Source organism: Sus scrofa, chromosome 6 (genome assembly GCF_054392235.1).
Source record: "Sus scrofa isolate SSC_HxYL_T2T_F1_AM1 chromosome 6, Sscrofa_HxYL_maternal_Yorkshire_Landrace_v2.0, whole genome shotgun sequence".
Lineage (NCBI taxonomy): Eukaryota > Metazoa > Chordata > Mammalia > Artiodactyla > Suidae > Sus > Sus scrofa.
The window spans coordinates 129,972,208-130,044,296 of NC_139388.1; positions in this window are offsets into that span (position 1 = coordinate 129,972,208).

The window sequence follows — 72,089 nt, forward strand, 5'->3', positions numbered from 1 at the left end:
TTCGGTTTAGTTAATTTAATTCATTCTTTTCTTGTGTCTTGGCCAAAGCCACAGGTTTTTCATTTGGCCATTGTTTTAAGCTAAACATTCCTTAGAACTGAATTCTTGCTGGACAGGAGGCTGAGTTGAAGATATTATTAGCACATAATACTCAACTTCTGATAATATGTGCTTATCAAAATACACATTCCAGTTACTATATACCATGTGATTGTAATGATCTCATATGGAATTTCTTAGCTTCCATTCCCTGTTTTTCACTTCTAGCCCACCTTCATGGCCAACCCATCTCAGAAATTGCCCTCTCCACACCCAGCTCTTCCTCCTGCTTCAGATAATTTTACCTAGCTGGTGTTTATCTTCTACATGTAGCCCACAGTGTGACACAGAGTTCCTAGCCTCCAGGAGGATAAAACCTGATCCAGAGAAAAAGTCGTCTTTAATGAAATACCTCTAGGCACACATGAAAGAGTTACCTTTGGTTTGGGGCACTGAGAGCCACCAAAATAAAATAACACTTTTCTTCCCAGCAAATCCAGTATCATTTTGTCATTCTTAGACACCAGCACACTGTATTCTGTGTTGCTACAAACTCTTTTCATGTAAAGCAATTCTCCTTCAATTAATTGCAAAGTGGTTTTCAGAGGGGAAGCCCAACTAACATCAGGGACCCAGCCAGGGATCCCAAAAATGAAAATCTGTTAATCCTTAGGTGAACTTGAATCCTCTTTCTGAAAGTGAAATCTGGCTTCAGAGTCCACTGAGCCTTTTAGTCCCTTGAAATTTCTTACAGTGTCTATAAAAATTTCTGCTCTTAAACTTTCTGGTGTTATAAAAAGCACAACCACGTTCCTCATAACTACATGATGTCTTATATAAAACCCTTTATAAAATAAAAATTTTAAAAAACCTCCCCAGATAGCCTCAAAAGAAAAGTTGTTTGGCATTGTCTTTAAATGGCAGGCTTATTTAATATCAACGTGAAGATGGAGTCAGAGCTCTGAAATTGGGGCTGCCGGTGCTGGCCTTGAGGAGCTCTGCTAAAATCTGCCAGTTGCTAAAATATCCCTTCTCCTCCGTGGGGAGATAGTGTCAAGAGTAAAAGCCAGAAAGGGAAATTTTGGCTGGCATCCAAAAACAGTTGTAGAAAAGAAGGTTCTCTCTCCGACAGCATTCTGACACGCTTTCTTCAGTTTTGCCATAAATTTGAAATCTTTCCTCAGGAGAGATGAGTGTATATAAAGACAGCGCGAGCGTGGCGGGCTCAGGAATTTCAAACATGGCCCGGTCTGACATGAAGGAAGGAAAGGCAGAGTGGGGTGGGAAGAAGCTCCTGAGCCTCCCAGAAAGGGCTGTCAAAACTTCACTGTTTCAACAGGTTTATCTTTGAAATATTTCATCTGCCAAACTCTTCTTGGTGATTCTAATGTAGTTTGGATGCAGCCCTTTACATGATTTTATATGAGGCTGCTGCTTTGCTTGCTTTCTGATTGGGATCCGTCATGTATAATATGATATATGTGATCTATGGGATTAAAAATTTTGTATTTATGAGGTAATTAGTACACAACACATTTGCATCCAAAGAGCAGCTAAGCAATGAAGTCAAAATTTAAAAAGCCTATCAGGAAGGAAGGAGAGGTAATAGGGGAAATATGAAAAAAATTCCTCCAGTCTCAGCCGGAAATGACTCTGCCACAGTGAGCAGCGCGGTAGGCCTCTACCATCACTCAGCTGATAAAGTCTGTAATGGTGGTTGTGGAAGAGTGGGTCTGTGTGCACACCAACATTTGGGAGTAGGGTAGAAACCAGGAGGGCCCCTCAAGCAAAATAGAACTCTAAAAAAGATACATATGCATCTGTTTCCTACCCTTAATACCTATCCCTCTACAGAAAAAGGTATAACTTTGGCAATTGTCTAAATAAATTCAACAATCACCTTAACATTAACAACATATAAGATGTTATGTTAGACCTTGAACAACAGTGTGAGTATAACAAAAAAAAAATTGATTCTTATTTCACACTTGCTTATGTTTTGAACTGTAAGAAAGGGCTGAATTTACAACCTTAGTGCCCTTCTCAGTAAATGTTAATTTAATAAGTAAGCATAGAAAGAAGCCATGTATTATTGTTTGTGAAGGAGGCTGAATTTCTAGAAAAGCCTATATAGCCATCAAAACACAAGATGGAAAAAAATTCAGTAAAAATTTCTTGATTTGTCTATTCAGTGAATTTCTTATTGTTCTGGCTTCTTCCACTAGCTGGTTGTTTATCTCCTTTACAACAAACAATTTCCTCTCAACATCAGTTTTCTCACTTGTAAAGCAGAAATAATTATAATACCTGTTCCTTGGTATTATGTGATTTTAAAAGGTACAATGAATGTATCTTTAGCAGACTATAAAATGCTGCACACATGTTGATCATCATGAATAGTAGTAATATCTCTGATTCATTTCACTCACAAGATTGAAGAGAAGGGATAGTTTATAGCTTCTGAGATTTTAATCAGTTTCTAATGCACTAATTTCATGGTCATAAAATATTAGAGCTGAAAGAGATCTTAGAAATCATCTCATTCCAACTTCCTCATTTTTAAGGCCCAGAGAGTTTGTGACGTGCTCAAAGTTAAACAGCACACTTAAGAAGTTACAGGCATGCATAGAATACCAGATATATTCCAAATGCATACATCTCCAGTGTAGGTGATGGTGAGTTTGCTAAATGATTTCTTTGATAAGAGTTTCTGACTTTCTGTGAAAGACTAGATAAATAAATCTGGCCTTCAGGAAAATTTCTGTAAATTGCATTTTCTATTTACCTATTAGTTCTTATAATGCAATTTAGAGGGAAAAAATAAATCCCATTGATGCAGCGGAAACATCTTTTAAAGCTATAAATCCTGTCACCTAAACCCTTTGCTTAAAATTTTCTATCAGTCCTCTCTGGTCCTATTATAAAAACTCCTTGCCATCTTCTGTGGTGATTCCTGCTCACTTAGACAAACTTATTTTTAATGAAACACCCAACTCATCAATTATATTTTGGCTACACCATTTCCTTTTAATTTTTTTTTTTATTCTGAGGTTTAGGTGATGATTTTTCTCACACATTGAATGGCACACTTTTTCCTATTTTTTATGTTTCAACTTAAGTGACATCTCCTTGGAGAGATCTACCTACTGCACCCTCTCAAGCCTCTTGTCTATCTCTTCATTTTGCTCTGTGCTCATCTTATCTGGAATGGTCTTACTTATAACTATTTTACATGTGTAGTGTCAGCCTCTGCCTCTAGAACATAAGCCCCATTAGAGAAGCAATTTGTTTCCTTCTTATAAAACACCGAATCTCTAGACCAACTAGTTAGCACTAGCCCAGCACATGGTAGTAGGTGCTAAATCATTTCTGAACAAAACATATTTTGTTGATGAATGAAAGAAGGGAGAAGTGGATAGATAGATAGATAGAGGATAAATCATGACTTTTGATAAGAAATATATTAAGAAGATGATAGAATTGCTTTCATAATAGCTTGCAATTCCAACCAGGTGGCAGCACCTTGGCAACTAGGACAGTGTGTCAGAAGAATCATGTGAAGAAATACGAGCAATTGGCAGCAAGATGAAAAACACCAAAGACAAACTTTATTGGTATGAGAATTGCATATGAAACCAGACCTCAGCATCAGAAAGAATCATTATTTGTGTTAATATGAAAATATTTAACATATAAGATATATAACATAAAGATATACAGGGGAATGAAGGAAAACAAAGATAACACAAAATCTTTGACACAAAATTTACATAGTTTGCTTCGTTATACAAGTTGTAAATAAGTGCCAAATTTGAATAATTACTCAGAATTGAAATAGCAACTCCTGGAGTTCCCTTTGTAACTCAGTGGGTTATGAACCCAGTTAGTATCCATGAGGGTGTGGGTTTGATCCCTGACCTCTCTCAATGGGTTAAGAATCCCACATTTCTGTGCTGTAGTGAAAAAAAAAAAAAAGAAAGAAAGAAGAAGGAATAAAGAAGGAAAGAAAGAGCAACTCTTAGGGACTATGTCTCCCCACATTTCATATGTTGAAATCCCTTTTTTTTTTTTTTTTGGTTTTTTAGGGCTGCCCCTGGGGCATATCGAAGTTCCCAGGCTAGGGGTTGAATCAGAGCTGTAGCTGTTGGCCTATGCCACAGCCATAGCAATGTGGGATACAAGCTACATCTGTGACCCTCACCACAGCTCAGAGCAACGGCAGCTCTTTAACCCACTGAGCAAGGCCAGGAATCGAACCCATGTCCTCACGGATACTAGTCAGGTTCCTTAATCACTGAGCCATGACAGGAACTCCCATATGTTGAAATCTAATTCCTTATGTGGTGATATTCAGAGGTGAGGCCTTTGGGAAGTGATTAGGTCATGAAGGTGGAGCCCTCAATAATGGAATTAGCATCCCTATAAGAAGAGGCCAAAAATCTAGCCAGCTCTCTTTCTACCACATGCACAAACAAAGAATTCAGTGGTCTACAACTCCCAAAGGATGCTCACTAGAAGCTGACCATGCTAACTCCTTTGTCTTGGATTTCCAGCCTCTAGAAATAAATTTCTATTGTTTTTAAGCCACACAGTTTATGGTATTTTGGTATAGCAGCCAGAGCTGAGAGAGCAATGGAGAAAGATAGGAATCATAAAGAAAGCCCCTGATTCTATATCAGGTAAGTAGAATGGTCAAAAAGTGCTATGAGTTCAAGAGAGAAGACAGTGCTGCAAACTGGTACACACTGGTTAGATCTGTGTAGAAGTAGTTTTACTGAGTCATCTGAATTCATTATTTTAGGCAAAGAGGACTGTCCCAAATACAGAAAGATTTCATTCCCTTTATTCCTCCATGCTTAAATACCTCTGTGATGATACTGACTAGCATAGCAAACTACACAGACACAGTGCACAGTGTTTGTCTATGAAAAATTGGGCACAGGCAATGTACGCATTTTGCGTCCTTTATATTACCTTTTGGGGTTTCCTATCTGCAGGCCCATTTTGCAAAGTGTAGCAGGACTAGGACACTCAGATCTGCTTAACAGTGGGTGAGCAATTGATTAGTGTGAATGTGAGCAGAATGCTTTTCTAGCTAGGGAGGAAGAAGCTAAGTTCCCTTGGTTGTCTTTCATCCGACTGCAGTTTCTTTTTTTTTTTTTTTTTTAATGATTTTTATTTTTTCCATTATAGTTGGCTTACAGCATTCTGTCAATTTTCTACTGTACAGCAAAGTGATCCAGTCACATACACAATGTATATATATTCTTTTTCTCACATTATCCTCCATCATGCTCCATTACAAGTGACTAGATATAGTTCCCAGTGCTATACAGCAGGATGTCATTGCTTATCCATTTCAAAGCAATACTTTGCATCTATTAACCCAAGATTCCCACTCCATCCCACTCCCTCCCCCTCCCCCTTGGCACCCACAAGTCTGTTCTCCAAGTCCATGAGTTTCTTTTCTGTGGAAAGGTTAATTTCTGTCATATATTAGATGAAAGATAAAAGTGATATCATATGGAATTTGTCTTTCTCTTTTTGACTTACTTCATTTAGTATGAGAGTAGACATTTCTTCAAAGAAGATACACAGATGACCAACAAGCACATGAAAAAAAATGCTCCATATCACTGATTATTAGAGAAATGAAAATCAAAACTAATATGAGATACCACCTCACACCAATCAGAATGGCCATCATTAATAAGTCCACAAATAACAAATACTGGAGAGGGTGTGGAAGAAAGGGAACCCTCTTGCACTGTTGGTGGTAATGTAAATTTATAAACCACTATGGAAAACAGTATGGAGGTACCTTAGAAAACTATATATAGAACTACCATATGACCCAGCAATCCTACTCTTGGGCATACATCTGGATAAAACTTTCCTTGAAAATGACACATTCACCCAATAGCCAAAATATGGAAACAACCTAAATGTCCATTGACAGATGAATGGATTAAGAAGATGTGGTATACATACACAGTGGAATACTACTGCAGTTTCTTTACTGCTCATGTTCTTGATAAGGAAACAACACTCAGTAACAAACACTCAGTACAACATACATTTTTTACCTATCCTCCAAAATTATCTTGGTGTCTATCTCAGAAGGGGCTGATTTGAACTGGAATCCTCTTCTGGGAGGGATTACAGCCTCAAATCCCAAAGACCCAGAAAGGTCCAAGCAACCAATGCTCTAGTAAGTCCACTTCTAGGTTGGGATGCTCCTGCTGACCTTTTTGCTTTTGCAATTCTGAGTCCTGAATGCTTGACCCAGGGAAAGGGTATATTCTTCTTTACCTTAACTCAATTCTTTAAGCTAGCACCGATCATGGTACGTTGATGGTGTTGGCAGACTTGGAGGACAAATAGATGAATGGATTTCTTGGATGCATTTGCAACAGACACATATAGTACCTGCTTAGAGAATTCCTTTTTCCTAAGCTACAAGTCCTATTGTCTGCAGGAAGTTGGGGAAAAGAAATTGAAACATAAATACTGACATGAGACTTGAGTTCAAACCTCAGCTCACCATTCTGTCTTTGTAACTCTGATAAAGATCCTTAGGTCCACTAACCTCAGTTTCTCTGTCCTTAAAAAGTATTTGTAAAATGTATCATAAATTTGCTCTCCAAGGTGAAGACCAATGAATGGGATCATGTATGTAATGTAATTATTTATTATTTCCCAACTGTTTGATAGAATTTTTCCATATTCTGGCCTGAAAGCTGGATTTTTGTCTGTGAGTTATTTGGCTTTGTCTTTGTTTCTCCAGGCCTAAGACAGTATTAGAATGGTTGATGCTTTTATCTAGACTTGATATTATTTTTTAACCCTGACCTCTGCTGAGGGCAAGAAGCCATGCAAAGCACTATTGTCAGGGAACAATACCCTAGCTTCTAATATATAACATACTGCTTCTTGGTATAATACATCATGAATAAATTTGAAAATGAGATTTAATTTATTTCGTATTCTCTGCATTGTGATGCTCATTTTGTAAAAAATATTCCCACTCATCACTGCTTATTGTTCTTTCAGATAGAACTGCAAAATTGTGAAGGTGGTTAAGCTATTTATTTATTTTAAAGCTTAGACTCTTTCATTTCTCATATCTTTCTTCAATTTTTATCATTCTGTGACTCTCCTTATCATTTTCACATGGTACCCAGACTTTGGGGCCATGAAAGAACTCATCACTTCTTGGACAAGGGCATCCATATCTCACAGGAGCAGAAATGGGCTGTACGAGTTTATTATTGGTGAAGAAGAGAAGGAGCATAACATTCAGGGTGCTGAATTTTCCCTGTACAAATCAGAGATCTGTGAAAATGACTACATTTTTATAGCCTGCCTTCTCTCCCCAGCACGTTCTGTTCATTATTTCATTAATCTTTACACCACGTTTGCAGTCAAGGTAACTATTATTAGCTTGGATTTGTAGATAGATAAATAGAACTAAACTACAGTGAAGTTCAGCATCTCATCCAGGATCACAGTGGGAGCTGTTGTTGGGAGTGGGATCTGAGCTCAGAAGTCTTGTTTCCCAAGTTGACTGTTCTAACAGAGACACCCCCTCCCATCCTATCTATTAGCATAATGGTTAAGGGAAGCTGTCACTTTATTTCCTGGAGTTGCATTCACCTAAGCTACTGAACTCTCCTGAACACACATACAGTTGAGTTGTTCTAACATTTACACTGCCAAATGTCTGCATAATTCCTCTCTTTTCCTTGCCTAGCTGTCAGCAGCTGCCCTGCCTGACAGAATACACCCACTTGGTCAGGAAAATATATTTTTGAAAAAAATAATACTGTTACACTTCAACCCAGTGCTGCAAAAGAAGCATGGTGTTGTCACCTAGTGAAACAACACGTTTCTGTCTGAAAAGTGTATCATATTATTTTCATGCATGGACCCTCTCTGTGCCTCCCATCCCAAAGTGCAAATGACATTTTGGTGTAGCACCATGATGGGATGATGAAAATGATCTAAGAATGGAGATGTGTGTACTGTTCAGATTATAGCTCCTAACTGTGTTTAATTTCAGGAGACATAGAGATGTAAATCAGGAAGGTGACTAATGGAGGCTAAGGGCTCACTGTTCTGCACTCATTGATTGTCACAAAACTACAAGGTGGGTGGGTACCTGTGTGTTCATTATATAACCTAAGAAATATAAAAAAGGTAAACTCAGAGAGGCGACTTGACCCAGATTGCTCAGCTACCAACCAGAGCAAGGATTTGAACACAGTTCTATTGTTCTCTAAATCATGTTGAATCTATATGTTAGAATAAGAATATATCAATGACATTGGCTTTTGTTTCAGTTAAACTCACCTTATAAAATCTATATTCTTGAAAAGAAAAGCCTTGCCTTTAAAAATTATTTGCTGAGAATGAGCTCAGGGTTATAGTGGGGTCTTGGGATTCCATCTAAGAGTATGCAGTTGACTGCCAGCTCATCCCATGATAACTGCAATGCTTTGGGTAGAAACAAAATGCTCTATGAGTCAGGTATTCCAGCATAGGCTGCAGAGTAAGACAATCTGAAGGCTGAAGATAACAGGAGGAGTTTAGTGCTAGGGCTTATTACATGAGCTACTATGGACCAATGTGATAGATCATATCTTCCTTCATAGATATTGCAGCAAAGTTCAGAGTGTGTATATGACCCATTGAAGACTGGAGGCCAGCTAGTGACCAAGTTGAGGTTCAGTCTATGTTCTACTACCTTCCCAGCTTGCTGCTCACCTGGCATCATAGCTCTGTCTCCTGCAACACCCCAAAGCCTTCTACTCGTCAGACACACAGTAAAAATTCTCCCTCATTCCTCTGCTGTTTCTCTTTGCTTCTCTAGTAAGTCCACTGTGAGCTATCCTGGGAAATTGGTTTTAACTCTGTATTTAGACTTTGATGGAAAATCTTACTAAATGTGGTGCTGGACAATAGTTCTCTTAAAAGTTGTATTTGAAATATACATTCAGAAATATTTATACACCTAGCTGTACTATTTAACACTTATATATGAAACAAACGCCAGCATAACCACTACACAGGCTAAGAAATAAGTTTTTTCTATCAACTCAAAATCTCCCATGTGATCCTTTTGATGATAAGGTAACTGTGATTCTGACATACAGAATGACCTCTCTTTTTTCCTCACAAATATAACATTGAACACAAGTGGCAAGACACTAAAAAATCATAAAATGCAATTTCACTCATGAAAGGTAAAAAATTAACTAGTTTAGTGTTATAAATAGGTGCCAAAGCTATTAAGAAAGACAAATGATTTTTTAATAATGTAAATCAAAACCTGACATCTTTCTGCTTAAACTCCTTCAGCAAGATTCTACTGTATATGAAATAAATCCTTGCTCTTCACCTAACCCCCATGTGTGTGAAGGATCTGGTGCTTCCCTCTGCTTTGACTTGATGCTCCATGGTCTCAGCCTTCCACAGTCACTGACCTCAGCCTGTTTCCAAGAACAGAGCAGGCTCAACTGTGCCACCGAGCCCTTTCTGAGATGTTCCTTCCCAGAACATTTGCATTGCAGACACCTGTCACTAAGATTTCTATTTAATGTCACTTCCTCAGAAAGAATTTCTCCCACCACCTCCAAGTTAAATTAGATCAATTCACCTTTTTGTTTCCATTGTGGTATTTATCATTACTGATGTTTTATTATTTATTTACTTATTTGATTATGACATCATCCCCACCAGAACCTAAATTCCACAAAGGAAAGGGGTACTTCTTGTTTGATGCTGCCTCCTTAGCAACTAGAACAGTACCTCCTGATACATAATCCATGCTGAATAAACAGCAGTTGAGTTTGCCTCAAAGGGCAAATCACTCTGCGTGTAGAAGGGCATCAAACACCAAGAATACAGAAACCTCGCATAGTAGAATTCTGAGTTTGTGGCCAAGAGCTGGTCAGTGGTAAGAAACAAACATATGAAGAAAAAGGAATGGATCCAGTGGCACAAGTCTTGCTCCAGGGGCTGGGACATGGATTCTTTCTTAGTACTAAAATCCACTTGTAAAAAGTGTTGAGCTTTACCTACTCATGATTCTCACCCCAACTCCGCTTCTCTAATAATGGGAAAAAGCTTTTGATTAAACCACCATCTATTGATTCTAAATCCCTCCCACAGGAGTAATGGGGCAAAAGGAGAGCTAAGGAACACAAGAAAAGTATATGAACCCGGTCAAGGCAGCTGAGATTTTGAGAGACACATTTTTCTCTTTGTCCCATCCTAATACTTGCCATGGCCATCAACCAGCCATGTTATCAATGGACCGCAGGTCCCATTCAGGATCAGGTGACCCTGTGAAGCAGAAATAATATGTCACAAAGACACAGTGTAATAAAAGATGTGTGCAAGGATTGGCTGCCAGTCCAGCTTTTTTTATGTTTTTTGTCTTTTCCTAGGGCCGCATCAGTGGCATATGGAGGTTCCCAGGCTAGAGGACGAATTGGAGCTGTAGCCGCCGGCCTATGCCAGAGCCACAGCAACGCCAGATCTGAGCTGAATCTGCGACCTACACCACAGCTCATGGCAACGCCAGATCTTTAATTCACTGAGCAAGGCCAGGGATCAAACCCACAACCTCATGGTTCCTAGTTGGACTCATTAACCACTGAGCCATGATGGGAACTCCCAAGTCAGCTTTTCTAAATAACTTCTGATTGCACTCAATTCCTCAGCATCCACACTATTTTTGCTGCCCAGGTGCTCTTCAGCCAATATATGCACTGGATGATGAAAATCCCAGGGACCCACTGGGCAGAAGCCAAATCACATATCAGCAACATCGGCATAAGGGCATATAAAGCAATCCTATAAAATATTTAGATGTGTAGGGCCCCAGAGCATGACACACACTCAGCTAGAAATGTACTTTTTAACCAGGAAATTTGAGATTATAAACCAGTATAATATTGTGCCTTTTAAAAGGAAGAGAATCTGAGAAGGATTTATTGCATATTGACCCATGGAATTTAAATCATTGCCATCAAAACACATGCTGGCTTGGAAGTGCATTCACTGAATCGCAGAATTAATCCCTTACATTTATATTTTACTTTTGTAATTGCAAATCACTTTCACAGGCATATTGTTTTTGGGTGATAAAACAAAAATCCATGGAGATAAATTTATTAGCATGTATTTTTTTGAATATCTACTGTGGACAGGGCCCCAAACTGTGAAGTACAGGAGATACAGAGACTATCCCTCAGTTGGAGAAAGAGGGCATATATAGAAATGAACAGGTATTATCATCTCCTTGAGGAAAATGTAACAGAAGGCACATCAGGTGCATATGAAAGATAAGAGTACAGTTTAATAGGAAGAACAAGCACTTATGTGCCAGTTATCATCAAGAAACTGCCCTACATTTATCGCTTAGAACTAACCACCTCACAATTGTTTACATTGCAGATGAGGAGACAAAACATTTCAAAAAAAGAACAATCCTAAATACAATGTCATCTGCACATACCCACTGCTTGATCCAGATATAAGGATGTAAGAGTTTGGAAGAAGGTGAACTGAATAAGGCTTTTTGTTTGTTTGCTTTTGTCTTTTTGCCATTTCTTGGGTGGCTGCCACAGCATATGGAGGTTCCCAGGCTAGGGGTCGAATCTGAGCTGTAGCCGCCGGCCTACGCCGGGATCCAAGCCACATCTGAGACCTACACCACAACTCATGGCAATGCCGGATCCTTAACCCACTGAGCAAGGCCAGGGACTGAACCCGCAACTTCATGGTTCCTAGTCAGATTTGTTAACCACTGAGCCATGACAGGAACTCCTGAATAAGTTTTGTATTTGGATTTTGGCTAGTATTTCAGAGAAAGGTGATATGAAGAAAGTGATCTTGTGCATGAGGGAACATATAAAAGTGTTTTCTCACTTGAAGGCTTATTCTTCACCTAGAGAATAATATAAGTTCTCAAGGGTAACAAAGTTAACCAGCTAGAACTCATATGCATTATAACTTCCCCTACTGCAACTCACTACCTACAAATAAAAGAATACCTGTTTACCTATTTAATAAACAGAGACTAAATATTGGAGATGGAGTCAGAAGATTTATATGTGCAGACAAGGTATTCCAGTTGAAAAGGTAGAAAGCAGGAAATGTCTGGAACACATAGGTGAGGCTCCTGGAGGAAGTGTCTGTGTTGACTTAGAGCATTGATCAGAATTAGCAACAAGAGACTTGGGATAAGGACATTTCTGACAGAAGGAACAGAAATGGAAGAAGAAAGGCTTGCATGTGATGGGTATAGCATGCCACCTTCCTGCTGGTATCAATTGTTATTTAATGTACAGAAGATATCAGAGCCCTTATCTCTCTTTTCCTGTGTGAGGGCTGTGAGGACTTGGTAGGATGATAAGAAAGCAAGACAGTGATACACACTCCCACCAACAGTGAGCACTTCAGAAGTCCCAACAGCAGCATCAGCACCAGCAGAGGAACTTCAAGTGCAGGTCCTCCCTTGGCTCCAGCTACAGGGGCAAACCCTGAAGACTGTGCTTGTTTGGAGATGCTACTTCTCAAATTACATCCAAGGTCAAAGCAGAAGTTTAAAAATATCTGGCAATTGACAAAAATGAACTTGTGCTTGATGTTAAAGCCTAAGTTGTTCATACTTTCTTCAGCCTTCTATATTCTTCATTTCCGCTCTCTCCTATTTTCTTTGATGGCTCTTGAATATCTGAAGTCTTGGTTAGAACTGTTAAGAGTAGGTATGCTAGGTTTCACTGAATCATTTTTATTCAAAGTGAAAGAATTAATTACAAGTATACCTCTTGAACTTCTCTTTTAATGAACTAAACCACCACTTTGAAGAAAAGCTATACTGTTTATAGCCATAGCTAACAACCAGGGAAAATTGTTCACTGGGTCTTTCTTTGAGGAGAAACCCTCATAATCACCTCTCTTATTTCATTGATAAGATATCCAGAATAGGGGGGAAAAAAAAGAAAACATGCAAATAAATAGGGCACTTTATTCTACCCTGCTATAACATTATAGAAACAGCTACCACATGGACACTTAGAACAAAGAAAATATAAATTAAGAAAAGCTCCAACCACTAATTTAACCAACTGCAACTGCATTGATAACAGGAAGATACAGACTCGGGGCCTAGCCCTACACTTCCCAGCTGTGACCCTCTTGGGCTGAAAGCTCTTCCATCTGTGAAATGTGGATATCTGCCACCTGCATACTTCAGCCTGCTGTCCACTTCACAGGGTAGCTGTGTTCTTGTGAGGATTCCATGAGCTCACCTGTACAACCTCTGACACGTGGAAAGAAAATAAAAATTCTAATAAGAGAATAATCTATAAAGAGGCAAGGTGCAGCTGTCCAAAGAGTATGGTCCTTCAAATCAGAGAATCTGGACTCAGAAACTAGGTGGCCCCTGGGATTCTATGACCGTGAATAATCATGAGATATCTCCAAATCTCATTAAATGAGAACACCTAGGACAGATCTAGAATGGGATGAGGGTAAAGAATAAAATGTGCATTTTATGTTGCTTTTCTTTTGTTTCAAAGCAACTTATCATCCAGAACCTTCTACTTTTTTTATCTGATGTAAGTTTATGCTTACTGAAATATGTACCCAAGGCCACCCACCCCACTCCAAATGGGTCTTCTGTTGGCACTCTTCCAAGTTAGCAAACCACATCTTTGGAAGCTTTAAGATTAAAAAGTGAGAGAGGAAAAACTAGAAGGAGACACAAAAAGCAAGTACTAATGTTTATGTTTGTATGAGTATTTTTGTGTATGTGTGTATGTGTGTGTGTGTTTGAATGTGTTCAAGACTGTGAGTGTGTAATTTCCCTAGAAATCTCTGAATGGAACCATGCTGTACAGTAGAAAAAAAATAATAATGTATTGGGGAAATTAAAAAAAATTAAATTGAACAAAAAAAGAAATCTCTGAATGGAAAATTAGCTGGAGGGAGCAGATCAATATGACACTATGTGTGTGTGTATATATATATATATATATATATATATATATATATATATATATATACAATGTATAAAATCAGTGTACGCTGAGGGCCCCCAGGACCCATTCAGTGCAGTGTAGCTAAGCTATTAGATCAAGACCCCTGGTATTAGCAGAGCCCTGCCCATAACCACATAGGATTTCTACTGACTAAGAGATAGGGCTGGGTTAGTTAAGGAAAGAGATACAAACTAGAATTTTGTGCCTTTTTTACCTGTGTGGGGAAGGAAAAAAAAAAAAACTTCTAAATTTGCCATTTAAGAAATAATGTTTCTATTTTCTCAGACTGGCTTTTATGTTTTCCTGTCTGAGATTTTTCTGTAAATGGGTTATTCAGGCCAGTAAAAAGGCAGAAAAATAAACACTGCTACTGTTTTCGAATTACAACTACTAAGGTTGTAAGTAATCCTTGATCTTTCCTGCCACACTTCAGTGACAGTATTCCATACACTTCCCTCCTACCAGTAATCTTTAATGTATAGGAAGCATTGCCTCATTTTTTTTTCTTATCAGAACCTTCAAAACTGCATTTATGTGAGTAGAAATCTGCTATATAAATGTGAGGTTTCATTCTCCTAGAAATAGCCATAGAAATAAAAGAAATTCTAAAAAACTCTTGTGACTGTTTTGCTAAAAATATTGAATCCAGCTGAAGTCCTTTCTCCTGCCTTTTCCAAGCACTGGGATAGGATATGGCTATTGAGTTTGTCAACTGGAAAATTCTTCCTAAAGGGCAAAATGCAACATTATGGATCACAGTCAACCAAAGGGGGAAAAAATAAAGCAGAAAATTGCCCTCCAAGCTGATAAAAACCCATCTGTCTCCCATGACAAGGCAATGCCATTCTTCACAGCCTCCCATCCTGAAGACATTTAGAGGGTCATAATTTCCAGTTCCTTTTTCTTTTATTCTTCTGTCTTTTCCTTGGTGAGAGAAGGCAGGCCTGAAAGGAGCTGGTTGTTGAAGACTGAGAGAAGATGGCCTGAACTAATTCATCTTGTGACCTTTTAGTGCCTTCACAGGAAGGTGATTTAATAGCACTTAATCTGTCAAAAATCTGAAGCTTTGTAATAACTATATATTAAACCGGTTTTTATGGAGCATTAGCTAAAGACCTTCCAGTTTACAAAGAAAGAGAGAAAGAAAGAAGAAAGAAAACACTGGCCATATTAATCCTCATTAAACTTCCTATTATTCCCTAGTGGGTCCATGTGCTGTGGAGTGACCAGGACACAAAGCAATAATGCCTCTGCACTGTCTAGTGTCCAAAGGAGTGTCAGACCTTAACTGACCTGCCTGGAGCATCATAAGTTGGGTCATGTTGCTGACTTTGAAAGTGAATTTGTTGCTGAAAGCCTCTGGGGAGATGCATGGGGAAAATTGTGCTCAAATGGGCCCTTTGAATCCAGAGTACTTTTCTGCAAAGAGAAAGAAATTGTGATTGGTTGGTTTTGATTTTTTTTTTTCCCCAACACAACAACCAATTCTCTAACATCAACTGGGTGTTCAACAATTAAGTTCAATCTTAACCCTATCTACCTAGAGTTAACATCAGATGTCACAAGTTAAAGGGCTCAGTCCCACAAGTCTGCCTCCATTTCAGACACTAGCCAAGTGGGGTTCCCAGGTGACCTGCACTTCAGACCAGCTGATTTCAATTCAAGGATTCCCACAAAACCCTCCTTAGGTTGTGTAATAATTTAACCACTCACAGGAATCAGGAAAGCACTTTGCTTAGAATTGTAAAGATTACAACTCAGGAACAACCAAATGTAAGAGATGCAGAGGGACAGTATGGGGATGAAGAGCACAGAGGTTCCATCCCCTGTCCAGGCATTCTATCTTCCCAGTACATCAATACGTTCACCAGCCCAGAAACTGTTCAATTTTTATGATCCAATCTCTCCCAGAGGTTAGGAGATAGACCTGAAATTTCCAACCCTCTAATCATGTGCTTGGTCCTTCTGCTGATGAGTCCCCATCCTGGAGTCATCTGGAGGCCCTACCCTGAGTCACTATCAGAAGAAACTCAGTGAAAAGGCTCATTATGAATAACAAAGAAGACACTCCTATCATTAAAGTTCCAAGGGTTTTAGAAGTTCTATGCCAGGACCAGGAAAAAAGGGAAATATACATTTTATTTTACTATACTTGGACATAGTTTTCAGAGTCTGGTAAGGCCAGGTTAAGATCAATTTAGAAAGTTAACCTGAATAGATCTAAATTTCTACTTCTTAAAACAATGTACTTATATCCCAGTGATCATGCTCATAGTTCTCTCCCTCTCTAAAACTTGAATTCTTGGAGTTCCCTGGTGGCCTAGCAGTTAAGGATTTGGTGTTTTCACTGCTGTGGCTCAGGGTCTGTCCTTGGTCCAGCAACTTCTGTATGTCATGGGCATGGCCAGAAAAAACAAACAAACAAACAAACAAACCAAAAAAACCTTGAATTCTTGTTTCCATATCTATATAATGCCATCCGCTCATCAACCATTCCTCAGGGTTTGGTTTCAGCTCACCTCTTACATAAGCCTTCTTTCTCTGACCTCCCAATCCCCTTCTCTGAGTTCCTAAGTCACCTGGAATCTGTGACACAAGCTTGTTGATTATGGGGTTGTCCTACTAGATCATGAATTCTGTATTGTTTGGTGCAATCTTCCCTAGCCCTTTTAAATAAGAGGACTATAGAGGATTCAAAGTGCCAAACCCAAGGTTTGAAGAAGAGTACTCATAGTGTCTTCCATCTTCAGATACAATTTTCTCTTAGTTTCAGTGAAGCTGCCTTCCTAGGTTTTTCTCCTACCTCACTGCAACTTTTTGGATTCCTCTGCTTGCTCTGTCATCTTCATGCATTTTCTCTGAGATCTTTTCTCTTTATCTTCATATCTTTTTACTAAAAGAATGCTCAATTATTGTGATTTTAAAATGCCATCAATATATTTATGCTATGACAGTTTATTATTTAATCTCAAATCAGACAGTTTTGGAAAATTCTAAGCACATGTATCATGCTCCTTACCTAGCAGCTCTTACGGAATATCTCATATATCTCAAAACTTATCACTTCTGAAAATAAACTCCTTCAGTGTTCTCTAATTCAGTAAACATTATCTCCAGCCGCCAAGCTGTTCAAGCCAGAAACAGGGGTCATGTTGCCTCCTTCTTCCTCTCTATCCCCTGACCTGTAAATCTCCACCAAATCCTGCAGACTCTCTCTTGCATGAAATCTCTTTACTCTACAATAGTTACTTCTGTCCAAATAAGCATCTTTCACTGAAAAGCTAATGGATCTCTCTGCATCTTCTCTTGTAGGAAAAGCCTACAAGTCGCTTTTCCTTACTGCTCTCAGAATGACCATTTAAAAATGGTAACCCAGTCCTGCACCACTCCTCTTGAATCTCTTCACCAGCTTCCCATTGTGTTTAGAATCAAATTCAAAGTACTTCCTCTGGTCTAAAAGCCCATATGTGATGTGATCAAGATTTACTTCCCTCAGACTAACCACCCTGACTTCCGACCACCCTCCTTGCTCATCCCTTGACCCACCAAATACATTCCTGCCTGAGGAGCCTCATTACAGTGCTATCCTAAAATGGAACATTGGAATGTTCTTCCTGAAGAATGCAAACACAGGCCATTTCATGTGGCTTAGGTTTCAACTCACATGTTAACTTCTCAGAGAAGCCTCCCCTAACTGTCTAAAGTAACATTATGTCCCTCATGATGATCCTCAAATTTTCTACCTGGCTTCACTCCTTCAGAGACTTGTCATTATATTATTCATTTGTTTACATATATTATTATTATTTATATAATAAAATTATATTATTTATTATCAGTTTATAGTCTTCTCCAATAGAATGGAAATTTCTGGAAATTTCCTAAACAATGGCTCGCCCATAATGGTTATTCAACCAATAATTTTTTTCTGTAATTAGTAGATGACTGATTAATTGATTTCATGAATAAAAGAAAATTCTTTTCTTCCCCTCTCACTGACGATTCTTTAACTCAAACAAGCACCTATCTCATAACTTAATATTAGTTGTTTATATACAACTTTTATCTTTCCCAAATGAAATGGTAAGATTCCAAAGGCTGAAAAATATGTTTCGTATAACTTTTCATCCCTACTGGCTCCCAGGAAATTATTTGCAAACTAGGAGTTGCTGAGTAAATAACTGTTGAAAGAATAAATGAAAGAATCAGAATCAAAAGGGAGGGAATGAAGGAATAAAGTACCTTTCTTTTCATATGATAACAAGCTCAGCATCAAAAAGAGCTCCAACCAACAGTAGCTTAGGTACATCTTCTCATGGAAATAACCTTCTTCTCTAACACTGTCCACCTGGTGTTCCTCATTTCTTGAAATCCCTTGCAAAAAATCTGAAGGTTAAAAAAAGAGGCACAACGTATGCCCTCAGAGAAGCTTGGTTAAAGAGTGAGAAACAGAGGTAAGCAGTGGATATGATTTAAGGCAGGTACTTCAGACTCCATAAATTTTCTCAGTCAGCATTAGAGCTGCTTAATATTTTATATAGCATTGCTTGCCTAGGTGTGACATCTAGAAAACCTCATAAATGTATAAGCTTTCTCTTTTGATTTGTTTTTTCTCCTGGCATTACGGTAGTTTTTGGTCTGCATTACCTATATCTCCTTCCCCTCTTTATGTTCTTTCAACTCAATTACAAATATTTGTACTTTTCCTTGATTACAGTTAAGAAATAGACTCAATCATTACTTTTGGAAATAATATATGGAGATTACAACACAAGCAGAATTCCTTTATTTCAAATGATCATAGGAAATCTGATGATTCCTTCATTGATTCACTTATTCTTTCAATCAATGTCTTCTATACTAAGAGTGTTGGATTTAAAACAAAGATGTGTAAAAACAAGTCCATTTGAACTTCCTGTCTATAGTAGAGACATTAGAAAACTTCAAAATTGAATTTTAATGTGACACCAAATTCCAGTTTGTAAACTTAAGGTCAGGTTTATTTTTTGTCTTAATTTTTTTTTTTTTTTTTTTTTTTTTTGTACTCAGCATATCTTCAACACCTCTCTTTTGAACCATGTTGGTTCATTATAAGTGTGTGGGGTGTGTGTGGGGTATGTGTGTGGTGAGAAGGGAGGAAGGTATATATGATGCAACCCAATTTCCTACTGGACATTAAGTTACATTGAGAGAAAGGATCAATTCCTGTACACACTTCCTGTAGGCATCCCAAGTTGGATACATAAAAGACACAAATAAATTCATAACATTTTGTTACATTTCCATATTTTTCCAGCTCAAGTCAATCTGGCTTCAAGCTTCCATTTGTCAAGCTTGGCAAGATCCACTAGCAGCCACATTCTATGCACTTATTTCACCTATGAGGTTCTGATAAAACCAAGAGGGTTAAAAAGTCCAGGATGGGGAGTTTCCATTGTGGCTCAGTGGTAATAACTTGCTAATATCCAAGAGGATGAGGGTTTGATCACTGCCTCACTTAGTGGCTTAAGGATCTGACATTGCCATGAGCTGTGGTGTATATTACAGATGCAGCTCAGATCCCACACTCCTGTGGCTTTAGGCCAGTAGCTGTAGCTCCAGTTTGACCCCTAGCCTGGAAACTTCCATATGCTGCATGTGCAGCCCCCCCCCCCCAAAAAAAAAGAAAAGAGAAAGTCCAGGACATAGAGGAAACACTCTGGTCATCAATCCAAGCCCTCCCTAGATCCTGAACTCTGGTGGTTCTCTTACCAGCTATAACCCTCAGTGCTACAGTGACTGCAGGCAATACTTCTACCCTTCCAAAGCTTGTGGTAATTATGCCAGGCCACCATGGTCCAATCCAAGCATCTCCCATCCGGTCCTTGCTCAACCTTGCAAATGCCACAAGCAAAATCAACAATTTCCAGTTCCCTTTCTCTGTCTTAAAAAAGGCAGTCTCTGGAGTCACCTCTCTGTACATCAACATCCCAGTCCCCACTCATCTCTACCTAAAAAGGCCTGAACTGGTATTTCACAACCCAAGCCAGTCTAAGTCTTTAATTCTATAATAAATACTTGGTAATGCATGACTTATTATCCTGAGATGAATTTCATAGCCTACCTTTTCATGTGATTTTAAGGAAAGAAAGGAAGGAAGAAAAGAAGAAATAAGGAAAGAAAGTTTAATGTCCTATTTGTATTATAAAAAAGAAATAAGAGCAAAAATAAAGTGTGAAAAAATAAATATGTTACTGCTTTAGTATGATTTCACTAGACAACACAAGAAAAGAATCTGGGTGATTGTACCACCACAAGGAATCATTATGACTTTAACAGTCACAAGTGTGGACTGGTACAGCTGTATTAAATTGGCAAAAATATCTTAAACATTACTGTAGTCAGCAATATGGTAATGGTAACATTATGAAGAAAACATACTGAAATTTTCCCTCAATTTTCACAATATTTCCCTGCATAGTAACGAACTTTATCTTAGCTCAAAGAGAAGTCTAGGAGTTCCTGCTTTGGCACAGCGGAAATGAATCGAACTAGGAATTTTGAGGTTTCAGGTTCGATCCCTGGCCTCGCTCAGTGGGTTAAGGATCCGGCATTGCTGTGAGCTGTGGTGTAGGTTGAAAATGCGGCTCGGGTCTGGTGTTGCTGTGACTGTGGCATAGGCCGGCAACTGTAGCTCTGATTCGATGCCTAGCATGGGAACCTCCATATGCTGTGAGTGTGGTCCTAAAAACCAAAAAAAAATTAAAAAGAGGTCCAGGCTTTGCCTTCAGTTCCATCTCTAAATCTTTGGAATTTCCTGAGGAATTGGAGTGCTTTGTTATTCATGGTGGGCCCCTTGGATAACACCTGAGAGTTTATGCTGAGATGATGAATATGCAGACAGCCATTGCCAAAAAGAGCAACCATGTGATTAGGGGTTTGAAACACATGATATCAGCTAGACCTCTGGGTGAGAGAGAGTAGATAGAGATTAGTTCAATGATATAGGCAATTATGCAATAAATCATGCCTACATAATAAAGCCCCAATAAAAACTCTGGATAGTGAACTTTCTAGGTTGGCAATACTCTGTGCATATTGTCTTACATCAATGCCAGGAGGGCAGCACATCCCTGAGGACATGGAAGTTTCATGTTTGGAAACCTCCCAGCCTTCATCCTACATGTCTCTTCCTTTGGCTGGTTCTAATTTAGGTCCCTTTACAACAATAAAACTATAATTTAGGTACACCACTTTACTAAGTTCTGTGAGTTTTTCTATGAGCTATTGTTAACCCCCAAATTTGTGAACACCCAGTCTAAAATAAGGGTGGTCCTGGGACTCCTGAATTTGTAGTTGCTGTCTAACGCTAGGGCAGGAGGGTAGTCTTGCAGGAAATGTTCCCTCAGACTGTGGAATAGGATTCCAAAAAGTGCAGCAAGTATTAAAAATCATTAAAGTATTTTATGTTTAATCTGCTTTTGGCAATGTCAGCCTAGATTCTTTTCAAAATGAATAAATTGTTGAAAATAATTAGTCCAAAAAATAAAATAAAATAAACAAACAACTATCCATTAGAAAACATTGGCGAGCTACCATGTCAGTGTCAGATTTGAAGCCAAGATCCAAGAGATAGGTAAAGCTTATGCAATGACTCTGGAGTCTTGGGGTCACTTTCCATCTTAAGTTAATTGGCAGATTAGAAAGAAGAGTTTGAGAAGCTGAGGAACCAAGCAGAATTATCAGTAAAATCATATAACTAAGTGGATAAAAATCACAGTGATTACTCTCTCAAAGATGGGAAGCCCTGCTAACTACACGGGGTTTGCAATTATCATGTCAAAGATCAAAGCCCTAGGAATATGAGTGAATCAGAAATAGTTTAGCTTTTTCAGGGACTGGAGTTCCTACCTATCAGTTCAATCTTTGATTAACATCAGTTGATCTGAAGTATTATTGATGCCTGTCACCACCACCAACACCTCAAATGACAGAACAGAAACTTCAACTGCACATCAATCTACCCTTTTTCATGCTCAAGTTTTGTCACTCAAAAACAACAAAAAAACAGGCATTTAGAAAATATGACATGAACATAAACTAAGAGGAAAAGGTAGCAAATAGGAATAGACCTATAGAGTCGCCAGTCACCGAAAAGGATCTTAAGTTCTTTACGATTGTTGTATTCCAGGAATTAATACAGAAAATGATAATGTTGGAAAATAATTACAACTATTACATGGAATTAATTGAACACTAAAAGGAAAAATAAAGAATAAAAAAATCAATTACTCAAAGAAATTGTTTTAGAAAAGGATTAGACTTCACTGAATAAAGATTTAGAGAACTAAACAATAGCTCAGAAAAAAATATTCTGATTATAGTAAAGAAAATTTAAAAAGTGAAAAATACAGAATAGAGCATAGGAAACATAAGTCTATATGCTTAGAATTAGAACCCTACAAAGAAGAGAAAATTAAAATGGACAAGAAAAAAAATCTATGCAGATAAGAATTGAGAATTACTGTAAACCTCAATAAGGATAATGACATCTAAAAAAAACCAAAACAAAACAAAAAAGTCAAAAGCTATAGTACACTACTTAAACAACAGAAAGAGAAAAATATTAAAAACATATAAATAAAAAGGACCTATTGATTTCAAAGGAGCAATAACTGATCTCTCAAAAAATAATAAATGATGAATAAATAAAAAAGCTAGAAGAAAATGAAGTGATATTATCTTCAAGGTGGTTGAAAAAAAAAATTAGCTGACAATCTAGGATTCTATACCCAGTGAGGAAAAAGTAAGGCATCAAAAACGAAGGCCAAGTAAATAAATTTCATAGAATCAATAAAGTTTGTCACTGGAATACTCATCATAAATGAAATATTAAAAGTAGATAAAAAATGATTTCTGTTAGAAAAAATGAAGAATGTTGGACAGGGTAAATACATGAGTAATTATACAGACAACATATGATACACATAATATATAACATATATTACCATATTTTGGAAAATTTTAAATTATATGACAATAATAGCAGAAAAATTAGAGGAGTATAATTAGAGTAAAAGTGATCTAAAGCTTTTGCAGCATCTTGGGAATGAAAAAAATACTAATTTATTCTTGAATTTAATATTGCAATGCATAGATTCTTAGCCACTTTTTGGAAAGACTAATAAAGGAAGCAAGAAAGCAACATATAGTAGCCAAGAATATAGAAGGCAAAATTGTAGATTTAAACCTCAATATACAGGTAATTATGTTAAATATAAATGATCTAAACATTCCAAATAAAAGATAGTTTCAGATTAAGAAAACAAGCTTTAGTTCACCAGGAAAATGGGAATTTAAAATTTCTGTGTACCCTAAAAACCCTTAGCATTTATAGTTAAAATTTAGGTGATTCTAGGGGCCTTACTTTCTTATGCTTTATTTTGTTTTGTTTGAGTCGATGGATCATCTGAAAGTTGTACAGAAAACAGCACAGTTTTGTTTTTTTTTTTAATTATGCAAGATTTCACTGCCCTTTTCCAGGTTCCCCCCTCCCTTTAAGGCCACTCCTGTGGCATATGGAGCCCAGGCTAGGGGTCTAATCTGAGCTGCAGCTAAGGCCTTCGTTATAGTCACAGCAACACCAGATCTGAGCCACATCTACAACCTATAATGCAACTTGCAGCACACAGTGCAGGATTCTTAACCCAATGAATGAGGCCAAGGATTGACCTGCATCCTCACAGAGACAACATCAAGTCCTTAATCCACCAAGCCACGACAGAAACTCCCCATTTCCAGGTATTTAACATTCCTATGCTTCCCTCCTTGAATGTCAAAAATACCATAGCAAACTTAAGGAGTAACACTAATCCAAGCATTAGCCTTTGCCATCAGGAGAGAAATAGGAGGAGTTGTTAGCCTGTAGTACAAAAAATTGATAACTACTACCTGGGTCAAGGAAGCCCCAAAAATCAAGAACTCAAAGGGCTTTCTGCTTATCTTGTGAAGTGAAAGGAGAAAATTACATTTTCATTCTTATATGATAATTACACAGGAAAATACAAACCACACACACACAAACAGAGGTCACAGTTTCTCAGACAGTTTCACAAATTATGGTTAAATAAGTAACAGTATTATTCCTGCATTCTGAGAGATCAAAGTTTGAGAGAGATAAGCTACAGTCAAAAATGACTGAAATTTGGAAAAGAATATGTAAGCAATTCCAAGTGGGATTTGAAGAGGAGAATAATACTTCCTATTTTCTTTAATATGTTCCCTAATTAGTCATAAGTATATTTTAAACGTCCCATGGGTAAGTCTAATTCAAAGTGAGGGATAAAAAAATTCAATGTTTCACGTTCTCAAGGATAAGGGTATGCTGGCATCCTGTTATATCTCTTACTTCTTAGTCTATGGTGTTAACCTTCCTAGCATAAAACTTGTTAAAATGGAGATTCTTGGGATCTGTACAGAAATTCTGATTTGATGAATCTGGAGTATTGTCCAGGAATTTGCATTTTTTTAAAAACATCACGGAATTCTGATGAGGATAACATACTGGACTAACCATTGGAAAGAAAGATACTGAGCACATTTACTCTTTTTTTTTTTTTTTTTTTTTGCTATTTCTTGGGCTTCTCCTGCGGCATATGGATGTTCCCAGGCTAGGGGTCAAATCAGAGCTGTAGCCACCGGCCTACGCCAGAGCCACAGCAACGTGGGATCCGAGCCGGGTCTACAACCTACACCACAGCTCATGGCAACGACGGATCGTTAACCCACTGAGAAAGGGCAGGGACCGAACCCGCAACTTCATGGTTCCTAGTCGGATTCATTAACCACTGCGCCACGACGGGAACTCCTGAGCACATTTATTCTGATGAGGCATATTTTTCAGTGTACACCTGCAGGAGTGGCTCCTCTCAAAAAAAAAAAAAAAAAAAAAAAAAGCCAAATAAGGGGAGTCTAGAGAGAACCATCCACAGAGAATAGGGTGTATTTAAGGAGGGAGGTGTGCATTTTGGGGTCTACCCCAGCATTGCTGAATGGCACAGTGGATAGAGGTTTTCTTGGGGAATAACTTCCTGAGAGATCTTCACCCTTTGAACTTGGAGCCTGAGAATGATGTGAGTAAATATTGAGACCCATGCCTTCTTTTGTTCTGGAGAATTTGGAAGATGAAAGGAAAGGAAGAGAAGTGGAGGGTGCTGTTCCAATTTCCATTTGCAGGTGGAACATTCAAAAGAATCTCCCCATGGTTTTGGAGGTTAATGCTAAAGCAGAACAGACCTTAATAAAGGAAATGGGAGTGGTGGGTCTCCCCAGGGAGCTGTGTTGGAGGCATAGACCACTGTCAGAGTAAAGGGAGAACAAACCAATATTCTGTGATAGGATTATTTAGTGATAAGAAGGGCCAGGGTGAAACTGGACCCTTCTCACTGGAAACCACATATAGTACATGGACATGTATCCCCCTGAGGAGAGCAACAACCACTCACAGACACAGATCACACTCAAAACTGCTAACTCCACACCTCTGACTGTATGACCCACTTCAAAAGAAAATACCAGCCTCCCCAGTCTCTTAGTTCCCAGGCCTGAGGGTGACAGACTCAGAGCTGGACTAGGACTGAACCTGGAGAACATGTTCTCCATCTCACAGGAAGTCCCTCAAAGCCACAGTTCAAGTCTAATCAGTGAGAAGGCAAGGAGAGAAAAGCAGACTGGGCTTTTTAAACTGGGCTGGGTTAATTTTAATAACTTAAAGTGACAAATGAAGTTTGTGGATCTACTACCCAACTGAAAGGGAGCTGACAGAGAGCAACTGAAGGAAGTATCTGGAAAAGCAAAAACTATTTCATGTGTGAAATGCGACTGAACTGAGGCCCCTCAGTAAACTGCTTAGTAGCTACCTAGTAGCAGAAGTGAGATTAAAAAAAAAAAAAAAAAAAAAAAAAAAGAGAGAGAGAGAGAGAGAGAAGAAAAAAGAAAAGTAAAGAAAAAGTAAAAATCCTTCCCTCTAAGTGCCTTGATGTTTCCATGTACCACTTTCTCCTTAGGCAGAATAATTCCCCTGATTGTCACACCCCATGTCATTTCTAAGAAAGGCCACCTCCTCAACTAGTCTTGAGTAGGCCTGCCTTTTCCTTTCTTTTCCCTTTTATCTGGAGAAAGATCTTGAGTCCAACATTCCAAGACTACGACAAAGCCCCTTTGTTGGTTGGCAGCCTCTTGCAGCCACGCTGATGGCAATCACACCAATTTGGAGCTGTCGGGTCAGCAGATGGGCCAACCTTGGGCCATTCCAACACAGGCAAGGTTGGGCTGGAACTGCCTGTCCATCAACCCAGCTTTCTCTCCTCTTACATGCTTGGAGTGCTGAGAGCTGCCTTGCAGGTGGGAAACAATTGTATTACAATAAAGCTCCAATTAAAGAGCCTCCCAGGCAGGCTGATCTGATCCTTTTACAAGAGCTGCTGAAGACAGCCAAGTTCTGCCCTAGATCTGCATATTCACTCACTCAGAAGATACAGGAAGTTACAAAAAAGAGCTTTGGAGTAGGAATTCTGGCCAAAGAGTTTGACACCTGAGGGTTGCACACAGATATAGCTTCTGGAAGTAGTACAGGAAGGATTAGAAATTAGTAAGCAGACTACTCTGGTTTTAACAAGGTGACTGAGAAAAGACTAATTCTGTCCTTTCTTAAATCATGTTTTGGCTATGGGATACTCTGTGTCATCTGAGATGTTATTAGTTCATATGTTCTTGGAAAAATACCAGGAAGATCAGTGGAAAAACAGCCTCTCCACTAGACAATTAAACATACCTCTATAACCACATATCTCTTTCATAGTAATGTAAACTTGGTAACTGAATCTTCACTAAAATAATCACAGATAAACATTTATTTAAAGTCTCCTCTTTTAGATTCAAGCTATCTGGTTTTCTAAGGTTTTGATTCTAATAGTATAGATAAACAAAATTCTAGTTTTAAAATATTAAACATCTATACATATTTATACACACTTTCAATAAAGAAATCAGTGGAATATATGAACAAAAGTATGAGCTAGTGAGGAATGAACAATAATCCTTAGTATATGTCACAGAAAACAACAAAATGTCCAAATTTAGATCAAGTAGTAGAAACTGCTCTATGTAAGGGTTAAAAACAGCATTTTCTTTATTTTATTCCTTCAAGTCCAAACATACCTGAATGTGATAGTTAACCTACAATAGTTAAGAACTATCAAATCCCAGCCTTTATTAAATATGTGCATGAATCATATAAATCTTTTGTGAGCCCAGGGTCACTTTGATCCTTTGAGCGGCTTATAAAGCAGCATGTTTCTTCGTGCAGACAAAGGAGGTGGGTACCACTTCTGAGCTGGGAGCTCCAGAAGGGTCTTTGAAGGGAGGGCAAGTATGCAGTTGAGTCTTGGATTGCCTCAGAGACTGAGGCTAGATTTTTCTGAACTTAGTTTGGAGGAGAAAGACTAAGAAAAGTAGAATTTTTATCAAGTGAACTCATCTTCTGATTCTTCTCTATTGCTATCTACAGGTTGTGGGCATAAAATCTGACGTTCAGTGGTATCCTGATGAAATCAAATTAGGTTGAGTGAAACTTAAGAGCCTCTGCCCCAGAAAGATCTTCAACCTGAGGTCGGAAACCTAATTATTGTCACCACAAGGGACTGATAGGGGAAGCAATGGCCCTAGGCTATTTGGAAAGTGTTTTAGCCAAAAAATGGGTTTCTCATTCATCTGTAAGTAACTAATTTGTTTGATAACCTTTTAAAAAAGGCCTTTAACAGCACTTTTACATTCAAGGATGGTTCAGAGAAGAGCTACCAGTTATCTGAGGACACTCTGGGAAACAGCCAGTAAGTGAAGTTCAAAATGTACACAGGCCACTGGGCCACCTTCTGATGTAAATATGAGGTAAACAAGCCAATTTGCTCAGAGTTCCCAGAGGAGGAGAGATGAGGGAATGGATTTAGAATGCCTGTGATGGTTCACAGAAAAGACAGTTTGTGAGGGTAGTGCATATACGTGATTATGGTTATTATTCTGAGGACTGCTAAATAAGGCAGCATTGCCCATGGCTTCTTTCTCTCAGGTAACCCTCTCAGGAGAGACCAGCAAAGGCCCGGCAGGGGAAAGACCTCACTTTTCATCAGGTAACCCTCAAGCAGGGTTTGGAAGACTGAGTTTTTAATAAGAAGTTTCTTTTCCAGTCCAAGTTTTCAGTGTGTTGACATAGTTACTCATATTGCAATTTCAGAATACATGCTTGTGGCAGAGCTCTCACTGGCAAATTTCCCTGTACTAATCTTGAAGAAGGATCGAGGTAAGTAGCATATCATCACAGAGGCAGGAGTCCTTCAGTCAAGGCAGGGTGTCTATCAAATACCTCCAGTAAACACCCTGCCAGGCAAGACTCAAAACTTGATGTGTTACTAAACCAAATCAAAGTTATTTATAACTTACCAAGTGCTATTTTATAATCATTTAAAGTATTAAATTACCTCTACCACCATCATCACACATAGGACTAACACAGAAACATGAAGAAAATGGTTTGAATCTTGTTTGAAAAATTAACACGATGATAACCATTTCATAAAATTGTCATCAGAAAATGACTAGGAAGGAAGAAGTCTGTGTACCTGTGTATTTCATTCTATACATTTTAATTTGCATTGGTATATAAACATGCCAAAAAGTGCAATTTTATCAATTATCAAAGATTTACTAAAAAATGAGTATGTGATGACAACCTAGGTCAAGAAAACCCCCTCTAGGAAGTCCCTCTTGTAGCTCAGTGGTAATGAACCTATGATCCAAGAGGATGCAGTTTTGATCCCTGGCCTTGATCAGTGGGTTAAGAATCCAGCTTTGCCATGAGCTGTGATGTAGGTCTAGGCTGGCAGCCGTAGCTCCAGTTCGACCCCTAGCCTGCCTGGGAAATTCCATATGCCCCAGGTGTAGCCCTAAAAACAAAGCAAAAAAAAAAAATAAGGTCCCCTTCAATCCCCAACTCATTGCTTTCTGCCTCTAGTAACCACTGTCTTGGTTTAAATATAATGACATTTTGTATTTATTCGTAGTTTTCATCCTAATCATGAATACTACATGAATACTGTCTCTCACTATCCAAATTGTGTTGCATTTGTATTTTGCAATTCATATAACTAAAATTATACTGTATCGCCTTTTTTTTTTTTTTTTTTTTGACTTCTTTACTCAAAGTGTCCAGAGTTTTTATTGGAGTTAATACTATGGAGATGAAGTGCCTGTGTGACTGACATAGATACTTGGGCTCTGGTGCCTCCATAGGTCAAATTAATACAATGACCCAGGAAGGCCCAAAGTCCCAGGCACACCAAACCAGGTGCTCACCACAGACCACAGGGTTGGCATTGACTGCATGGTGTGATCAAAAGCCTCACATAGTCAAGACATTATTAGGCAGGAGAGAAACATGGAGTTAAAAAGATAAAAAATCTTTGTGCTCATTGGAAAAGTAGTAAATTTGTTTGAGTTTGGATAACATGACTCCATGGGTGCCCTAAACACCTTTGCAATGAAACAGACAGACAGATAGATCGATGTTTTCTGGGGAGGTCACATCCATGGTGATGTAGGTGTGAAAATGGAGAGAGAGACAGAAAGGATACTAGCAGGTGCTTTTACATATAAACCTACAGCCAAACCAATCCTTCCAGGCTGCTCATACCTTGAGTTTATAATTCCTTGATTTCTGGAAAAAGTATGAGGACAACCTCTGTAGGTTACTTTTTATGTAATGAGTTTTATTTTTTCCATTATAGCTGGTTTACAGTGTTTTGTCAGTTTTCTACTGTATAGAATGGTGACCCAGTTACACATACTCTGGTTTCTCTTCAGATCAAATAAACCTTTCACCTATTTTAATTTTTTTTATTTTATTTTTTTTTAGGACCACACCAGCAGCATATGGAGATTCCCAGGCTAGGGGTCCAATTGGAGCTATAGCTGCCAGCCTATGCCAGAGCCACAGCAATGTGAAATCCAAGCCGTGTCTGCAGCCTACACCACAGCTCATGGCAATGATGGATCCTTAACCTGAGGATCTAGTCGGATTTATTTCCGCTGCTACATGAAAGGAACTCCTCTGTATGTATTCCTGTAGTTTCTATCTGTGCAGGGTATCAGCAGTTGGAGGGGGAGGGATGGGGAGGGAGGAGGGATTGGGCAGCAGAGGAACAAGAGGTTTACATGGCTACCACCCAGGCCAAAGAAAGCATCCAGCGGTCATCCTCCTAGTCCATGAACAAGGGTGAAAAGGATCTGGCAAAGAACCCAACAGAATTTTCAGCCTCATTCTCCTAAATCATTGCTTCCTGCTGGAAGCTGTAGAATGTCAGGATAAACATTATGAAGTAAATATTATGCACAATGGGGAGGGAATTAGCTGTGCAATTCACATTAATGCTAATGAGACTTTGGTGGTTAATTTCCCATGCCTTGTGCTGAATATTTGCCCCAATTAGTTATGTCAAGCTTGTGCCACACTCCCACCAAGTTTTCACTTTGGAGGAGAGGTGCAGTGGGAAGTGGGTAACTGTCCTCATCATTTCCTTCAGTTTCTGATGGTGAAGGCAAAGCTGAAGTCATCTAATCATACGGTTTCCTTCTTTGGATGAAAAGCTTCTGAGAAACTAGCACTTTGCCAAAAGTTTTGAAAAGCACAACCCCTTGGAAATCATTGTTTTCATTAGTAAGCTACCTGCTGGGGGCATTCTCTTATAGGAGACGGGTTTATTTTAGTTTATTTATTTCATGCTAAAGAATTTCATTTCTAGTCTCATTAGACCTACAGTTTGGTTTAACATCCCTATTACTTCCATGATGATGCTCTGGATAATGGGAAATTAGAGAAGATGTAGGAGTGATTTTTAGAGGAGTACAATTGGATGGATGAGTCCATAATAAGCTTCTATTCTTGTATTCCAGATAGGGTTTTCTCTTTTGTCCCAAAGAAATGTGGGTATATTTCATTTATGGCACTCCTCACATCTGCCTTGTATTATGTCTATCTATCTATCTATCTATCTATCTATCTATCTATCTATCTAGGCTCCCTAAAGATTGGGACACTGTTTTAAGTACCTTTAATTCCTCTAAAAATATCCAGCAAAGCACTAGGTTCCCAGTTAATATTTACTAAGGAAAGAAAATATAGTACAAAACCTAAATGAGTACAGAGTAACATAAAGTAGTTTAAAATACCACATAGAAGTTCCTTTTAAATCAAAGCTTAGGATTCTATAGGTATATAGTCACAAAATACACATTTCTGAAACTTCAAAAAATTTCCTTTTAGGGTATGAGAATTGTCTTGAGAACAATTTCAAAAAAGAAATAGCAGTGTACTTGGAACAAAAATAGGAGGCAAAGAGGAAGGTAGGAAAAGAAGGCAGATATTTGCTATAAGCTTCTGTGAGAAATATATATATGAAAATGGGGAGAAATAAAATCTAGGCTTTAAATTGAATTCACGTGCATCAATAAAAGGGGCCACAGTGTCATGCACTCTGGAACAGAGGGTGAGGACTACATAGCCCCAAGTGTCTGGGTAAGGAGTTGATGAATATGCACTCAAATAGGCTGCCTTGAGGCTCTTTATATCTCAAACAGTTCTGTTTTCCCCACAGCCCTTCTTCAGGACAGACATGAGAACACAACTGCTGATCATGAATCATAAAGGAACTTCTAAATGTTGCAACTGTTCCTTCCATGCATATTCTCCATAACAAAACAAAACACTATTTAAGCATTTTATTGAAACCTGAAGAGAGTAAAAACTGAAAAAATATTAATGAGTAAGAGAATATAAGCAAAACTAGTAGTATAACATCTGTTCTTATAAATGTAAGATTACAAAATAGCACTAACACGGTCTTTAATTAATAGGTACAAGATGAATAGGTTAAATAAACTAATGATTAGTCCCAAAGCATGCCACCCTAGATTGGAAGAGACTATTTTCAAGCTTTCACAAGTAGGTTTAGAAAAATAACCTACCATCAGGAGATAGGCACATCCATGCCCTAACCATTAGATTTCCCTTTGTTCTCCAAAAGATAATCTGTTTACCTTTGCCTTTACCTGCAGTAATTGCAGCTAATGCAGCTAACTTGTATTGGGTGTTTCCTCTGTGCCAAGCAGTATTCTAAATATCTTATAGGTATTGACATTTAATTCTCCTAATAACTCTATGATTTATATGTTACTAGTATTATTTTACAAATGTAGAAAATGCAGTGTAGAGAGTCTTGATAACATACTCAGAGTCATAGAGCATTAAAAGAAATCAGGATTTGGGAGGTTCTCTTCATGGCTCAGAGGTTAATGAACCCAACTAGTATCCATGAGGATGAGGGTTTGATCTCTGGCTTGCTCAGTGTGTTAAGGATCTGGCGTTGTTGTGAGCTATGGTGTATGTCAAAGACACATCTAGGATCCCACGTTGCTGTGGCTGTGGCATAGGCCATCAGCTGCAGCTCCAATTTGACCCCTAGCAGGGGAACCTCCATACCCCATGGGTGTGGCCCTAAAAAGACAAAAAAGACAAAAAAAAAAAATCAAGATTTGAACCCAGGATGCCTGACTCCAGACATTCCACCTACCTTCCTTCCTTCCTTCCTCCCTTCCTTTATTGAAAGTGTTGTTGAAATATAATTTACTATTGTTGCAGTATTAATTGTGTTCTCCAAAATTCATATGTTCAAGTTCTAACTCCGTTATTTCAGAATGAGATCACATTTGGAGATAGGTCTTTATAGAGGTGATTAAGTTAAAATGCAGTATTAGGGTGGCCCTAATTCAATGTAATTGTTATCCTTATGAGAAGAGGAAATTTGGACACAATATGTACAGGGATACACAGTGGAGGATAAGACAGCCATCTGCAAGCCAGGGAGAAAGGCCTGGAATAGATTTATCCCTCATGGCCCTCAAAAGAAACTAATCCTGCTGACACCTTGATCTCGGACTAGTAGCCTCCAGAACTATGAGAAAATATGTATTTCTGTTGTTTAAGCCAAACATTATGAAATACTTTTGTACAGTAGCCCTAGCAAACTAATACACATGCCACACAACTTATCTTACCTATTTAACATGTACAGTTCAGTGGAATATTTTTAGTATATTCACAGACTTGTGCAACCACAATCAATTTTAAAATATCTCATCACCCATCAAAAATTCCATACTTGGAGTTCCCACTGTGGCTCAGTGGTAACGAAGCTGACTAGTATGAGTGAGGACTCGGGTTCGATCCCTGGCCTCACTCAGTAGGTTAAGGATCTGGCATTGTCATGAACTGCGGTGTAGGTCACAGATGTGGCTCATATCTGGCGTTGCTGTGGCTGTGGCACAGGCCAGCATCTGCAGCTCCGAACATTGGACCCCTAGCCTGGGAACTTCCACATGTCATGGGTGCGGCCCTAAAAACCACAAAAAACAAACAACAAAAAAATACAAATTAGCTGTCGCTCCACACCCATATCCCCAGCAACCGATCTATTCCTATCTCTCTGGAGCTGCCCATACTGGACATTTCATAAAAACGAAATCATACATGTGGCCTTTTTTGTCTGGTTTCTTTGATTTAGGCCTCACTATGCTAATAATTATGTGATGTCTTACTGTTTTACCTCTTTATTTTTGATTTAATCAATATATGACAATTTCTAACCATTACTGCTAATTCATATAAATAGTCAATGATGTGCTGAAACAGTAAACTTCAGACAAATCACTAAAATGTATAACTACATGGAGGAGTGAGCAGAGGTGATCTCCAGTAAATAAAATGCACCAAAATGTAAAACCATGTTACACAGAAATTAATCTAGAAGATACTGACATTTTTTCCTGAATTACATGAATAGCCTTGTCTGCATTTCTGTGGCCTTTAAAAAGTCATTTTCCAAGAGACACCTGGGAAAGAGTAAAATGATAGACCTGCTCATTTATTGACCCATCTTGGGGAACTCTGCCTCTAAAATGCCTCTGTCCTCCAAAACCTAGCACTTAAATATTAGTTAATATCATGGTTTAGAGGCATGTCAACTCTGTAGGTGTATCTGGATGGAATGTGATATAGAAGGAAATAAATGCCATCCCGATTGTCAATGTTGGTTTAATGTCCACTGAATCAGCCTTGCGCAGAGGAGCATCAGGGGAGAGTGTACTCTTAGGGGGCAATTTTGTCATTCACTGGATAAGCAGGTCTCTGAGGAATGAGGTAGATTTATGTGCACCTTGAAGGGGCCCTGGTGCTTGGGCTGAAAAAGTTTTCATCTGGGAATTGTAATCGGTTCTCCCCACTTCGGAAGGAGATGTATAAAGATATGGGTATACGCAAATGACTTAGAGAACTCAGCCATATTACTTTGATTCAAATTGAAACTTTTGTTTTTAATTCACAAATGGAATTTCAAAAGTGTGTCCTAGGACCCCCAGTACATCCTGAGCTCTGTGCTAGAGTACACAGCACATGATTTTGGGGGCAGAGATAGCGGTGAAATACAAATACCCTAATTCAAGGCCATTGTCCTCCACATGTAGGCATCTACGTAAAGCTTTAGCCACACTAAAATGGATCAAGGCACAGACATCACGGTGTATAAATCAGAAATAAACTACATAGTTCAGATTGTCTATTACAGGACTTCTTGCTGTTGTTTTTCTTTATTATAGCTTTCCATTCCCTTCCAAGCACAGGTTACAACATTCTCCTAGGAATCTGTCTCTTACAAAATTATTTTCCTTCTATTATAAAACTGGAACTGTATAGGCACCCAGTTTTCATTTTGTTTGGGTTTGAATTTTAGGAGAGCTTCATCCGAGTATGAAAACCAGGTGTGAAACTCAGTTTGGTGTGATGGGGGGTGAAGCTAGGAACTCCTCTATCTCATCTAGCAACACCATGATGTCATGAGTATCAAACCTCATTAGCAAATGTGTGAGAGAGAAAATGAAACCTAGACCTTGAGATACAAAGTAAGGGCGAGCAGTCTTCATCATCGCACAGTCTCGCCTAGTTCTCTTCCAGAGCTTATCAGGGTGGATTTGGATGTTCTTAGGTCAGAGAAAGACTGACAAAGCCTCATTCTCTAGAAATAATATTAACTCTACCATTATTCCTTTCAGGAAAGAGCCAGATCTTTACTGAACACCTGTTATGTAACTCTACTCCATGCCAGCCACCAGTCTTGAGATAATCTGTCAAGAAAACACTGTCCCAGAACTTCAGAATTTTATAGAAAACATTGATACTTTCAATACAAAGAGTAAAAAATTCCATTAGAATAGCAAGCCATAAAAAGGAAAAGAATCTTATAAGCAGGGGAGAACAGATAAAATCTTACACAAATTGTGGGGAATCTTTTGGTCTCAAATATAGAAATCAAATTGAAGATAGGAATTTATTGGTTAACCAAAACTCCAAGAATGTTGCTGGTTTCAAGAATGTCTGGATCCAGATGTTCAAATGGTGTTCTCATTTTTGGTCACATTTCCACAATCTCCATCTCCATCCCTGTCTCAGAACTCACTTCCTCAGAGTCTGTTTATTTCCCTGGAAGCTCTCTTCATATGACCAAGAAGGGCCACTCCAAGCTCAGAGCACATGGTCTTGACTGTTTGCGACCCTAAAGGCAAAGACACCTTCCCTCTCCAGTTTCCACCTACCTGACCTCTTAGAGGCATACCTACAGTCCACCTGGCTGTCAGCTCACCCTGTACACAGAGTATCATGGCCAAAGGACTGGGGTAGTGCAGCCTGGCCCAATGCTCATCTCTAGAGCCAGAAGCGGATGATGCAATATGACTGAATCTCTATGGGATAGAGAAGAGGCAGTTACCTAATAAAAAGAGGGGCACTGGGCAGATACAAACAACATATATCCACCAGCTCAAACAACTGAAAGAAATTTGAATAGGTAAAGAGAAGGAGTGGAAAGTTAAGAAAGTATATAAATAATATATGAATAAGTTATGCCATAGGCTGAATGTTTGTGTCCCTCCTCCAATTGATTTTCTTTCTTTCTTTTTACAGCCACACCTGCAACATATGAAAGTTGGTAAGGGGTCAAATCAGAGCTATAGCTGCAGGCCTATGCCACAAGCACAGCAATGCCAGATGCAAGCTGCATCTCTGACCCATGTGCAGCTTAGGCAACACCAGATCCTTAACCCACTCAGCAAGACCAGGGATTTAATCCACATCCTCACAAATACTATATCAGTTTCTTAACCTGCTGAGCCACAATGGGAACTCCTCCCTCCTCCGATTCATATGTTGAACACTAATCTCAGTGTGATGATATTTGATTGTGGCACCTTGGGGAGGTAATTAGTTCGTGAGAGTAGAGCCGTCTTGAATGTAATTAGTGCCCTTATTAAAGGGACCTCAGAGAACACCCCTGCCTTTCTACCGTGTGAGGACACAAGAAGAAGATGGCCATCTATGAACAAGGAAGCAGACCTTCACCATTTGCCAAATCTATTGGAGGCCTGATTGGACTTCTAGCCTCCAGAAGTGTGAGAATCAATTTATTATTTATAAGCTACTCAGTCAATGGTATTCTATTATAGCAGTTCAGATAGACCAAGACAATTATATAGGGGTAGATGAGAATGGCATATGTGTTTAGAGAGGGAAGGAGGGTATGGTGCCATGACTGGAAAATAGATTAATTATAAAGGACATCTAAGTATGGATAGTGTTAATACTTTCTCTTCTTACCACCTCCTGCACCTCTTCTTCTTACAAGACGAACCAAGAAAACCTTGGTTGAAGATCCGATGGGCACAAAAACTAACCTAGTTGACTGACATAAGATGTGGTGCTCACCTTTGTGAAGTTCATAGCTTAATTGTAGAGACAGGAGATATAAACATAAAAAGCTGGTTAGGAATGAATGCTAACAGACTATCACATAACCAAGTTCAGTACTCCAAAATCAATCTGCCTTTTCAACGCAGTCCTGGGCTTGAGGTTGCCACTTCAGTATGAAGAAACCAGGCCTTGTGACCTTCCTTTAGGGGTCCTTCTGAGTCAAAGTGGACGGCAGATTGTGGCCTCTTCCTCAGCATGTGAAGGTCAGATTGCAGTTCAAAAAGAACCCTGGTGACATAAATTATGTAAAACAACCACTTCAGGGTGTTAAACTGAACTGAAGTCTGAATTTAACTGCCCAGCAAATCACTGAAAAGGGACTATAGCAATATCTTTAATAGATGATATAAATACTTAGGGCATAAAACTGCCTATTTTACTTATTTCCATTACAGCAATCCCCTCCCGCTTCCAGACCTGATTAGGGCAGATAAACAGGCTCTCAAGCATCTATTTTCTGGACACGTGGATTTTTCCTAAGTGCACTGCCTTCTCCTGCATTACCCAAACTTATTTGTGTGGATTTTATCTGAGACTCAAAGATGGAAGACCAGGAGCAGCAGATAAGACTGGCTATTTTGAACAGGACACTTGGATTACTGGAATTCATAAATTCTTGTGTTGGTCACCATTTCAGGTTGATATAAAATTTGTCAAAATCTAATCTGGTCCTAAGTCATCCTCTGAGTTCCATCTCCCCACTACCCAACCTAATCCCTACCTCCTGATGACCCTGAGCCCATGAATCAGCCTAACTTCCTTTTCTGACTGTATGGGCTGCCTTGTGGGATAATTTTCCATGTCTGCATCTTTTGTCCCAAAGTTGAATAATGCAGGATTGTCACTCTGAGACCACATTTTCCTTTTGTTGTCCACAAGGTGTGGTGAAAATGTCTTGGAGGCAGTGTGGTAGGGACAAAATAAGCAGGATTTCGAAGGTGCAGGAATTCATTCTTGAAACCAACTCTGCCGTTATTCTTTCTGAGCTACAGTTGCTTTTTTCTGTAAAATAGGGGTAATTCCCTTCAACTATTAATTGTTAGAATTAAAATGAAATAATAAATGTTCACTCCTTTCTTGTCCTCTCTCTCTCCCTCTATTTTTTTTTCTTTTCATGAAGCCCATTAGTGTGCCCTCTAGATGCTTAATGAATGCTGTTGACAGGACCAGCTGCTCTTCTAAACCTTGAGTCACATGCCTCTAAATTCTACCAACACTTAAACATTTAGCAACGTCTTCATTCTTTAATTCTTTAATCATTATGACTTATACTATTTCCTACTGTCTCCAAGAACCCTTTCAATTCTATTTACTCAAATAGCTGACTACTTGTCTTTGAAATTTTTTACATCCATTATTTTTCTTGTCACATGCAACTTCTTGATGGCAGGGTATACACTTTTTGCCTTTTTTGTGTACTTCCTTATGACTAGAAAAGTACTAGTATTTTAGCAGAAATAAAGTAAATAAGTATTGATGAACATGGACAAAAATAATATTACAATCAATAATGTACCAAGAAGAAATTAGTAAATTATAACAGTGGAGACTAAAAAAATTTGGAATGAGTCAAAACACTCTTCTAAGATGTTTACACAGATTACATTTTGGGAAAAAAAAAAAAGCCTAAATGTATAAAAAAAAAACAATAAGATACTCTTAGGAGGAGGAGAAAGCAGAGCTATTTGAGTTTTTCAAAACAAAGGCTTTGTAGAGGAGATAAAATTTCTGAAGTATTTCAAATGGCTCTAGTTGCAAGGCTGCAATTAGAAACAGCTTGCAGAATCTTAGTGTTATTTTCTTATAATATGTGGGTTATCAATCATCTGGAAATGTGTGAAATATGACTGATTCCTTAGGGGCCACTTCCCCAGCCTAATCATGGTGCTTCTCGGGTTTCTGTGATCCCTCCCATCTGTGACCACATAGATAAGCTGCAGTTTCCCATACATACAATTTTGTTTCTAACTAAATTTTAAATTTCTTTCAGAGAGAGACTTTTCCCATCTTCAAAAAATCTAACACAGACCTGAGACTATGCAGAAAACATGCAACAAATTTTTCATTAAACTTTCTCAATTTCATCCATTCCAAATAAATATCACCTAAAAATCCAGATATGTCTCAAAAGCCCACTATTTTTCAGTAAGGAAACACGTGAAAAAGTGCCAATAATAACAGCAATTCCTTTTCTAAAGTCCTCTAGGAAGGGAAACCATGTTGCACTGTAGAGCACAGCAATTTGAAATCCTGAAATACAAAGCGAGGCTTCACACTCAGAAATGAGGCTCGTCCCCCACACAGTAGCATCTGGTTACTTCAGAGGACTAATTTCTGTCCTTGGATGCCGAGTCCACTTTCTATTACGTTAACTTAAATGAAAATCCCAAGAGGAGAACATGACCCTAAAGATTTATCTGATGATATGGCCATATTAGATCCTTTCAAATCCTTTAATTTGCAAAAAGTCCCAAAGTCAGTGAACCAAACAAATAGCAGCTCTCTCCCCATGCTGTGTAACTTGGGTGATATTTATGGACAGGGAAACGTTCTGTGTTCAGCAATTTCCTAATCAACTAAGAACAAATGGAGAAAGCAAATCCATGAAATAGGAAAGGGCAAGACCACCGAGCTATGACTTAAAATGCGGCCAAGAAATGTTAGTGCCATTACAATGCTGAGCCTCCTGCCCCAGTCAAGATGCATTCATCAGAAATGCTACAGAAGAACTTGAGGAGGTGGCCCAAGGGCATTAAAGCTGGAGCCTTCTGCTGGTGGCCCTATAGAAGAGGTCCCTGCAACCAAAACGGGGGTTGGGGGGAGAGGGGTGCTGCAGAAAACCTCATATATCAATGACGTGTACCCAGATTCTTTTTGTTGTTGTTGTTTATGGTAATAAATTCAAATTTGACAAACCATTTAAAAGTACTCAGTATGTGAGTGTCGATTGCTGAGAGAGAAGTTGCAGAACCTCCAGAACAGAAGAAGTCATGATCCCCATCTTCAAAACATGAGGTACTTCAGAAGCTGGCTTTTGTTTTGGGTTGTACTTTTGCTTGGGCTCACCTGGACATCCATCTCCTCCACTTTTCTACCATCAGTAGGTCTGCTTCTTGAATATCTCAGGCAAATGACCCACACCTATACTGTTGTTTTTCAGCTGTATTTTGAAAAGCTTATTTCTTACCATAGAATCTTATCTTCCTTAACATATGACTTAACTGCCACCATACTGAATCTCAAATTGTTTCTTCTCATCCTTGGCTCATAGGAAAACGAACAACCTGTTTCCTCTTTACCACTTTGTCTATCTTTTCAGATTCAGAGTAGAAAAGTACTTCTGAATTTAAGAAATACTATTGCAGAATTTCTCCACACAGTGAGCACACAGGGTAAAAGACTGAGAGAACATCTGAGCTCAAAGAACTGCAGAGAACGGTTCCTTCCCCATTCAGCTCCCTCCTGTTCTCCTGTGGGAACTGTGTCCTGGGGAACTTGGGGTAGCCTCACAGGGACTAGCTCTCTCCTTTCCAACATGCTGGCTGTGAAGAAAGGTCAGCCCCACAGACTCCAAATTCGTTTATTTTGCTCTTTTTCTTTCCCACAGTTTTTCCCAGTAAGTTAAGATAATTATGAGTTATCAAGAATAGAAAGGCAAAAATAATCTGTTAAATGGATTTTTAACCTTCTTTGAGACTTAAATTTAAGTTTATTTAGGTTAATTTTAAACCTGTTTCTTCACCCTTCTTCCTCGTCTTGGCCCTTTTATTCCTACTCTAGAGTCACTTTCCTTAGTTTTCTCTTTTCAACATTCTTACCTTCTTATGTCCCTGAACCAGTATATTAACTTGACATGTTTTCAAGGTTCAGAGTTTCCTAGATTCTCCATGAAGAGATCTATCTTATTCCCTACCGGCCTCAAATAATTCAAAGAGGACTGGTCCAATTATTCAAAACTTCCATGGCCATAACTAGCCAACTATCTTATATACATTTTTTTTTCTTTGATTTTTTGTTTTTTCAGGACAGTGAGGGTGATACATGGGGATTCATAGCCAGGCTAGCTTGGCAAAATAATCAGCCAGTTTTTTAGAACCTCTACACCAAGACAGTAGATAGGAATGGAGCACAGTATCCAGTGGGCTTGGATCTAAGCAGCTGTGCAGTTAAGATTACAAAATATCCTGCCAAGACAAATATTAAGATCTTGAATTTTTTTCAAAGGAACTTAAAAACTAAACAATGTCAAGTCAAAAATTTTTCACTCATCAGAATACAAAAATATACTTAATGAACTTAAAAAATATTGCAAAGAAAGTTAGGAAAAGGCTCTGGTGATAAGAACTAGGGTGTTTGTTGTTGTCGTTGTTGTTGTTTTAAAGAATGTTGATAATGAGAGAAAACATAAAATAACCAGATATTTCAATGAGAAAAAATAAAGTCAGCTATTGCTGCAGACTAGGAGGAAGATAGTTTAATAAATACTGATCTATGGCTCCTCATTCATGACAGAGTCCTTCACATCATCCTGGATTCCCTCCTCCAGAGTCACCCCTGACCTTGAACCATGGTTGACTGACATTTTGCTACCAAAGCAAAGGATATCAATTTGCTATCCTTTTCATCTCTGACTTTGGCAGCTGGAAATTCTGAAGAATACAACATCTTTCCAGGGAATCTGTGGGCAAAATCAGGACAAACATCTGAAAGAGATCTAGAGGAATGACAGAAAAATTTTCTAGAACAAACCCTACACTATAAGACCAAAAGAGAGATTGAGATCTTTTACTCTAGTGCATGCCTCTTGCTGCCTGAGGGCAGTTCAGGTGTTATCATGTTGTAGGTAAATGTAGCTAAGGCACAAAGACAGTCCTGGGGTGAGTGAGAATGGGATGGAGCATAGACTAGAATCAAAGTTTCCATTGCTCAGTTAGGGCCAGGATCTTCCCATTATGCTACACGTTCCTCTCTTAAGTGTGTGCTAAGAAGGTCTCCTCACATTTACAGAAACTTTAAAATCAATTAGTGTGTTGGCTCCAGAGAAGATATTGTATCCTGTGCAGACTAATAAAATCAGCAATGCACAGTATTACTTTCCTCTATGAAGAGCTTGAATAAATAAGACATTTATAAAAATGAATGGAAAATCTGAAATGAATATCCCAAGAACCATGAAAAAAATAAGCTAAGAGAAATTGAATTTTCTTTGAGCCTCTAAGAAAGAGGTGGCAGTTGAGGATTTTATACATAATTTATAAGGAAAATTGTCCCGTTCACTCAGGTATATACCGTATCAGTTTGTGGGAAAGATTAAGCTAGCTGTCTTTTTTTTTTTTTAATTGAAATCAAATGTAGGTATGGAAGAAATGAATTCTGAATGAGAGAATGCAATGAGTCACATGGCCCAGCACTTATCAGAATTTATGTGAGAGTTTGTTTTTAACCAAGTAACTTTGACCTTATTTACTGATCAGTAATAACAAAAGACCCACAAATGAAGTTCTACTCTGTGTTAAAGCTTCTTGTTCTCATTTTCCTTTCCCTCTAAGGAAAGCTGGGTCTCAGCATAAGCAACACATACCTCTCTGGGTAGCTATGATTTGAACAGCATTAGTAAAAGTACTCAGGGGTTTTGATTGTCTCTGAAAATTTTACCATAATCAATTCAGTCTTTGGAATTTTTACCCTGAGAGAAGCTTTAAAATTGCAAACATTCCTAGAAACCCTGAACTAGTTCCCCTGCTAAGGTATTGGGAACTCCCTCTAAACCTCAAATTAAAGGATTCAAGGAGGCTTGATAAGCAAAAAGAGAAAAACTTTGAAAGGAGGGTAAATAAGCACAGTAACTGAAAATTAGGAAGAATAAAACCAGACTATAATGATGTCACACTTTCACTAGTAGGACCTCAGGAAAGGCCAAGAAGATCCACACCAGCAATCTCCTTGGAAAACATCTGTCACTTACCATGGCCCCTGTTTATCTTGATCCCTCCCATCATCCCTCTTCCCCATCCCAGGAACATCATTCTACTTGCCCCTTGGATCACTGTGAATTTCACCAGCAGTAGGGGCAAGGAGGCATTAACCTACCTGCCATTCTCATGTCAGATGTTCCCTTGCCCAAAGATTTCTGGGTATTCATATTCTTGTCTTGGGCTATAGTGGAACTGCAGAGTTAATACATCTTCCTCTCTTTGGGAGCTCCACAGCATCTGCAACAAAGTGACTTTTGCCAAACAGTCTCAATGCAAATACTAAAAAGAAAAAAATTGCAATGATGCAGCTCTTTACAGTTTCCAAAACTCATTTAATTTATATAATTATTTATATAAACCCAAAAAGGAAATTAAGTAAGGGGGTTTTATTACTTCAGGTTTACATAGGAAGGTATAACCTCTGAAATAGCCACTACTTTTGCTAAAAGTTAGGCACTAACTAACTTTAGTCAGGCACTCTTCTGAGTGCATTATATATATTAACTAATTTAATAATTTTAATAGCACTACAACATGGCTACTCTTATCATTGCCATTTTACAGATGAAGAAACTGTGGCTTTTTAAGAGTTTGAACCATTTTATCAAGATCGCATAGGCAGTAAGTTGGAGAAATTGTGACTTGAATCTAGTTCTATTGAGTCAAAGCTTAATGCTCCTATATGCTGTTACTCTAAACAAGAGTTAAAGTGTGGAAGCCTTTTTCTCAAGAGTATACTTCCTAAAAGGCAGGGAGTGGACTACTTCTGGATCTAAGTCTTCATCAAATGCGCTTCTAACACTACCCTGATATTTATTGAAATGCAGGCAATTTGGCTAAGAAACAGAATGTGATGGTATAACTGGCCCTACATCTGAACTTACACACTGATTCCCTACCTAGAGGACTCTGCTTTACAGTGGAAATGTCCTATGGATCCCTTCGTTGATTTTAAGACATTTTCTATCTGCAAGAAATGAAATGGATTAAATGGGCCCCGTTAAGCTTATGGTAATTTTAGCCTTTCTACCTTCTGGCAATAGAACATACAATGTGAACACAGGGTAAATTCCAATCTAAGGCTGCAATTTTGATCCTCCTATATTATTAGCAGAGTGAATCACTCTAACCAAGAGCTAAAGAGAACACTCTCTTCTGGTAACTTCTTTGAATGTGACAATGAAGGAATGAGACCTCTCAACACACTTAGCTTTTATATTTAGACATGTAACAAAATTAAGACATGAAGACACATCATTTTCTACATAACGATGATTTATATTCTTCATAGAGTTAGCTTGCATTATCCAGTACACTTATTTGGTTGAAGGAAAGAAAGCTGAATTAAATCCGTACTTCCTGTTTGCAAAGAAATCTCTTCTTTGCAAAGCCAATAAATTCAACCAAGTTGCCAAGTGAGATGTTGGCTTCAGTCTACGTCCTATTCTGAAGGAGTGTTTAAAGGAGAAAATTTAGGGTCTGATGGGGACCTTTGCAGCATGTCAGTCTGTTCTGTACTCTCATTTGAACTATGATGCTGAGGCTGCCCCTGCCATACACACCAAAGGCTCTGAACAAGTCAACTATAAACTGTCAAATGCTTTTGTGTAGCTTCTCTGTAAAGTGGCCTAAGATGGAACTAAAATATGACATTCATCTTCATAGTAACAAAGTGAAGAGAGGATACCTGAAATTATTATTATTATTATTATTATTATTATTATTATTATTGGTCTTTTCTTCTTTTTGTGGCCCCTCCAGCGGCATATGGAGGTTCCCAGGCCAGGGGTTGAATCGGATGTGTAGCCGCCAGCCGACATACACCACAGCCACAGCAACGTGGGATACAAGCCATGTCTGCGACCTACACCACAGTTCATGGCAACGCCAGATCCTTAACCCACCAAGCAAGGCCAGGGATCGAACACTCATCCTCAGGGATCCTAGTCAGGTTCGTTAAACACTGAGCCATGACAGGAACTCCAGAGACCTGAAATTATTTAATTAATTTTATCAGATTATGTTGATTCCCTAATCCAAGCACTAATTGAAAGGATAAGTCTAGCAGTGCTGTATAAATTCACTTTTACAGTGTTGGCACTTCCTCTTTAAGTGAAATAAAATGTTTATCTGTATTTTTATGTCAGTAAAATTATTCAATAAATTTTCCCCAACAGGGAGAGCTTCTTATGAATGTAACGGCACTGGCTCTCCAAAGCTTAACAGTGTTTCTTAAAGTATGACTCTAAAGTCATACATAAGAATCACTTGGTCACAAAGTTCCTTCTGTGGCACAGCAAGATCCACCATTGATGCAGCTGTGGTGTGGGTTGCATATGTGGCTTGGATTCCCTCTCTGGCCCGGTCCATGTACCACGGGTGAGGTCTAGGAGAAAAAAAAAAAAAAAAAGAATCACCTGGCTGGGGAGGAGGAGGGAGGGTGATGATCCTTATTCAAGCTTCTTATTCCTGGACTTAAACTCAAAACTATTACTGTTATGGAGACAGCTTGATGTCAGTGCATATAACCAATCCCAAAGTCCTTGGTTTGTACTAAAGTTTGAGGACCACCAGCCAGGTTCTTGAGCTATCAGGACAGTAAGGCACCCGTGGAGCACATGAGGTAAAGGATGGAAAATGCTGCAGCAGATACAGTTTATTTATTAAATAATTTCAGGTCTCTGGAGTTCCCATCATGGCTCAGTGTTTAATGAACCTGGCCTATGGAAAGGTCTCCCAATGGGAATTCCTGAATGTTTCACCTTTCATTTAACTGGCAGGCCCCAGAGTCTGGAGAGAGAGATAGCTCTGTGAAAGGTGAGAAGGACAGCAGGTGACAAGAGAAGACTGTCTCTGGGAGCAGGGATGATGAAAAGAAAAGGAGGGGGTAGACTCTGTGCCTAGCAACCCCCTACCTAAGGGCCTCCCTGGGAAGAGGTCAGCTCCCTGATTCCAGGAAAGTGACTCTCAGTTCAGGCATCTTTTGCCCTTCCCCATGCTTGGGGGAGGAGGGAGCTCCCCTATCAGTTTTCCAGCACAACCTACCATACCATCACATACTCTGCAACGTGATGACCTCAGAGGGAGGTCTGTGGAATGATGCTCTGAGCTTCCTCTCTACCTGAGAAGGAGGACAAAGTTGACAGCAGCAAGCCTGCCTTAAATCCAGCCTGGCTTGAGGCACCCTCCCCTGCCTGGCAGCTGAGGCTAGAAATGTGTTAAATGAAATGATATATATATAAAGCACTTAATGAAGGTGCTTATTTCAAATGCAGCTAATGGACAAAATATATGAACATGATTTGAGAGTCTAGAACATTGACCAAATAAAATATTTAGAATTAATAGAGAGAGGACTATGGTTCCAAGACAATTTAAAATTGTTGGTAAATTACCAGGTTTACAGTGGTTTGTGAATTGAGCTGCATGGAACCTTAGTAGCTCTGAACCCCCATCTGTACCACGTACTTGTCTACTGTGGGGAGATGGGGCCACAGGAGGAGACTTCTAATCACCTCCTCTACTTCACTTTGCCAGAGTACTACTCCCCACCCACAGCTGTATTTCACACTATGACTTTGATCAGAGAGTTTTTCAACTAAGAAAGAGTCTGAGAAATACTCTGCTTGAAGATAAAAATTAAAAGGTCACTAAGAGTCTGTTAAGTAGTAATATTCTAAAATATAGTCTCCCCCTGGGTCCAAACAGCTATAATACCCAGAACTATTGTCAGTCTTACTCACAATTTCTTTCCGGTTCTCTTTCCTGATGAGTGGAACTGAAGTCTCAAACCTCACTTAGAGTGAGTGCAGTAGGTTGTAGTGTTTGCAGCCCTAATCTGTCTCCAGTAAAGAGCAGGATATTGTGTTGACTCCAAAGGTTTACAATAAAATCCTCTGAATCTCTAGATTCCCTAGACTCTGCCTTGTCAAAAGCACAAAATAAATTGCCTCACAAAGAGCGAATACTTTGAATTGCTGTCAGAACCAATTCTTAGCTGCTAGAAACTGATAAAACAATCAATAGGGTGTTTTTGTGTATTTGTTTCCAAGGCGATAAGATGTGCTCAGGGTTGTTGGGAAGGCCTACTGGTCTCTAGGGAAGAATGAGGCCTGCAAGACAAAAGCCTGAGAACAACCATCACCTGGGCTTGGTGACCTTGGATAAATTCCTTACTTTTTGTCTAAAAGTTTCCCATCTGTAAACTGGGAAGGATAATAATAATTCCTCAACCCAGGAATAGGCCCTAATTATTAGAAACTATTATGCGTTATTTCAAAATAAACTTAATTTGATTGCTCCTCACCACTATGTGTTAATTATCTACTTATGATTGTCTCACCCCATTAAAATAAAACTCTTGAGATTTGGGACAATGTCTTAATATCTTTGTCACCACAGCACCAACACAACATCTGATACTCATTGATCATTAATCATTTATTAAATGGAATAAAAGAAGGAAATAAACAACTGAAGAAATAGATTAATAAAGTACTAAACAATTAGCTCCATTCTCAAATTGAGTCCTTTATAAAATATCCACAAGAATTTCCTTAAACCTAGAAATGTATGTACCATGGAAGACGGTCATACTAGCTAAAGAGATGCGGGAACAATGCCACAGGCATAAAATTCCAGTGTTAATGGAGCCAAAAGAACATACACTCATCTATAACAGTCATGTCATATGATCATACCAAGATGATAGTCAACCAGAACTCTCAAATATTTTCCACATGCTATAGATTCAAATCAGGTTAATTCCAGGAACCTTTTGAGTCTAGAATCAGAAATTTCAAAGTCTCTAATAAATATTGACATGTCAAGTTGGGTTTTTTATTTAACTTTATATCGACAAAAAACACATGTATAAAACAGAGAAAAGGCAGTGTCCAGCTTGAATAATTTTATTTTTTTAATTGTTATTTCCCCAATACATTTTTTTTCTACTGTATAGCATGGTGATCCAATTACACATACATGTACACATTCTATTTTCTCACATTATCATGTTCCATCATAAGTGACTAGACATAGTTCTCAGTGCTACACAGCAGGATAAATTAGAACAACCCATGTAACTAGCACTCAAACAAACAAAAGAAAAAAATAGGACACTCCAATACCTCCAGAGCACTCCCCTCTGGGCCAGATCTTCCTGTCACCACCCCAGCAAGAGTAACACTATTCAGACTTCAGTAGATTGTTGGAGCCAGTTTTCCAGCCTTGTACACATGGGATAGTACTGAATGAAGGTGGGTGTCTTGTTTCTTCCCCTTAACCCTTGTTCATTCTCATTACTGGTATAGTATTCTGCTGTGTGAATACCCCACAATGTATTTAGCTGTGCTATTGTCAGTGAACATTTGGGTAGTTTCTCGTTTGGAGCTGTTATTAATAGTGCCAATCTGAAAATCCTGTGCTTGTCTTTATGAATGTATATTTAGATTTTTATTATAGCCAATTAAAGCTCTTTGAATCATCAATCTATTTCAGTCCTGTCAGCTCCACCTCTGAACATTTATAAACCTTCCCACCTGTCTTCTCTGATCCCAACTTGGTCCAAACCACCTCATCTTTGATGTGAAATACTGCAATGACTCCTAGCCAGTCTCTGCTTTTCTAACCCATGTGCTACACAGCACATATGATTGTCTCTTTGAAAATGTAAATAAGATTATATCCCACCACTGCTTAAAACTTACCAGTGGTTTCCCATTAAAATAGGACACTCTTAGTACCATGTTCTACTAGCCTCTGCCTAAGCTCTGAATTGCTTTTGAATCATTCTCTCCACACTGCCACAATGGCCTATTTACAGGCTTCAGATATACTAATCATGGCTCTTCTTCCTGTAATGCACCTCCCCCAGAAGCTTCATATAACACAACTCTTTTCTCCCTTTTAGTTCTTGCATTAGTGTTATCTCAGAGAGGCCCTTTCCAACCCCCTAATCTAAAACAACACTTCTTTCCAGGTCATTTTCCATCTGGTTAAATGGAGCTCATTCTACCACCTAACATTTTTACTATTTGTTTCCTTGCTTAGTGAGTATCTTACTGTTTTCAACAGTTTTATTGAGATATAATTCACATACCATAAAATTCACCCTTTTAAAATGTACAGTTCAGTGGGTTTTAGTAGATTCACAAAGTCGTATAAGCATTACCACTATCTAATTTCAGAACTTTCCCACCAACCCTAGCAACAAAAGAAACCCCATCCCCTCAGCAGTCATTCCCCATTTCTTCTTCTCACAGCCCTAGGCAACCACTGACCTAGTTTTTGTCCCTACCACAGATTTGTAGATTTGACCACTCTTGACATTTCATACAAATGGAATCATATAGTATGCTCTTTTGTATCCAACTTCTTTCACGTAGCATAATCTTTTCAAAAGTCATCACTTTTAACATTTATAAGTATAGTTGTCTCGAACAACATGAGGGTTAGGATTGCCAACCCTCAGAGAAGTCAAAAATATGCACATAACTTCTAGTTCACCCGCCTTGTATGCAATTTCTCTGTATCCTTAGTTCCGCATTCGCAGATTCAACCAACTGCAAGGCATGTGGTGGTGTAGTATTTACTATTGAAAAAAATCCTCATGTAAGTGGATCTACAAAGTTCAAACCTGCGTTGTTCAAAGGTCAACTGTACTTAACTCCTTTTATTTGCCAAATAATACTCCATTGTATGGATATATCACATTTTGTTTATTCATTCATTAATGGATAGCTATAGGTGTTGTTTCTTGTTTTAGGGTCACAAGGGGCTGTTCTGCACACTGTTGCTATGAATATTTGTATACACATTTTCGTGTGGATGTATGTTTTCATTCTCTTGAGTATAGACCTAGGAATGGATGCCAGTCTTCTGATATTAGAATGCCATCTCATCTCTGTGAGAGCAGACAATGACAGCACTAGCATACTATATGTGGCCAACCCATTTGGGGACTAAATTAACCTAGGATTAGGTTAACCAAAACTGATCACATTTTGTGGTTTGTCTTAAAATTCTGGTGTAACTAGGCCTCAACTGCTTAACAAAAATCACTTAGTAAAAGGCTGTTTTTCCATGCTAGTTTTCACGTTTAAACGATACATATTAAAAATCATGGGTTTATACAAATGTTTAAACTTAAGTACACAGTACAATTAGGAGGAAGGAGTAGAGTCATGGATAGAACAAACATCCAAAATAAGAACATTCACCTATGGTCACTGGTGCAGATGAATCAGCATATGAAAGCCCTAGTGAAGATTCTCAAAAGACCGACTGGATAAACTACTCCAGGCAGAGCAAACTGTATCCATTAGCATGTGCAGAGACAGTTGAGGAAATAAATGAAGCAAATGACTTTAAGTAGTTGGGGCTGCTGCTTATATCAAAACAGGAGTCAAATGTTTTTATCTTCATGGCTATGGGAATTTATTTCAAAATCCTCTTAGAATCCCATTTATCTCTCAGCAAGGTTGTTTTAAGACCATCAAAGCACAGGAACTGCCCCAGCGGAGCCAGACCAATGGTCCATCCAGCCTAGGATCTTGCCTCTGAGAGTAGCCAGTGTGGAATGGTATGAAAAAAAGGCAAAAGTCCTTACTAGAATGCACCTAATTGTGCAATGTCAGGGCAGGGGGCTTAGAGCAATCTCTTCTGAGCCCAGCTGGTGGCCAACTTCTGCCCTGAAGCGGGAGGCCTGACAGCCCTTGTAACTCTTAGCCTAGCAAGTGTAATGCTGGCTCATTTCAGAGCATGATTTCCTTCCCCCGGTGTCTTTAGCAAAGAAGGTTGGATATTTACCACCCAACAAGTTTGCTGCTATCGCATTATGGTGGGCCATTAGAGTTAATCCATTAGCAAAGGGGAAATGATCTTCAGGGAACTAGGGAGTTCAAGTTGAAAATCTGAATAGTTGGCTGCTATTTCCTCAAAAATATTTATTTTATTCTTAGGCTGGCCCTTTTTCTTTCTTTCTTTCTTTCTTTCTTTCTTTCTTTCTTTCTTTCTTTCTTTCTTTCTTTCTTTTTTAAGAGAAATACTCTTTGCATTCTTTCTTGTTTGGATTGTGCTCCCTTGAACAAAGCAACTTCCTCAGCTAACTGACATTGTGTGTCATAATCAGGCAAGCAAGAAGCATAAGAGGAGGAGTAAAGACATGAGAGGAGAATGGAGTCTTTGTAACTTCCTGGCTGACACTGTGCCTATATTTCCAGGTTCTTGATTTTTAAAAAAAGCCAATTATTCATTCATTTATTCTTTCATTGAGCACTGAGAGGCAGGCTAGACCATAGACCCTGGGGATACAAGGGTGAATAAGGCAGATACTACAATGTGGTTATAGGGTTTCTATTCTGGTATGGTAAGAAGAAAAAAATATGAGGAGACAAATGAAAAAATATATATTTACAAATTGGAGTGTAATTTTCTTAATGGATAAAAGGAAGGTGTTGAAATAGATTGATTTCGCAGAGGCAGTTTTATTGACTTTGGAGGTTTTAACAGAGAACAAACCTGTGGTAAAGACAGAACAGTAAGTTCCAGCAGAGAGAAGACTATGTCAAGGCTCAGGGGCAAGAATGAGGCTGGCATGTTCCAGACTGAGCAGTGACTCATTCTGGTGGAGTGCAGTCTGTGAAGAAGGAGCATGTCATGAGATGAGCAAGGCCTATTTTGCAGAGCCTATTATATCATGGGAGAGAGTTCAAATTCTGTTTTTATCCAATGAAAATGTTTAATTTTTATACCATTTTTGAATCAGTTACCTGTCACTGAACAAGTCTTCATAACACAGATAAGTCTCTCTGGGACCTGTTGACCAGGCTGGGTGGAATAGGGCAACAAACCATTTGTCTGATCCCTCTGAGACTCTGCAGGTGTGCTCTAACTCTACAATGACTGCAGGGATTAGACGAAGGCCGCTGGGTCCACACATTAACACCATCTGGAATACTGACCTGTGGCCTTGCTCGACAGGCTTCCCTGCAGTTTGACCTGACCCCAAAACTTGACCAGTGTTTTTGTCCAATCTGGGGATTCATTCTCTTGATCCAATATTTTAGCAAGGGCACTTCTTCCCTGAATCTTTCCCTCTGACTCTCAGCCACTTAAGTCATATCATCTAATCCTGGTGGATAAGTCTTTCTGACCCCTTAAGTCAGGCTCCCTCTCTGGAGTAATCAGTTACACCATGTAGAACATATCCTGTCAGGGTTTGACACCCCCAGGGAAAGCAAAGTATAGTATTGAAATGGACTAGAGTTGATAAAGGAAAGGGGAAATTTCAGGGTCCAGGTCTTGGCTAATGCACAACCTGGTAACATCGGAATGACAGTACTGATGAAGGGTTTGCTAAATGCCAGGTCCTGTGCCACATACTTACTATGCATCCACTCACATGATCCTCCATGAAATTCGATGAGAAACTTTCAGGTTCACTTTATGGAAAAGAGGACTGAGGCAAAGAGAGGATATGTAACTTGTTTCTGGTTGGAAAATGTTGGAGTTATCTAATACTGAAGCCAGTGTTTTTATCCCCAGCTGTAGAAAAACAGTGTGGGAATGGGAAGTTGGGAGATCTGAGTTCCAACATCAGAGTAGCTGCTAACTCACTATGTGATGGCAGGATAATGTACCTCACAGCTCTGAATATAGGACACAAATGTCACCCTCTACATTCCAAATGGCCAGAGTGTCTATTCACAGTGCTTATTGAGCACCTATGAGAAATGATGGGCTATCCCTACATATTTGGGAGGGATGACCAAAACCACATGAAAACAGACACCAAACAGATATTTCATGAGTATCTGTCTAGTGCAGAGAGAGAAAGAGAGAGAGAGAATGAGTGTAGCAATTGATAAGATATTCCATGTGCCCCATTTGCAAAATAATTTGCATAACTGATGATATGAAGCAAATCATGTGAACTGTATAAGATCCAGAGAAGACAGAAATTAATGCTACCTAGGCTGGGCAGGAAAACATTGCTGGACCTAAAAGCAATAAACTGGTCTCAGACAAATGAGAGGAAAGTGAATTCTAACTTCCTGGTAATAAATATAAAATATATTGGCTTAATCTCTAAAATATACAAACAACTTGTACAACTCAATAGCAAAAAAGCCAATGACCCAATTGAAAAATGTGCAAAAGACCTGAATACACATATCTCCAAGGAAGATATACAGATGGCCAATGAGCACATGAAAAAATGCTCAACATCCCTGATTAGAGAAATGCAAATCAAAACTACCATGAGATACCACCTCACACCAGTCAGAATGGCCGTCATTAATAAGTCCACAAATAACAAATGCTGGAAGCAGTTGGAGAAAAGGGAACCCTCCTGCACTGTTGGTGGGAATGTAATCTGGAACACCACTATGGAGAACAGTATGTAGTTACCTTAGAAATATATACATAGAACTACCATATGACCCAGCAATCCGACTCTTGGGGATATATCTGGAGAAAACTTTCCTTAAGAAAGCCATATGCACCTGCATGTTCATTGCAGCTGTATTCACAATAGCCAAGACATGGAAACAACCCAAAAGTCCTTCAACAGACAATTGGATTAGGAAGATGTGTTATATCAATGGAATACTACTTTGCCATAAAAAGAACAAAATAATGCCATTTGCAGCAACATGGATGGAACTAGTGACTCTCATCCTGAGTGAAGTAAGTCAGAAAGAGAAAGACAATGACTATATGATATCACTTATATCTGGAATCTGATATATGGCCTAAATGAACCTTTCCACAGAAAAGAAAATCATGGACTTGGAGAATAGACTTGTGGTTGCCAAGGGGAAGGGCAAAGAGTGGGGTGGTTGGAGAGCTTGGGGTTAATAGATACAAAATATTACCTATGGAATGGATTAGCAATGAGATCCTGCTGTGTAACACTGGAAACTATGTCTAGTCACTTATGGTGGAGCATGATAATATGAGAAAAAAGAATGTATACATGTATGTGTAACTGGGTCACCATGCTGTACAGTAGAAAAAAAATTGTATTGGGGAAATAACCATAAAAATTAAAAAAAAGAAATTTAAAATATACATACTTGCTAATATCCAGAGGATCTTTTTAGGTTACTGGGACCCAGAAAAAAATTCAAAATACACATCTACACACACAAACAGCCCAGGTCATCTTTGTCATTTGAATTATTGGGTTCTGCATTTTACATACAAATGTATATAATAGGGCTTCAGAGTTGGGGGTGGAAGCAGGAAATAGAAGGGGGTAAAATCACCTTGTATGTCATTCTTTTGGAAGAACTAAGGAGACCACATTCTTTAGATGGTTCTTTTATGATTGTCGGAAGCCTGAACACATAATGCCTCTCCCTAAGGGAACAAGAAGCTGTGATCTGGACTCTGTAAGTTGTCCCTTTCCTCAACAGAGGTACAGCAAAATCACTTGGGGAGATTTTTCAAGATCTATCTTCCCAGGCTCCATCTCAAGCCTCATAAGATGAGCCTGGGCATGTGACATAGGTTTCGGGATGATTCCATCAGCTTCTGCTCTATGGAAGTACTGCCAGATGGAACAACAGCAAAAAATGGGCCGAGGCAGCCTGAAGAGCCACAAAATAAGACATCAGAACGTGTACTCAAAGATTTTCTCTTAAAGGAAGCCTGGTTGTAAGCAACTAATAGTTAGAAACGGGATTTTCAAAGTTCACAGACAAAGAGAACACCAGAGGCTATAGAAAATCATGTTCTTACCACCTTTCTGCCATTCAGCATACCACCCAGAGATCACTTAATAGTGTACTCCAGGCATCTAATTCCGCAATTTGTTGTGGTTTTGATTATTTTGTTTTGTTTTGTTTTGACAGAGAATCAATTCTGGGTCCAACCTTAACAAAAGACATTCTGGGAAATCTAAGAGGAAAAAATATTTCCTACATTAAAGGAACATGTAAATGAGAATGGAGATTTGAATATGAAATATTTAAATAACAATATAGAGGATTTTGTGACTAAGCGAATGGTTATAAATAAAATTTTCTCCAAGTCAGAGGTCACAAAATGTCAGCCCATAGATCTCACCCAAAGGTTTATTTTGTATGGCCTGCAAGATGTTGGAAAAAAATAAAAAAGAAGAAAGAAAGAAAGAGAAAAAGAAAGAAAAAAGAGAAGAGCCCCTACTGAAACTGAATTAGGAAGAACTAGGAAGAACAAATCTTACTTCATATTTAATCTGCTCTTTTTACTTTAACCTTATTTTAATATTTGTCCTTTGTCATTTCTGCTTAGTCATTTTGGCTCCACACCTTTTGCCAAAGGATACTGCCTATGGCCTGATATATACAAAATAGCCTATTCTCCAGGATATGGCCTTTAAGAGTATTACATTTTTAGATAAAAAGTTATAGAACAGAGAATAGCCATTGTTTCATTGGAGGTTTACAGACCATCATGACCTGACGGTGACCTGACCTACATAGACAGCTGCAAGAACAAAATATTTATACACCAAGAGATTTGCAAAAGCTAACCATTCCCTCACTCCTTCTCCTCTTTCTTGCATAAAAGGAGCCTGAATTCTGACTGAGGGAAGATAGTTCTTCGAGACAAAAGGCTGCCATCTTCTTGGTCTGCTGGCTTTCTGATTAAAAGCTATTATTCCTTGCCCCAACAACTCATTTCCTGATTTATTGGCCTGTCATGTGGCAAGCAGAACAAACTTGGACTTGGTAAGAAAACACTGGGAGATTTCATATACTAATATCAAGATATTTAACTTCTTCTTTCAACTTTTTGGAAGTTCTGGCCTCATGCTGGGGTCTGCCATTTTGCCTGGTCACAACAGATTTGACTGGTGGTAGCATCTCATTAGCCAATCCTGAAATATTCTCTGGCCTTTAGTCCCAAATCCCACTTTCCTTACTCATTACAATTTTCTTACCTGAGCTTTGTACATGTTTTCTTTCTGGGGTTGAAAGAAAAGAAAGGGCATATATGCTAGAATCCTAAATTCCTAGAGGAGAGGAATCTGGGACTTGAAAGGAGATAAGGTATTGTGTGTCGGGATTTCCGACCAATGACAAGAAATAAATTTTAAAATTTCTATTCTCAAATTCAAAAAATACATTTATTTCACCTGTCCTCATTTTCTCCTGATATTTTATCAACAGGATACATTTATTGTCATTAAAGAAAGCAGCATGAGTTTGTTTTCTATATATGTTAATCTGTTTATATTTTGTATATAGATTCATTTGTATATTTTTTTTTAGATTCCACATATAATGGCTAGCAAAGGGAACATGGAAGTGGGAAGGACAAATTAGAGGTATGGGATTAAGAGATAAAAACTACTATACATAAAATAGCTAAGCAACAGGATTTACTGCATAGCACAGGGAATTATATCCCATACCTTGTAATAACCTATAATGGAATAAAAACCCCAAAGAAAAACCCCAAAAACTTGAATCACTATGCTGTACACCTGAAATTAGTACAGTATTGTAAGTCAACCATATTCAATTAAAAAAGAATGCAGGCATCTCCTCTCAGAGCCCGTAACTTTCAGAATTCAGGGAAGAAGTGAAAATGTTTGGGGAAATAAATGTGTTTGGTGTTTTACCATCCTCTAAACACTTGCATAATAGTGAGGGACATAATAGTTTTAAGAGTAGATAGTATTCACCATTCAGAGAATAAGCAGTTGAGTAGAAAATGATAATTTGGAGACCTGGTGCTCTGAAGACCTTAAATTCACAGTGGGGAAGGTGGCCAGTGGTTCAGGCTCCCTCTCAAGCCATGGAAGGGAATTGGGTAATAGGAAGCTCTCACAGGTTTTGAACTCTAGGATATAACCACTCTATTTGCTTTTGACAAAATGCAATCTAATTGTAATCTGATGACCTCAAAGGGAACTCTTCAATGATTGAATTCAGGAGTCAGGAACCATGTGCCTATTTGTCCCTTTTATTTCTAAACCATATAACTTAATAAAGGAAATCCAAGGCCTTATGGAGGATTAGAGTAAAAAATAAAAATAAAAATAGAAGTAAAAGTCCCCCCATTAAAAATAAATAAATAAAATTTTAAAAAATAAAGAAAAAAAGCCCAGATAGTCTGATCTGTGATCTGGACTTGTCAAAGTTGGTTGCAGCCTGTGTTGCTAAGGCCCCAGACATTATTTTTTAATCTCTCATGGACAAGGTGAAGCTTACCTGCAGACTGGGATTTAGGACTTGTCATCTCCATTTTGTGGGCCTCTTTGCCAAGAATTTCAGGGCAGAGAAAAATGAAACTTCAGTCAGAAGGGAGGGAGGAATGGACACTGAGACCTCAGGAAAGCAGAGAGAAGCTGAACACACTCCCCAGGGAGATGGGAGAGGTGGCTTGTGTAGTGCCTGAGAGTGGAAAACAATGAAAGGAAAGAGGGAAGGTGAAATGGGGAAGAAGAAGGGAAGAAAAGGAGAGCAAGGGAAAGGAAAAGCCAGAACAAGATAGAAAGGGGAGGGAGAGGAAGTAGAAAGAAGGGAGGGGAGGGAAGGAGGAAAGAGAGAGAGGGATGGATATTTATACAAACTGGTCAAAATTCTATTTCATTCTTTTAAGCTGCCTTTCTCCAAAAGCAAAATTATCAAGCAACACCGTAAGAGGATTCTTTCTCACATTTCCCTGTAATGTCTATGGAGGAAATTAGGGGCTCTCTCTCATCCCTAAAATAAAGGACAAAAATCTCTAAAAAGTTTCGTGAGGTCATATAAAATTTGTCCCTAGCCAATCTCCTTAGACTAGCACTAGACTTTTTTCACACACAACCCCCAAATGAAGCCCCAATCTGCTGAAATTCCTTTAGCTTTTTCAAATGAAATCTGCCCATTCTTACCTCTCTGCTTTATTCAGAACCTTCTCTCCTCCCTCTCCGATGTAACTAACTGGAATTCAGCCTTAAGGTGTGGATTGCTCCTGAGTAAATGATGAGGAAAGGTGTGGGCAGGATAATCAGACCCTCTTCTAAAAATGTTTATAGGTTCAATCTCTATACTTGGATGTACAGAGTATGATTTGGTAGCCAGAAAAATACGGAAAAGGCCAAGAAGTACCAGGGGAGAGGCTTGGGCAGAGTATTTCTGGAACAATCTGTGAAAATCCATTCTAATAAACACAGGGCCAGAGGCAGAGACATGATGGCTGTGCACAATCAGAATTGCCTCTACTCCTATGCACTTCCACCTTTGCCCCCACCAATGAGAGATTCGCCTGTGTGACAACCACTTGTGTGATGATGGAAGGTGACCATAAAAATCAGTTTTCTGTGTTTGTTTAAATTATTGTCAAGAGTTGTCCTTTGGAGTTCCCGTCGTGGTGCAGTGGTTAACGAATCCGACTAGGAACCATGAGGTTGCGGGTTCGGTCCCTGCCCTTGCTCAGTGGGTTAACGATCCGTCGTTGCCGTGAGCTGTGGTGTAGGTTGCAGACGCGGCTCGGATCCCGCGTTGCTGTGGCTCTGGTGTTGGCCAGTGGCTACAGCTCCGATTTGACCCCTAGCCTGGGAACCTCCATATGCCGCAGGAGCGGCCCAAAGAAATAGCAAAAAACAAAAAACAAAACAAAACAAAAAAAAGAGTTGTCCTTTGATTTTCCCAAGACAGTGAGTTTTGGATATTCTCCTGATCAAGTGGCTCCTGCGAATCATTCTTTGGTGGTTGCACAGAGTGGATTCTGACTTGTCTGCTGGGAAGCTGTAAGAGATATTCCCCTATTAGGCTTCAAGTCCACTTCAAGGAGAATAAATCCAAAGCCTCTGGCCAAGACCAGAATTACCAGAACCTCTATCATCACCCCAATCATCTCAGTGTAATGCCCCTTGCCCCACCTTGAACAACCTAGCCTGCTCCTTCTAACTCCCTCTAGGAAAGGTATGTGGCCCACCTCTATAAAACCTGTTATCCATACAAATAAGGTATCCTGCCTGAGACCAATTAGAAGATCAAATATGCCCTATACAGAGACCAATCAATACTCCACCCTTATGCACACACAGTGGGCTAGGGTGGGAAGAATCAGGACCCCACTCAGGTCTGCAGTGGGGGGATATAAGAAAAACCCAATTGTAAAGCGGGGCCAGCCCCTACTTCCAGGCCTACTCCAAGAGCCTACTCATTGCTTTGAATAAATTTGCTGCACACTTCCATTCAGGTGAACTCAATTCTACTCAATTATGGTCTCCAAGGCAACTTACAGTGGCAATGTTTTTGGCTGCTGGACTGGGTGACACCCCCTTAAAGCACCCTAACTCTCTGGATGCATGATGCTGTTGCTTTAAGGGGGTTCCCTTCAGTTCCTACGGGCCATAGGCCAGCTGATGCCTGGATCTCAACACTGCCTCCTAGAGAGCTCACCTGCCTCTCTAATGCCAGCCACCTCAATTTTTTGTTGCACTGCAGAAGGAGATATAGGGAATATCATAGAGCCCTAACACTCCAAACCTTCATACACCTGAAAGTATCTTTAGGCAGCAGCAGTAAAACAGTCATGGACCTTTAGAAAAAGTGTTTTAGCATCCAACAACAAATAAACTATCCAATGTAAGAATTATTCATTTGTCAGTGAAACTTCAATGACTAGGATTCATACATTAGAAATTCATGAACTTTGTAATAAGGTCTAAAGCTGAGGTTTACTTTTGCACTAAAAATAATTGCTGCTTTGATAATAATTCTATCCTATCCTCCAAAATAATCCAATAGTGAGGGATAGGTAGGTATAAACATGAAAAAGTTTGGCCATGTGTTAATAATTGTTGAAGGTGAGTGATGGGTACATGGGGTCCATTACCCTGTTCTCACTAATTCAGTATAAGTTTGAAATTTTCTGTAATAAAAGACAAATGTATGTCGTACTATTTGATCAAGTAGAATGGCAGAAAGGTATTCTTGTATTTAAAAGAAATAAATGCTATTAGGTGAGAACATTATACCATATTGACATTATTTTTAAAAAATTTTTTTAATGTGTGGCTATAGTTTATGACAGTTGAACTTGGAAAAATAAAAGCCTAATCATTTATGTAGCTCTAGGTTATTGTTGCCATTTGACAGATGAGTAAACAAAGATCAAAGGAATCAGTAACAGGTATGTAGTGAAGAGCAAGGACCAGATGATGATCCTTGATGACAGAGGACTTTGATAATGAAAAAGAAGGTGATGATTATGATGACAATTAACGTTTTCTGAGTGTTTGTTAGAGGCCAAACACTATCCTAGATTTCTTTGATGCATAACTCACTTTATACTAACAATGACTTATGATATATGCACTGAGACTTTTCCCAAGATCTTTTAGACATGAAGTGGTTGGGCTAGGATTCAAATTCAGCACAAATAAATGTTCAGCAGCCACTAAGACATGCACATGGTAATAATCCTAAACAACATTGATCAAGTACTTATATACCATGCCCTGGGCTAAATCATTTTAACAGATTATTTTGTTTAATACAATGAACAACATGCCATAGCTATAATTATTATTCTCATTTTGCAGATGAAAAGACCTAAACCATGGGGGTTAGTGAGTGGCAGAACCAGCCCTCCTAGGCACAGAGCTGAAGCAGTTTCTAGTATGACCTTACTGAGAAAAGGCAACATGATCACGTGGACAACACCAGCTCCACCAAGACTGCAAGCGCTTGTTAAAGTATTTCACACTTTTCAGGCACATTCCATGTTGTCATGGTAAATGGAAACCACATTGTTTAATTTCCTGGGTAGGAAGGCTAATATGAAGTAATGTTTATTCTTCTCATCCAGAAAGTTCTTTCCGCCTGCTACAAAGATTCAAATTTGCATTAGGAAAGAAAGCCCAGAACAAGAAAATATATCAGACATCTCACAAAGATCCCTTGAATCTGAGTTTTCACTAGGAACTTGCATTATGAGCATAAATTAAGCATATATATTAATTTTTTAAGTCTCCTAAGATGGTGACTAGGACAATGACTTAACTCAGTGGCTTCGAACATTTTTTGCTTGTTTTAGAAGTGGAACTTTTCCCTCAAACGTGGTCTTATATTGAATCCAAAAAGTAAAAATAGATAAATAGTGTATTAGTGATTTTATGAGTATGAATTTATAACATTTACTTAGAAGTCAGTTAATGAAAACAATGAAAGTCTACTTTAATGCCACAAAAATATGAAACATGGTTGCAGTCTCATAACAGTCTTAGCCTCACCTAATTTTTTCCTATATTTGTTTCAAATACATTGAATCAAAGAAATCCTGTTTCATAGAGATAAAATATAATGGGTTTTAATAATTTACCTTACAACCCCAAGACATGATTTTTAATTAAAAAGAGATGATGGGAAGAGTTTTTTAAGATCTACCCAAAATATGTTCATCCAGCAGCTAAAAATAATATATAGGACAATGATTATATAGGATATTTGAATTTACATTCATTTTGTTACAGGTTTTAAAAAGTAGTTAAAATAAACAATATGTATTTTAATTAAACATTAGAGATCTTAAGGTTTTAAAAAACTTAGTCTGAAAACCACTAAGGTAATTGAATCCAAAGAATAGTTTCTGCCTCAATCACTGAATAAATCTGGGACAATAATAGTAATAAATATTTACATGGTACTTACTCTATGCCATGCACTGTTATAAGATTTTCATATAAAATAATTCATTTAAGTCTTGCAAATCTCCTAGGAAATAGATATTATTATCCCCCTTTCCTCCTAAACTTCCTTGGATTCCATGGTTCCTCATCATACTTACCTCCTAGCAAACTTCCTTAACTCTTATTTCTTTTTTCTCTCTTTCACATTTTCCTGCCAATACTCCATCCTAGGAAGAACCCAATAATCTTTGTATTTACTTTCATAGATCATATAACTTGGAGGATAAATCACTGTCAATTCATGATACCCAACTTTAAACAGACATCCAGCACTTGTGGACGATCTCACTGCATTTCTCTGCAATGATCAGTTTTTCATTCTCATCAAAGACCACTTCATATTTCTTTTTTACCTCCCCTTATCATTTTTAGCTGATAATCTTATATTTTATAGGACACATCTTTTGGGGTCACCATTCAGCCCACTAGAAGAAGATGGTCTATCTGCCTTGTGAAAGATGGCTCTTGGTGAGGTACTACATTCCTTTTCCTCAAGAGCCACTTTTCGCTGTTGGAGGTAACAGCCATTCCTACCTCAGTTCACTTTCTGGAGCAACTAGAAAAATGGCTCTTATACTAAAGCAGGTGATAGATAGGGCCCAGGTTGAGTAACTGTAATCTGTTCCCTGTGGACAGAAAACTTCAGGATAAAGATTACGGCAGGAGCAAGGAGGAGATATGTCCTGCTTGGATAAAACATAGAGACCAACTATCATCTATTTCCCATTCTTGAGGTCAAGGAGACCTCTGGAATGGGACTATGCATTTGCAGAAACGTTCCTCAGGGGTCAGAGAAAAGAGAAGCACCAGGCCATGATACGTCCTGTCAACTTCCCATAAACCTTTGTGCCGGAGTCCATCTTAGCTAAAAGATGTGCACACACAAGGGAGGACCCCGAGTCAAGACAAATGTGGGCTCAGAATCATATGAAGCAAGACGATTGGCCACAGGATGCCCGCACAGGTGCCCACTTGCCCCCATACAAGTGATTTAAACAACCTTCAGAACATATGTCGCTGTCTTCCTCTCTTGCTCTTTCTGTCTGTCTGTCTGTCTGTCTGTCTATCTATCTATCTATCTATCTATCTATCTATCTATCTATCTACCTTAATAAACACCTACCTCCCTCACTACTTTCGGTCTCTTTACAGAATTCTTTCTGCAAAGGAACAAGTTCCAGGGACCTACATCAAATGACTAGGGTTCAGTATTCTCACACCACAGCCACCTGAGAACAATACTACATTGTACTAAAGTAGCTTCTAGTTTAAAGTCTTGGTTTTTGAACCTTATACCCCAAGATTCTAATCTCATAGTTTTCATCAAATTTGTGCATTGTAAAAATACCCAGGTGATAATACATCATTTATGGACAGTTTATGAGATCAAAACCCAAAATCAATCAGAGAGAGAGTTCTAGATATGATGTCCAGTGGCTGTTTTTGTTTTGTTTTGTTTTTGCTCTAAAATCAGTACTGCTTAAAGAGCCCTAGCTTACTCTTTAGTAAGCAATTATTTGGGTACCAAGAAGAATCTTAAAAGGCTCCTATCTTTTAGGCTTTCATAGGATTTATTTCTTTGAGGACACAATAAAGATTTGTTCAATTTCTTCTAGAGAATAATCAGTGAGCATGTAGTCTTCTGAAAACTTTATGAGGTCTTTGAAGATTTTAAATAAACGCCCACACATAAGATAGAGGGGTACATCTTCCAAAGACTCTAATGATATATTTTGTGCTCTTTGGTAGAGGATAGTACCTGAATCATTCAACCAAATATATTCTTTTATTTTCTTATGGAAGAGGACACATCCTTAAATACATTTTCAAGTGCCTGTCTTCAAAAATTTTATACTGTTCAAATCAATTATAGGAAATATTGTCCTAATACATTTTTTTCAAAATAATAACTTTTTATTTTCCTAAAAACTAACATGGAGGTATGATCTTGTCTATGGCAAGGTACTGAATGAGCATCTTTTAAATACATTGTGTATCTACCTTCAAAAAGTAAAGGAGGGCATTTGAAAAGTTAAAAATATATAAAATGATGCAATGCATTTTTGGTTTTCTTTTTAATAGCTGCAGACAAATTAGGGACTAACTAGATTGGAGGGAAGATTCTTCAAGTGTGCTAAATCTTTCCAAAGATGTCAGAATTTAAGTCCACCCAAATATACTATATTCCAAATTGTTACAGTCTGTTTTGCAGCCCTTCCGATGGTTCTGCTACTCATAGGCCTCCAATTCAGACAACCATGGAGTTGATAATAGATTGGAATATCTACACATTTCAGTTGCTTTATAGAGCTCAAGTGAAGTTGTCCCTGTAGAGACTCAGATATGTTCCCCTCACAGTATATTGAATCCACGCATTACATAGGCTATTTTGGAAGTATTCCATACCCCCAATTCCTGTATGACAAATCAGGTATACATCCAACTGGCTAAGCAGTTTGCTAAATGATGCTTGCGGAAATCTGATGGTTACCCTTCTCACTCCCATGGGAAAAGTGTAACATGGCTTCCTCCCCGTTCCTTCCTACCTCCCTAAAGAACTGTCCTGCTTATACATGGCATCATTCTGTAAATTATTCCTCTCTCAAAATTCTAAATATAATTTTGCAGTTTTTTTCTGGATGTAATATAAAGGGAAAACCAAATTTATTTTGCCATCATGCTCTTTTATAGAGTATATTCATCCATGTATTTAACAAATACTTATTGAACATCTAGCATCTGTCAGGCAAACAATTTCATCATTATTTTACTTTCAAATTAATTGAAAACCAGATAATTTTTCTTGGTTTCACATTTATTCATTTATATTTGTATCATATGTATGGAAAAGATGAAATTCAAACCTAGTGTCAACTATAAAGTATGTGAACAAAGTATATGTTCATACCATTAGCCTCTTTAGTTACATGTTGGCCTTGAAGATGGACCTCAGGAAACAAACGTGTGTTTGTATGACCACTTTTGGTTGAATTCACACTCTTGTATTTTGTATTTCACCCAGAAAAACCAACTTAGTAAGTACTGTCATGCACTAGGAGCACTGGTTTAACAAAATCACAAATGTTAATTAAATATTTAAATTTCACCATAGAGGTATAGATGACTATTTTTTCACACTGTAGATAGTAGTTATATTTGTTGACTAACTGCAAATTTTCCTCTCTCTCTCCCTCCCTCTCTCTCTTTCCCTGCATACCCCCTCCATACACCATTTGCTTATTACTTTCCCGCAGATAACCAGAGGACAGATATGTGCCATCAAGACAGCTGGGGCCTTCAGTAGCTCAGCAAGGCAGCCTCTGTGATGCCTATGATTCCATTTGTCACAGGAGCCTTTATGAGGGAACAGAAGATATAACTTTGCTTCATTTTTCACTTCCTGTTATCTCTCAGATTTCGGTCTTCAGCTGCTCTGTTTTCCTGTACCTCAACTGGAGCCGACATTATCAGAGCAGCACCTGCTACCACCATTGCAGTGAGGCCCTGTCAGCAGTTTCAGGGGGAGAGTAGCTTCCTTCCAGAGAAGCCAAGAAGTTCCCACTGGGCCAGAGCAAACTAAGTCCAAGGTTAGGTCCACATATGCATAACAAAGGATACATTTGAATATTAACTAAGTAATTCCAAGGGGGGAAACATCCTTAGAGTTGTAAATCACTTTTAACTTCTGGGGCACTTTCCTACCTATCTATATTTCACTGGGTCTTCAGATAAGCCTATAAGACAACAGAGCTGGTACAATTATGCCCGTTTGCACTCATGTGGAGTTCATTCTTTCTATATCCCCTGCAACTAGAAGTGGGCAGGCCGCGTAGGGTAACTAAAGATAAGCAATGGAGTCAGTGAGTCAGTGGTGCAATACTTACTCAAAGATGTGTGAGGAAAGAGTATATATATATATGTGTATTCATATTCATATATGAATCACTTTGCTGCACACTTGAAACTAACAACTTCAATTACAAAAAAAAAAAAAAAAAAATCACCAGGCAATCATCTGAGCCATGCATTGCGGGGAAAGAGAAGTTGATGGCATTGGACTGGCCCAGCTTATTCTTTCTTGATGGTTTTTCTTAGAGTTTAGTCTCCAGATGCTGTTCTCCCTCCTGCTCCTCTCTCAGTCATAGTTCTCTTAAATACAAGTACTTCTTGCCTCCCAAGACAGTAATAATAGAACCATGTTAGCCCAGGATTGAGGAAGGGGTCAGTTCAGGGTCTTACCTCATCTTGGTCTTGACACTCACCTCTCTTTACTGCTCCTCCCCATAGACGTGGCCTGTTCCAGTGTCTAGTGGTAATTCCAACCTTGTCTGCTTGATTTTTGCTGTCAGGTCCTATACCTAGTTCTGATCAGTGGACCCTAGTCTTAATCATATATCCTTCCTCTGACTCCTTTAGGACCACAGTTTCTGGATAGACCCCCTTCCTCCCAGCAGTGGCCACTTGAAACTCCAGCCCAAGGACTGTGGATTTGCTAAGAAACTCCAGCCCAAGGACTGTGGATTTTGTTTAAGAAAGTATTTCTCAAGCCTGGCTGCTTGCCAGTTTGTCCACCTAAATTTTATATTTCATTTGTTTGTCCTTCTCCAAAATTCTAAAACTTCTTTGGAAGTTTGCCTGTTGGGAGATCTTTTCATTTGTTTCAATCTCTCCAAAGCAGATGTCATGTTTGGATTATAACCTGTTGCCATATTCCTTTGGTATCTAGTTTTCTTCCTGAACCATTCTCATCAGCACTTATTTAACCTAAGTGGGAACTGGGGAACTAGTTTCCCACACTGTCTTCTAATCTTCCCAAACCCCTGGACTCATATTTTGTCATGTGATATGAAAAATCAGAGGGCATCCCCAGAATGATTGACTACAAGATAACTCACTTTTAAGTTGTACCCTGGTGAGAATGTGCCACAGAGTAGGTTAGGCCATGAGAGAGAAACAATCTAGATTTGATGAAAGACCCATCTGGGATCCATGCATATAAGCCTCGGGAAGACTCCTACAGGTATGGATGGGTAAGAAGTGCATGGAGCCCTACATAGGGCTAGGCTGCCTGGGGTTTCCATGCAAGCCTCCACTCTGCAGCCTTTTCTGCAGCCTATTCTGCTCTGAATGTGTTCTTTCTTCAAAATGTATGGGTCTGTATTCAAACATGCTCTTATCCAGTTGTAAACAATAAAATTTAAGACCAATTGTGGTCTGATGCATCACTGATACTAAAGATACTTGAGAATTTTTCACAGAAAGGACCCTGAAAGGAATGCTATTTGAATGGAGCATTGTGAAAGGCACTCAAAGCTATAGATTGATGATAAAGAAGAGAGTGCCTGTATGGTGCTATACCCCTGAGGGGGCAAGAGGGCCCCAGGATGGAAGACTGGGCATGGAGGGGCAGTACCCCCAGGCTTTCAGAGGAATGACTATAACCACTGGAAGCTCCACTCTGCAACATCACTGCCTGGCAAGCTCCCTGAAACAGAAAGGGTTCCAAGGTCTCCTATTTATTCTCTCCAGTTGCTTCATCTCAAATCATTCTTGAGTTTTTCCTAAAACTTCTGATAAATTTAGAACTGAACTCCTATGACTTAGCACTATTTCTCCAGGTTTGAAATGCTACAGATAATTTTAAATGATGCACAAGTTTTGCAAATAAAATTAATCATATAGTGAGAAAGTTATTCCCTTTTCAATTTTCTTTTCATCCTTTTGATGATGCCAAGGATAAATTTGCAGTTTGAAATTGTACATATTTAACACAGCTGTAATATTTGCTTTCCTCCTTTTGTACCAAAGAATGTGTAGACTTGAAGCTCAGAGCCTTTGATAGGTAATAGCATTTCCTATAAATTAATAATATTATTTAATGTATTATATTTATTTTCATCTTTATTGTCTTCTTATGAAAAGCAACACTGGTCATTTATTTGAGATAGTGAGGTCAGTTGTTTTTTGTTTTTTTTTTTTAAATTAAGCTTCCAGGGAGTTCTCCTGTGGCTCAGTAGATTAAGGTCCCAGCATTGTCACTGCAGCAGCTTGGGTTTGATTCCTGCCCTGGATTGAATTCCTGGCCAGGGAACTTCCACATGCCAAGGATACGGTCAAAAATTTTTTTTAAAAAAAAGGAAAAAAAATAAGTTTCTAATTTTCAAATAGGTAGGTTTGAAGAAATTTTTAAATAAATGATAGACCAGTGGTATGTGTCACTAGGCACTGGAAAAATGTTAATGGTGATATGCAAATGACAGGCTGGTAGCAAACCCTGGCTTGGGTCATATTCCCAACATTTCCACTGTGCTTCAGAGTTTCTCTCTCTCTCACCTTTCTTGGATTTTTTGGTCTCCTTTTGTCCAAAATAAAATTTCAGTTGAAATGCAACTTGATTGACCTGACAGTAAGTACACAAGCCCCTAGTGTTTGAGCATTTCATGGTAACCCTACAAGTATCACTAAAAGCTCAGATAGACACAAGGGGATGAGAAATTTATCCACAGGAAAGCCAGCAGCCTTTGCCTTCAGCTCAGGGGAAGGTAGAACAGGGTGGGGGAGGATACATGTCAAAACAGAATAGGAATATATACCCCTCACCCCCCCTTATTATCTGCACTCACACAGAAGACAGGGGGAGGGGAAAGGGAGACCACAGCCTGTGTATTTGGGTAATTGCTTTCTCAAAATGAAATGACATCTTCTTTTTATTTCCCTTCTCCTCACCTAATACACCAGCATATTGTATTCCTCACACTGAAATTTGTGTTTATAAATCTTTGCAGGCACAGTGAGGCCTTGTTGGGTTTGGCTGTTGTTTCTGAAAAACGTATAAGGGAACATAAAATGTAAGTGAATCAAGCCCTCAGCTAGCATTTAATTGATAAGAACTAAAGCTAATATTAGATAACAAATAAATGGTCTGTTGCACAGGCATTTAATTAAACACCAAATTAATGCAGTAATGACCTACTGGAACTAACAGCCAGGAATGCTTTACTGCGCGCCAGCATCTGGACACTTTCACCTTCCAGCCCCCTCCTCCTTCCCCCGCCTCCAGGAACAGATATATTATAAAGAAATACATTCACTCATATCCTATGTCCTCATGTTTTCATGTCCGGACTCATCACGCATAATAATCTCCTTTGCCCAAGGAAGCTTGACCACTTAGCTAACTCTCGACCAAGTCTTCCCTATCATATGTCCCAAATCTTAACGGTTGGGACTGTTTGAAACCCTGGTCTTGTAGTCCTTGGCTGATTACATGCTGCCTTGAAGATTAATTGCAGACAGTGTTTTAGATAATGGTCTCAAGGAAGAGCATGCAAAATCATGAAGGGGAGTGAGGAATCGATACAGGGCTTTGTCTGGGCCTCTCTAGGATGTTTCAGTCATATAGTGAAACACATAATAGGTAGAGAAGATGAACTCCACACAGACTTACTCTGCTCCTCCCTGTTGGCTTTCACACACTTTCATGGTGCCACACTGGTACTATCTTCTCACTAACTCTTGTCCACAAAGTAGAGATCAGCACCACGGACACTTTGGGACACCTCTTTCAAGCACAGACCGCACACAGCCCTGTGTATACTGCATTCCTCTTTTGCTCTGTGAAACTTTGAATCCCCCTCCAGGACACAGGAACAGAGATTTTTCAGTGTCCCTGCTAAGGTTCTCTGTCTCAGTCACAAAGTTACCTCGGGGAAGAAGAAATCTCTAGGAGCCAACAGTCTTATATCCATGCATTCCTCTAATTCTAAACCTAAAAACCAAATGCAGACAACTTTACTAGAATAGAAATAGGATTTCTGGGTCCACTGTAATCTGATTCCTCCTCTCTGAGAGCTGAGAAGAAAAAAAAATTAGTATCTGGAGTATGTAGGTACTTACCAGTGTGGGGTCTCCACCAACATATACTTCCTGAGTTAGGGTGTTTCTGTATTGAATGAGGTTTTAATGAGTGTGGAATAATTTATCTCCCAAACCACTACCTGTCCTCTTCTCAGACATGATCTTAAATAAGCGATTTGACATGCTGAGTTAAACCCCACTGACTCTAGCAATAACAGTATACAGTGGAAAATCTATATGTCTGTCTGTCTGTCTTTCTGTCTGTCTGTCTGTCTATCATCTGTCTGCTGTCTATCTATCTATCTATCTATCTATCTATCACCACAGGCTTTATGGTAGGTCTCTCCTCTCCATTTCAGTATACTCTATTCCTTTTTTTTTTTTTTTTTTGACTTTTGTCTTTTGTGTTTTTAGAACTGCACCCATGGCAAATGGAGGTTCCCAGGCTAGGGGTCGAATCTGAGCTGCTGCCAGCCTATGCCAGAGCCACAGCAATGCAGGATCCGAGCCATGTTTGCAACCTACACCACAGCTCATGGCAAAGCCGGATCCTTAACCCATTGAGCGAGGCCAGGGATTGAACCCTCAAACTCATGGTTCCTAGTCGGATTCGTTTCCACTGCACCACGACAGGAACTCCTCTATTCCTTTTGCATCGTAATATCCCTCCCATCCCACCCCATCTCCATCTTCCCTTTGGGATCTCTCTCCCTCATCCTTACTCAGAACTTCCCAGGTGGATCTCCGTGGTTTCAGATCATTTTTGCCCGTTGGAGTCAAGTGTCTGAAAGTCACTAGTAACTTCAGTGAACATTTTTGGGTTAATTTCCCCTTGTGTGGGTGTGGAAAGGAGTAAACCTCTAATGGTGGAGTTTTCTAAGAAATTCAAGGGGAATAGGGGAGATATTGAGGACTGGGAAAGGACTCCCAGGCACATTTTAATATTATACGTGGTGTTTTGTCCAAGCAGAGTTTGTGCTATGTGGGAGAGAAAGACAGATTCAAGGGAACCACACCCTGCTACTTATGGTATCATCAGATCCAATGGCATATATAAAGTCTTCTGGTTGACCTAGAAATAATAACAGCTAATTTTTATTGAAGACTTACCATGTGCCGCTCACTGTACTAATTTTAAGGAAATCTTTAAATACACACACACACACACACACACACATACACACACACACATATATTAAGTTAAAGGAAATCTTTAAATATTATATATACATATTATATATATATATATATATATTAAAAATTGTCATTGTTTTCATAGGGAATTGTTTTCTGGACCCCTCCCACACAAATATGCAGATACCAAAATCTGTAGATGCTCAAGTCCCTTATATAAAATTGTATAGTACTTGCATGTAACCTAAGCACAACTTCCATATACTTTAAATCATCTCTAGATTCTTTTTTTTTTTACTTTCTTTTTTTCTAGCATGGTGACCCAGTTATATATACATGTATACATTCTTTTTTCTCACACTAAGTGTTCCATCATAAGTGACTAGACAGTTCCCAGTGCTACACAGCAGGATCCCATTGCTAATCCACCCCGAAGGCAACATTCTGCAGCTATTTACCCCAAGCTCCCAGTCTCTCCCACTCCCTCCCCTTCCCCCCAAATACAAAGTAAATGATATATAAATAGTTGCCTGTACATAGCAAATTCAAGATTTGTTTTAAGTAGCTTTCTAGAATTTTTTTTCAAATTATTTTCCATCTGAGATTGGTTGAATCTGTGAATGTGGAACTTACAGATGTGAAGGGCTGATTGCATATGTAATATTTTTGTGTAAACTAGCTCAGATATGCCCAAGACTTGGATTTTTTTTCATTACTGCGTTAGCCTTAGGGTTTTTCTTATTTTTAAGTGTTTGAGTAAAAGCACTTTCTATGCACCTTTTAATTTCTTAAATCATTCTTCACATCAGTTGTTGCCTGAAACACTCTTTAAACATCTGTAAGATATATTGGGCAGGTGTTACTATCCCATTTGAACTAATTGTCTTAAGCCCAGAGAAGCTTAAAAATCACACAGCAATTTAGGGCTGGCAGTAAAGAAGAAACCTGACTTCCAGACCAGGTGTTTTTTTCATGTCATCACATCATCCCATGCCTTGAGAGGTCGCTGTGCACACTGTCGAAATAAACTGCCTGGAAAAAGGCAATCATTTACTAAATTTTAAAAACAAAGTGATGTTAAATTGTCTCCTCTAATTTTTGTTCTTCAGTCATATGTTTTATCCCAGGATAGCAAATTGTTTACAAGCAATTACAGTAATTAAGCATAAATACACCCCAGTGAGGCAAATTTTATTATCCATTTTTAACAGATGGGAAAGCAGAAGTGGAGAGAATGGGAATGACCTGCACAAGGCCAAAAAGGGTATCTGACAGATCAAGGGACCCTCTGGCACCCCATGTTTGTCCTCTCACTTCTGGATGACCCACATTCCATAAAGAAAATTTGACATAAAGAAATGGAAAAGAGAGGATACAGGTGTTTGGTTAACAATGCCAGGGAAAGA